The following is a 72,089-nucleotide window of genomic DNA, read 5'->3' as shown; positions in this document are numbered from 1 at the left end:
CAAAGCCTTGTAATAAAGCCTATTACTGATAAAGGCTTTCCCCATCTTTTATCACCTGGTGTTAGTGCAAAACTCTACCTTCATATTGAGGGGGAGTCTTGCAAATCAAGGTGTCTAGAGGGGTAGAAATCTCCATCAGCTTGATTAGTTGGTGTAGATCATGGATAAGCTTTGGATTGGCTTGGGTGCCTATAAGATAGGTGGTATCTTGTGGATCTAGTTTGGATCACAAGGAGCCTTGTATGTGAGGCTAATAGCTAATGCAGGCACTTTGTGCTTTGGATCTTATATTGTGGTCCTCCATTTGACTTCTATCCTCAGCCCACGTGTGCTCACTCTAGCTCTCTCTCTTGCCTTGTCCTCTCACTCCGTCTAGACTTTGTAAAGCCCTATTTTAGTTCCAATTTTGTTCACTTTCCATTCATAATACCTTATTATACCTTATTCAATAAGAATAGAGAAACAAGTAAACAACTTTATTTTACAAGGCATAGAAAAACAAGTTAAAATCAAAATACTTAGAATACCTTAATTAAAGAAATAGAGAAACTTAAAATCATGGTATTTCACATTTCTTTCTAAGTAGGAAATAGAGAAACTTATTTTTGTGGATTTTGCATTCTTTTATTTGTATCTATCATGGCAAAGACCTAATGCAACCCTATCTGTGAAGGAGAGTGTCAACATCTAAAATGGACGAAGGTGATACCTATGGAAAAAGGGAGACGGATGCATGAAGCTTAGATACATGTTTTTTTTGAAAGAGATTGATAGAGGAGAGGGGAACATGAAGAATGACAGGAAGTAACATGAATGAGAAGTGATTTAAGCTTATTTCAGGCTACAAGAGCTCACATTTATTAGAGGGGACATATGAAAACATGTGAGGATGAAGGGAAATTCCAAGAGATTTTATTAGATTCAAAGTTTTGGACTAAAAGGTCCAACAAGAAGGAGAATGTGTGCATGTTTCTAATTTAGGGATGGTTTGAGTGTGAGCACAAAGAGGAGACATGGCAAGGTCAAGTCAAGCTTATCAAAGGGAGCTTGGTAGGTTTTAATGCATAAATTTATTTTCTATTGAAATTAGGGAGCCTTTACTTATAGAGGTTTTCTCATGCCTAAATTTTTTAGAGGACTCCTCATGGGCATAATGTAGCCTTCTATTAGTCTATTATTTTTATACACAGCCATTCTTATGTTGAAAGTGTTTGTAAATAATGGTATTTTTTAATGCTTAGATTCCTTTTACTCAAAGCACATGGATGCACACATTTGCACCTACATGTATACCAATATGCCCCCCCCGCGCACACACAGAAGGAATACCATACTAAGATGCTCTTAAGTTCTTATTGTAAATAGAGTTTCTCATTTGTTTAATTTCATTAAAAAATGTACTTAGACTCTATCCTTTAAACTAACACCAAGCCTAATGCATGCCATTAACATAATTGCTCAGCTAGATCATCATTACTTCTTTTAATTAAGGCAGTAATGTGTTGAAATGACATTGAGCAACAAAGATCCCCAAGGCTATGCACCACATGTAGAATATTGCAAATATATATACCCAAGATATAAATGCTCTTCAAATCCTTGATGTTAGACTCTCATTTGACTTGACTATTGGCCCTCGAGTCAGGCCAACATGGGCAGAGCTAAGGCTAAGTGTGGTTACTGCATCCAGACTTGCTCAAAAGTGGTGGAAGAACATTTTGGATCAAGAACCTTAAGTTAGTCTTGGGTGAGTGAACCGAAGCATCAACATTTGGTGATCGTATTGGGGTCCTAGGAGATGAGTCCTTACTCTGGGAGATCTACAGGACCAAGGTAGTAAGCCTAGAATTAAGGGGTCAGTGAGGTTCATGTTGACTAGTGATGAAGTGAAACAATTGCTGGGAAGTGTGGGCTATTATAAGAAAATTCTCCAAGTAACTCTAGATGAGTGGTGCAATCTAGTTGTGTGCTTGAAGATTGGCATGTGGGATACACAAAGTATTCAGATAGCCACTTGAATACTTTCTACCTTAGTCAATGGGGCTGACACATACTCAAAAAGAAGACAAAGATACACAGTCAAGAGTGAAGAGTTCTTGAGCCAAAAGAATTGGCTACATTCTACCATGAGAACTGGAACAGTCTCGGAGTTCAATGCCCAAAGGAGACTGGCAGAAGCATTAATTATCCAAGAGGAGTAATGAACATGAGAAGAGAGACTAGGCCATGCTACCTCAAGGGTGGAAGTTGATTACTATGTAGAGTCAAAAGGACAAAACATGGTCTTGGGATGAGGCATCCCAAAAGATTGGTAGATGAAGGTGGGATCTACTCGGAGGGGGGGGAAGATGCGATGCAAAATTTTGATATTGGTATCACTTTTATGTAGGTTTGATAATATTGTGAGGATGAAGTGGTGGCCTAGTGGCTATCACTTTATTTCCATTTTCTAGGATATTGTAAGGGATTGAGAGGATGAGCAAAATGGATTATTGTAAATACCATGTGTATGAATGATAAATGCCTTCATATGGAGAGAGAATTATTTGTGTATGGGATATTGTGGGATTTTTAGAAAATAGGGAGAATGAGTCATATAGGGAGGTCGGTCGCATGTCCATGTGTGCTCAATAATGTAAGAGAGTTCACGTGCCAAGCATGTAAGGGGCATGTGGACAAGTGTGAAAGAGTGTGGAGTCAAGATGAATCCTTGGAATTTTGGATCAAGTTGTAGGACATGAGATGTACTCATTTATGTATGGTTACATTGCTTATAATTAGACCGTAGCACTAGAAGATCAGTCTAAAAATACCTTTATTACAAAATGGGGTGCTTATGCAACCCGAGTGATGCACTTTGGTTTAAGACATGCCCCATTAACCTTTCAAAAATTCATGGTAGAAACCTTCCGTGACTATATCATTGAGCTCATTACCATTTACTTAGATGATTTCTATGTTTACTCATTTCCGTTATGTGGAAAAGGTATTTTTGAGATGCAGAGTTGTGTGCAGATTCATTGGGTCGGCCGATGGAACCAATGGTACAGGTGGTGCTGGTGGAACTGGTGGTATAGGTGGTGCTAGCACTTGTGGCATTGCTGCGACAATCAGAACTTGTGGCACCACTGGCACTATTAGCACTCGTGGCTACTACTGGTACTTTTGGGACTTATGACACTACTGGCATTGTTGGCACTACTGGCACAGTCGGAACTTGTGACACTATAACAATTGGAACTGTCGACACTTGTGGCACTATCAGCACTTGTGATGATAACACTGGTTTCACTACTCCTTTTGAAGTTGATTGCATTCCCAAATTAACTGAATTATTGGATTAATTTGTGTTTTTGAATTCAATTGGGTATTCCACGGGGAAATCGGATTCTCTTGACTTACCAAGATTATTGGCTCCTAAGAATGTGGATGGATTGAACAAGATTACCGGATCTTTTTGCTTGTCGGGATTGAATAAAATTGCAAAGTTTGATGTTGTAAAATTGAACTCCTAAAATGGATTTAGTTCGTTACTTGGTCCTGTTAAATCCTCAGATACTGCATATGTTTGAATTTGTGCTACCCTCTCCTTTTGCCTCTGTTTGGCCATCCAGCACCTCGCGGAGCGTAATAGTTCCAGCCCCTCCTTGAGTTATTGCTAGATTTGGATACCATGGGCTACTATGGGTACTGCTAAACTGTGGGTACTGCTGAACTATTGATCTTCATTAGATTCTTCAACTACTTCTTCAGTGATGTGGGTTCCAATCCTTCTACTATATTAGCATATGATTCTCCTCATCCTTAAGTTCTATGGTTGGATTCTTTTGTCCAGTCCCTACAACTTGAAGTGGGTCATACTATAGTTGATGGTTGGTTTTCCATTGAGCCAAATTTACATATCCAATTACCAAAATCAGATCATGCTATAGTCATTCTTCTGGTAGAGCCGTACCAACATCATCTTGGGACACCATTGGGATATTTTCGTCCACCCATGAGGGTTTTTTTACATTTACTATCGGTTCAATAACACGTGGATCTACATTTGGCTCCTTCAAGCTAATCTATGAAAACTGACATGCAGACCATTGCCTATTGCTTTCCATGGCACCCGTACTATCAAATATGCTTTGCAGATGCTTCTTCTTCACACAACGTCAAATCTTCATCAATCCTATTAGCAACACAATAATTCCACCATAGAACTGTGCCTGTTATCATTCATCTTTTGCCCCAAACATTAATCTCTTTGGCAACTTTGGTCCTAGAGTTGGCAGAATACACAAACTATAGGATCACTAGTGTTTTGGGATTCATCTAGAACCCGCAAAAGTGTTCCATACTAGCAATTATATTGCTCTCATCTCTCAAGATAGAGAAACTTCTAATACAAAACTCAAAAACGTTCTGGAACATTGCACCTTATCTTGAAGGTAGTACTAGCATTACAGATTGCATAAAAGATCATCATTGAAACATAATCCAAAAACTCACAACACTACTAAATTGTAGAGAATGAATCAACAAATATGGAAAAAGTTAGACATTCAAAAATGCATATGCTTATAGCTAGAGCAAAATCTCTCATTACAACTCTATCCACACAACATTTCATTCTCATTCTCGTATGTATCCATGAGTGAAATTGAAGAGGTACACCCGATAGGTGGTGACCCTTCATATATTATAAAGCACTAACTATGCATAAATAATACTAAAACACTATCTGGATATAATCCGCCTATTACACTTAATCTTCCACATCATCTATTGGTTGTCCACTAGCCTATGACTATTCAGTGCTTTGGTTTGCATGTGACAATCATAGATAGCTCTCTTTGCTCCATTGCAACACTCTTTGGTGAGTGAAATCTGCATTTGCACGTGACATATCTGCTATTAGTCAGTGCATTAGGTGCTCGTCAGCTATCTCTCAAGCTAGTCTTCTTCCTTGTTTGCACACTTGTATGTATGATGCTGATAGCCCGTGCACTTGTGTATCGACTGAGTCTTCTGCTAGTCAATCCTATGATCTAGTCATCCACATCAAGCAGTCCCATGCCATTACCACAAGTTTATTTTCTTTGCATCCTCACCTCTTTGATAGCTTGTCTGGCACACCACAACAGTCACATGCCTGTGTTGTAAGTTCTCTATTAATTTATGCACCATCATGGCATCATTGCATCATTGATCAGCCACTATCTTTTTGTCTATGCATGCCACCTTTTTTTGTTTCGCAATGCCTATTGCTTTTTGCTTTTGGCATTTGATTGGTCTGTGCTTTTTTTTTTTTTTTCAAGAAAGAGACTTCTATTAAGTAAGAGAAAAGACCCGCAAGAGCAAGCTCACATGGCACCCATCAAATCTCATACAAGGTCTCAAGGATCAGTCTACCTCCCTCTTCTTGCAAGATTAGAGTCTACTCTGATACCATGAAGAAATGTGACACCCCTTCATGGAGCCACGTGTTGGTGGGCTGTGTGTGGAGTCTGAATCCCACTATCTAGCCACCCAAGAGAGAGCCCAACCCCCAAAATGGATCATAAGGATATGGGCCTCCTCTCCCCTTAAGCCATTATATGGCTTCCTCCATGAGTACCCAATTTTCATGTGGGATATCTCATTTGGACCTTCCAGATGGCAATCTCGTATATGTCTTGCCAAGCCATATGCTTCAACATAAATTTTAGTAGCACCTTCAATAGAGGAAGGATACCCAGTAGGCTATAGAGGATTATGTCCAAGAGACCCACATGGCTTGCATAATGAATAGTACATGAGACCTAGCTTCAATATTCAGTTGCTCATAGGAGGATGATAATGTTTCATGAGGAGTCTTTGAGGTATGAGGTAGCACAGTGTTCACTAGCTAAGAGACTTGGACTATACTTTGTTGGAAGTACCCCCTTAAGATTTATGTGTGTGTTGTTATGGATAAAATTGTCTAAGGAAAAATGCATTAATATGTGTGTGTGTTTGTATATGTGGCAATAGTATAATAAAATATGGTGTGCATAGGGCCCAGGGTTGAGGTGGCAAGGCATGACCATGTGCCACCCTTCCACATAAGAGGACCCATAAGGTGTGTTGTACATAATCCATGGTAGTAATATTATAAAATGTAAGGTGGCATTGCTCCTCCATGTGCCACCCCTCCACCTAGGCTGCATTTAGTGAGATATGGCTCAAAGTCCATGGGGGAAGTAATATAAAATAGGTGGAGATGGATATTATATTGGGTTATTCCCTCCATATAGGATAGGCCCATGTGGGGGAGGTATAGAAGGTCCAAGAGAGAAAGTTAAATAATGGGGAAAGTAGGATGAGGTGGCAAGATTCCTTGTGCCAACCCTCCACTTGTCCTCCTAGAGATTTGAACATATTATAAAATTGGGAAGAGACCAAGGGAGTATCATAGACTTGAGATATGGGGCTTGATTTATGTGGAAAATTGAGGCAAAGGGTTGTCGCACACAATTGAGAGTACGTAACTGCCTAGCCCACATGGGAGACTTTTCCACACACACCATGCATGTGGGAGGATGCATTAATTGGGAGAGACCCCCTCTTTTGGCTATAAAAGGAGGGGGCTATTCCTTGATGAGACACGCTCATTCTTGTAAAGCCACCTAGCTAGTACTTTGATATTTCCCTCTCATCCTTTGTTTCAAATAAAGTATGGTCCTCTTCCCTTGATGTCTCCATCTTTACATTCCTCCTCCTATCATGTACATGCTTCTCTTCCCCCTCTCCCTTTCCCCTTTTATCATAGTCTCCCTCTTCATTCCCTCCCCTTCTAATTCCTTTTTCCCTCTCATGATAATGTTTCGCCCTCATGATCTCCTTTCCTCTATGGCCCTCAAGCATCGCCATGCTTAGCCTCTAGCCTCTGGTCCTGATTTCCTCTTCGGCTAATAGAAATGGTGTGGCTGCTGAGATCGAAATCTTCACGGCTAGTGGCGAATCTTCTGCTCGTACCGGTCGCATCTATAAAACTTTACCATCTGTGCTCCTTCTAAGCTACTGTGCACGCATTCGATTCGTGCACCTACTGTGCTCACTCGCATGATAGTTTTCTGGGCTCCTATGTCTTCTAGTCGCGGACAGTTTTCTCGCTTCGCGCATCTATTGTGTTCACTCGCGTGACAGTTTTTTGGGCTGCTACGTCGTTTGGTCGCAGACAGTTTTCTCGCTTCGCGCGTCTATTGTGTTCACCCGCGCACCCGCGCGACAGTTTTCTGGGCTGCTACATCTTCTGTTCTTTTGAGTTTCTGCAAAACTGTAATAGCAGATCCCGCACCCCCCTCTCTCTTCTCTTCTTCTTCTCTTTCTCTTTCTCTTCTCCTCCTCTCCTCTCCTCTCTTTTTATTAAAGAGTAGGATTTGAACCCAAGACCTCCCCCTTCACAAAAGGGAGACTGGGCCAACAAGTTGGAAGTGATGAAAATGTAATGATTTTTGTTTATATATTGAAATCTCGGGAACTGTAACTCTCTAACCGTGGGGAGTTTGCTCTTGCTGTAAAAAGCAAAAGTACTTCATTTCATGTGCTCTAGTCACATCTCCTACTAGATCGCCGATTCAGAACTTCTCCAAGTTTACTTCACGGACGCATGCCACACGAGGAGGGTGGATATTTATGTCACTTCACAACGCGTTTAAGGATTTGGTGCTTGGTCCTCCACGCCTTACAGCTACCAATGCACAAGATCTCTTCCTTGATCTTCATGTCGACCTTCAACCGCTGATTGTCCAGTGCATTATTCAAGGAGATGACGAGTGGAATGATACACCGTGGATGATTCATGGTGAAGAACTACTGATACACTGGGAGAACTTTGGTTTTACTTCTACTCATTGTGCGATGATCGAACTACTTGCTACTTCAGAGGTAATTAAAACGGTGTCCTTCATCGAAGGGTGGGATGCTCCCCAAGCTTGGGGGGAGATTTGGCGCATCTGCTTGTTAATTCCTGTGGATAAGCTCGTCCTGAATGGTTTTTTCTCAATCTCACTACAAAGGTTTCTAGGCCTCGGCTATGGTTGCTAATATTTTGACCAAGGAATCCATTTATACCTAATCAACCTTTTGTGCCTCATTTCGAGCTTCAAGTTGTAATTCTTTTTGGTCTAAAGATAAACTATCAACAAAGGATTGCAAGTTTATTTGGTGCTGAACATTTGGCTCAAGTGTTGAATTCTCCCCACCCTCTCCTCCTACCTATCTTGGACTATCAAGAAACTTGGGATGTCCGAATTTTAGTCTTGGTGTGATGACATCTTGGATCCTTCAATTTGATGGAGCTTACAAACCTTCGACCAAGGCTACTAGCGTGGGTGTGAAGCTCACTTCACCGGGTGGTGAGGAGTATTGTTATAGCAAGTCTGCACCTGCAAGTACTTGTAATCAAGCTGAGTACTCGGCACTCATTTTTGGGCTACAAAAGGCACAAGAACATCATGCCAAGCAACTTGAAGTGCAAGGATATTCTCAACTAGTGTGTGAACAAGTTAGTGGAAGGTGGAAGGTGGAAGGTGGAAGGTGTGGAGCAAAGGCTTGGTTCCACGACATCAACAAGCATTGGAACTTTGCAACCAATTTGAAGAGATAAAAATTCAGCATATCCCTCGAGCTCGAAATCTAGTTGCTGATTTCTTGGCATGTGAAGCTTGTACTACTTCAATCACGCATGACGCGAGTGGAAGCACCACCCCAACAAAGCCGCAAGCCACGAAGGAGGGTGATCATTTGTAAGGAATGCAAAGGTTGTGGTCATCATGAAACTAAGTGTTGGGCATACTTGATACGAGTTCACTGACTTCGAAAGATCATCAGGAAGGTCCTCAAGGACATTGCTCAAAAGAAGGATGCCAGAGCACACACCCCTTGAAGAAATAGCATGGTGACTACAAGAACTGGAAGAAGCTAAAGGTGATGTGCAAGCTCTCCAACTGTTGACATTTGTCATGGCATTCTTGTTTGCTTTGATCAACAACCTCATGTAGCGCCGCGTCTCTAACCCTCCTTGTAAAGATGGATGTGATATCATGAGGGTTGGTCCTTTTAAGATTGTCTATGTGCTATTCTATGCTGAAGATTCTTCCCATGTAGTATTTCACAATACACCAGTCACACCCTACCCTGCCTATGTGTGCTTTGTGGATGTATCTTCACCCGATTTTCAGTTCAAGCTTCCTCTTTCTATTGTTTGTCCATAGATAAGCCTCATCTTGCCACTCTCTTTTCCATCTTCTAAGCATGGCTGACATTCCCGTGTTTTGTGGACGAGTGGAAGAAAATCCAAATGAGTATCTTGTGGCCTTCAAGCGCCGTTGTGTTTCTCTCAACTTTCTTACTGAAGACAAATGGCTGTTGGTTCTTCCCACATTTCTAGAGGGTTTGGCTCAAGTGTGGGATGAGAAGCAGGCTGAAGATGTTCGCCAAAGCTGGCCAAGGTTGACAGCAGCAATGATTGAGTATTTCGACAAAGAAGAGGAGCTAGAGAATGTGTATCTGCAGGTGGCAAACTTGAAGCAGTCAGAAGGTGCCGATATGTGGATTGAGCGGCCATGCTCTTGGACTGTTTAATTGCCACACAGGAGGACAATGCTGGATTTTGAGCTAGAATGACTCAGCATGTGCTTGGCTACCTTGTAGCAGGAGCAAGTGATGAATTCCACCTCAAGCTTAAATGGGAGAATCCGGAAACTATGGTGCTAGCACATGAGATTGCTCAAAAGTTTGATAAAGTTCAGTCGACCCCGCTTCAAAGAACATGATTGTCCCTCCGCAACCCCCTCAATTCCTGCAACAACAACCTGGGGGGTCTAACTTAGGGGCATACCCCCACCCCTCATCAGGGATGTATCCACCGCCTCCACCTCAAATGTATGGTCCTCCCTTAGATGCTTACCCTCAACAAGGTGTATACTCTCACCCTCCGCCTTGAAGATTTCCCCAGCCTCGCCCACGAGCCCCCTTCCTTTCTACTCCCTCAACCCCTCCACCTAAAGAGGCCCCCCCCTACAAGAGAACCTGGAGTCAATGACCTAGCCAAGGCCCTGAGATGGTGGGCATTAGAAATCAAGCCAACCTGGACTCAATGATCTTCGGCTTGAGATGGTGGGCATTAGAAATCAAGCCAACCGCCCTCCAAGAGACCGTGCTAATGTTGTATGCTACGAGTGCCACCAGAAGGGTCATTGTCGCACGGAATGCCCCAACATTCCAAGGGTGAATCTTCTAAGTGAGTCTGGCACTGAGGATTCTGATGTAGAGATCCTTGACCTTGAGAAAAGAAGTCGTACCACCTTGGACGCCTCTCCAAACCGTGGACCGGGCCACCCTAGGAAGAAGGTGTCCTTCTCAGAGCCCTCAGATGCTGAAATGGCAGACCCACCAACAGAGAAGACTAAAAGATCCCATAGGAGTAAGCGGTCACCCTCGGATTTTCCCATGGGCTCGGGGCAAGAAGACTATTCGATCGTTCAGGACCTTGCTCATCGTTCTTTGAGCATCACACTCCCTCAACTAATAGCATTAAGCCCTAAGGTGAGACGTGAGCTGCAGCAAGGGCTCTCAACAAGGAGGAACAAGAAAAAGGGAAAGATAAGAGAGATATCTTCTATCTCTAAAGAAATTGATCGGCACCCACACACAGTAGATGTCATCATAGATAATTGCCTTGTCAAAAATGTGTGTGTTGATGGGGGAGCTGCATGTAATATCATGGTGCCCCGAATCATGAAGAGATTGAATTTGAAATAAACAAGGCGTTCCTCCACTCGAATCAAGGTAGCAGATGGTCGACGACTCGTCACCCTGGGAGTCATTGAGGATTTGCCCATCACTCAAAGGGTTGACTACCATTGTCAATTTCTATGTAGTGGACATTGAAGATACAGGAAGGAGTTACCCAGCCATACTCGGGAGACCATGGTTGAGAAAGAGTGATGCAGTCAGCTATTGGAAGACATGACACATGTCTTTTGATGCTTCTAAGGAGAAGATCTCGGTGCAACCCGATGCCACGGAACCAGAAGAAGAAGAGGAGCAAGATAGTGATACTCTCTCATCCTCGGTGTCTGAATCAATGGAAGAATTAGACGGGGGGAGGAATTCTCAGAGGAGGAAGTTTACATGATGGGGGTATCTCCGACCCCACCATCTACAGAAAAGGTAACAGCTAGTCCTCAATAGCTTGAGTCTATGCTTTCCCCAGACCTCACTCCAAGTGAGAAAGACGAGTTCCTAGAAATGTTCAAAGATTTCCCTGACCTCTTTGCAACTAGCTACCACCACCTTCGCCATGTGACTGCCATAGAGTACAAGATAGAGCTGAAGCCTGATGCGAAGCCTATGGCTCAGAAGTATCAGAGATTAGGGCCCCTGCAGATGGATGCTTTGCACTCAAAGTTGCAAAAGCTTGTAGAGGCTGGGTTTATTGTTCCGGTTCACAATACTGAATGGGTTTCACCAGTGGTAGTCACCCCAAAGAAAAACAACAAGTGGTGGGTTTGCATCGACTATAAGAAACTCAATGCAGCCACCAAGAGGGATCATCATCCTCTGCCCTTTCAAGACCTCATTCTTGAGAAGGTAAGTGCTCATGAGATGTATACTTTCTGTGATGGTTACTCTGGGTTTTATCAAATAAGAATTGCCGAAGAAGATGTGCTTAAAACCACATTTGCCACACCCTGGGAGACATTTGCATTCAAAGTAATGCCATTTGGCCTCACCAATGCTCCTGCTACCTTTCAAAGATTTATGCAGATGGTGTTTGCTCCTTATTTGGGGGATTTCTTGGAGGTGTTTTTAGATGATTTCTGTATATTCTCATCACGTAAGGAGCATGTCATGAAGGTTAGGTTGGCCTTCCAAAGGGTCAATGATGCAAACGACAGTCTCAACCTTGAGAAATGCACCATTGGAGCCACTCAAGGGAGGTTATTGGGACATATTTTCTCATTCGAGGGCGTCAAGCTTGACCCCGAGAAGGTAGAACTATCCTCAAGCTCTCCCCACCAACAACCAAACGTCAGGTACGCTCATTTGTCAATCTAGCAGGATACTATCGCCGCTTCATTGATCAATATGCTGCTTTGACACGACCCATGACTATGCTATTAAAAGATGGGGTTGATTTCTCTTGGGATGAGGATTGTGATCATGGGTTTACACAAATCAAGAATGCTTTGGCTTCAAAACCCATTCTACGCAATCTAGATTGGTCAAATACTTTCTATATCAATCCTGGGTTTGGTAAGCACACTCTCGCAGGTATTCTTCTCCAGCAAGGGGAGGATCGGTTCATGTATCCCGTTCAATTTGCTTCTCGACAATTGCTCCACACTGAGTGACGCTATTCAGAGGCTGACAAGCATGCCTTGTCTTTGGTGTTTTGCATTGAGAAATTTAAGCACTATGTGGTTGGAAAGTCCTTCATTATACTCACTAGCACTGGTCTTACAAAGCAGGTTCTTCAATCACCAAATCCCATGGGCCAGTTGGCCAAATGGCTGGCAGTTCTAGAAGAATATGATTTTTCTTTCAAAATTGTAAAAGGGGGTTGTTCCAGCTTGAAGAATGCTTTGATTGATTTAGAGCAGTGCCTTGATGTAACCCTTATAGCAGCCATAGAAGTTGGGGATCCATGGTATGGTGGTATCTGCAGGTTTCTGACTGCTTTCTCCTTTCCTCCAGAAAGTACTAGCTATGAGAGAAAGAAGATCCGTAGAGATAGTAGGCGCTACACCCTCCTTGATGGGGTGTTGTACCATCAAGGCATGGATGGGGTACTAAGACGGGCCATTGATGCAGATGAAGTGCCTAAGGTATTGAAGCATTATCGTGATGGATTTTGTGGAGGCCACTATGCCAGTGACTATATAGCTAAGAAGATTTTACATGCTGGATACTATTGGCTGACCTTGTTCAAGGATGTCACTTTGTATTGCAAAACCTGTGAACCATGCCAATTCTTTGGTAGGAAGGATTTGCATCCTGGGCAACATCACCCAGTGATGTCGATCCATCCGTTTCGGAAGTGGGGAATAGATTTTATTGGGCCCTTGCCCATGACTGCCCGCAAAAAGAAGTATTTTTTGGTAGCCACTCAGTATGTCACCAAGTGGGCTGAAGCTATCGCCGTCCCCATTGCAAATGGTAAGGCAGTTTCAAATTTTATATTTGAACGTATCTGCACAAGGTTTGGGACACCCATGGAGATTATCTCTGACCATAAGAGTCCATTCTTAAATGAAGCAGTGGAGTTACTCATGGATCGCATGGGTATTGATCATCAGATTTCTAGTATCTATTATTTGGCATCCATGGGTCAAACAGAGCAGACCAATGGCCTCCTTTGTAAAACCATGGGAAAAATGGCCACAGGGAACAGGAGCCAGTGGGATCAAAAGGTCACTAAAGCCATGTGGGCTTACAACATCACTCATAAAACATCTACAGGTCACACTCTTTTTGAGTTGGTGTATGGTACTGAGGCCGTTTTACCACTAGAGATAGAGATTCCAGCTTTGAGATTGGCACAAGAACAGAGGATGACAAAAGATGAACATGTAGAGGCCAAATTGGTACAACTTGAGATGCCTTGCACTACACCAAACAGAGATCCAAAAGAATCAACAAAAGGCCCGCTTGGATGCTAAGATTCGCAAGGGATGGGAAAGACACTTTGCTGAGGGGGATGTTGTGTTATGCTTTGATAATAGATTAGACCACCAAATGGATAAGAAGTTTCTGCCACTATGGACTAGTCCATACAAAGTCATCAAGGAACGTAGCAATGGGTCTGTACAAGTTCAGGAGCTACATGAACCATATAGCAAGAAGGTGATCAACAAGTGTTACCTCAAGCTTATCTTTGTGCGTGATGGACCCAAGCATGGAAATGCTGTGCATTCTCTGCCTGGGGGGGGGGGGAACTATTATGGATAAAATTGTCTAAGGAAAAAGGCATTAATATGTGTGTGTGTTTGTATATGTGGCAATAGTATAATAAAATATGGTGTGCATAGGGCCCAGGGTTGAGGTGGCAGGGCATGACCATGTGCCACCCTTCCACATAAGAGGACCCATAAGGTGTGTTGTACATAATCCATGGTAGTAATATTATAAAATGTAAGGTGGCATGGCTCCTCCATGTGCCACCCCTCCACCTAGGCTGCATTTAGTGAGATATGGCTCAAAGTCCATGGGAGAAGTAATATAAAATAGGTGGAGATGGATATTATATTGGGTTATTCCCTCCATATAGGATAGGCCCATGTGGGGGAGGTATAGAAGGTCCAAGAGAGCAAGTTAAATAATGGGGAAAGTAGGATGAGGTGGCAAGATTCCTTATGCCAACCCTCCGTTTGTCCTCCTAGAGGTTTGAACATATTATAAAATTGGGAAGAGACCAAGGGAGTATCATAGACTTGAGATATGGGGCTTGATTTATGTGGAAAATTGAGGCAAAGGGTTGTTGCACACAATTGAGAGTGCATAACCGCCTAGCCCACATGGGAGACTTTTCCACACACACCATGCATGTGGGAGGATGCATTAATTGGGAGAGACCCCCTCTTTTGGCTATAAAAGGAGGGGGCTATTCCTTGATGAGACACGCTCATTCTTGTAAAGCCACCTAGCTAGTACTTTGATATTTCCCTCTCATCCTTTCGTTCAAATAAAGTATGGTCCTCTTCCCTTGATGTCTCCATCTTTACATTCCTCCTCCTATCATGTACATGCTTCTCTTCCCCCTCTCCCTTTCCCCTTGTGTCATAGTCTCCCTCTTCATTCCCTCCCCTTCTAATTCCTTTTTCCCTCCCATGATAAGATTTCACCCTCACGATATCCTTTCCTCTATGGCCCTCGAGCGTTGCCATGCTTAGCCTCTAGCCTCTAGTCCTAATTTCTTTTCCGGCTAATAGTGTGCATGCTTAGATAGCATGTGCACACCCTTAACAGAGTAAGAGGTATAGAGTGGTTAAGTGTGTAGATAAAGAAGAGAGATACTTTGAAGAAGAAGTAATGCATAAGATGGGTTGAAGTGAACAAAATGGGTTGAAGAGAACTCTCGTCTCTTGTGTCTTGCCTAGCACACACCACACTTGTAAAAAAATGTGCTATCAGAGCCTCTTGAAGCTTCTTTCCAAGATCTCTTTCTCTTCTAGAAATACATTTTGATGCTTTCTCTTATTTTTGTTGAGTGTATTGTCATAGGAATTAAGCCCAAAAAATGGAGAATAAGTGATGCTCTTGCTTTTTGCTCCTCAACTTATTGGTCCATTAGCTTTGTTTATCTCCTTTTGTAGAATTCCTTGGAGATGATTCATGCCATATGACCATTGTATTGAAAAGAAGCTCAAGAACATAGAAATAATTGATGGGGTTAGCTCAGGGAGAATTGGTTAGAGTTTTGATATACAGTGTAGGAGTGAAGTATCAAGCTCGCTCTGGCTACTTTTCTTAATCTCGCTCCAATACAAACCATTAATCTTCATGATTAAGGACTCAGTCTTTTTTTTTTTTCATCACTAACCTCACAACTCACTCATTGACCCAATCAAGTATTACTTCTTCCCCATGATTTTTGAGTGAATATAGAATAACCAAGCTTTTGAACAAGGAATCTTCATTAGCCCAACCAAACGCACTATTTTGATTCCCTGGACTACATATTCAACTTCATTTTTTCAAACCATTATGGGTTTGTTTAGTGCCATTTTATTAGATACCATGAATATTTTGCTATGAGTATAAGAGATGCTTTTGAGCCATCGAAATGTTTTCAAAACACAAAGATTTAGAATTTACCATTCTTCTTAGGTACAACAGTGCAATATAGGTGATAGCCATGTCACCTATAAATCCTACATTGAAAATTTTATTGAGCTCCTCGATTTTTCGCTGGGAAAATTTGGGATGTGCTCTTTCATATTTGTGTAATGCCATACAAAGCTGTCTTCAAACTCCATCAACAATGTTTTCAAGTCGTCCTCATTAAATTGATCTTATATGCACATTGATTCTTACCATTTGGGGTTCCTATTTTGATTTGGAATTCAGATCTTGATGATCATCCTCTTTACTCTAAATATCTTCCTTCTTTTAAACAATTCCTACTGTACGACATCCTAGATTTGTAATTATAGTCTAATCTTTCTTCCTCTTTATCTTCCTCTTGTAAATCTTCTCTGACTCTTTCTATGTATGTCTTGTGGGCCTTTGCCTATTTACTATCTCCATGGTCATCTTCATTGCATCAAGGATGGATTTCTATTGAGAAACCAATCCTGATCATCCTCTATTTCAGCCACCATATCTATCCTGTTGCATTCGAGCGTACTATGGATTTGGATAATGACTTTCTTGAGATCATATCCAATTTTAGCTTCCTTTCCCCTTTTAGGTACATAATCCCAAGAATGATCTTAACTCATATATGTCGCGGGGTTTAGGCCATTGGATCTACTCAAATCCCATCGGCGGATACTATGACCCAAATACTCAATTTGACCTTGAAAGAAGCTACTCTTTTCAGGATTTATGTATAATTGATTTTCTTTCAAAAAGTGAAAAGACTAACTTTAGGTGTTTCTTATGCTCCTCAATGTCTTTGCTAAACATGAGAATATCATCGAAGAATACTATCACACAATCTTAGTGTTTAAGAAAGATTTGATTCATCATTCTACTGAAAGTAGCTGGAGCATTAGTTAGACCAAAAGGCATAACTAGGAATTCATAATGTCCCGTTTGAGTTCTAAAGGTAGTCTTGTACATATTCTCTTCTACCATACGGACTTGATGATGGATGGATTTGAGATCAATCTTATTGAAGACCTTGGCCCCTTTTAATTTGTCTAAAAGATCATCAATGGGTATTGTGATTTCATTTAGTGTACGATAGTCTATGCACATTCAATACCCTCCAGTCTTCTTTTTAACTAATAAGACAGATGCTCCATAAGGAGAACTATTGGGTCTTGTTAATCCTCTCTGTATTAGTTCCTCCACTTGCTTTTGAATTTCATTTTATTCTAGCTGGTTGACTCTATAAGGAGCCTTGCAAGGTAGAATTTCTATCCTATGATCTTTAAGTCGAGAACATGCACTCTCGGTGGTAAATCCTATAAGAAGCAATTAGAAAATTGAGAAAGAAACTTTTGGTGTATAGGCTTAGTGTTTGGCTGAGTAGTCCTTACCGTATTCACCAAAATCAAATATGTTTTCTCACACTTCCTAATTGCTCACTTGCTTGTGTATGATTGAGTAAAGGACTGATTTTAGATTTCATAGAACTCTTCAGACATATTTCTTGTTTGTCCTTCTCAATCCACATCTGGTGTGTCATAATCTATCTTAGGATTATACTGATGTCTCCATGGCATTTCTAAGATAATATCAACTCCTTGTAGGGATGCCACTAGAAAGTCTCATTTATCTTTGTAAGGTTTGATTGAAATTTCTAGATTCTTGACTTCTCTAGTACACTTATACTTCATCTTGGTGAAAGCAGCTTTAACTTTATAATGAGATGGGAATGACACTAGGTTTATCTTTGCTAAAGCTCTTTTCGAGATGAAATCATGTGTACTACCATCGTCATGAAGAATAACAACTTCTTTACCATTAATGAGACCTTTTATTTTCAGAAGAGCATGAAAATTATACTTACTTCCACCTTCGGAGGCTGGGCATCGTATCTCCCTCTTGTTTGGATGCTTTGCTCTCGATCATATGCACCTTTGCCGTTGGAGTCTTCTTTCTTTTTGGGACATTCAGTTGCTATATGCCCCACTTTGTTGCACTTGAAGCACCTTATTTCTTTCTTCTGAAAACTTCCACCGTTCGGCTTCGAAGAAGAATCTATTTTCTATGGAATAAAACTAGATTTAGATTTGAAGAAAGGCTTTTTATCAAACCTCCTTTTCTTATAGAAGGGCACACGCTAATCCAAGCTCTTCCCTTCTTTTGTGATTCCATTCTTCCTCTCATAATTCATTGCGAGTGAAATAGCAGAGTTCAGTGAATGAGGATGGAACATATTGATCTCAGCTCTCAATTTAGAGTTTAGGCCTCCCACATACTTTCTTCGTTGATCTCACTAACTCACTTTCTCTAAGGATTGTAATTTGATCAACATTTGCCAAAACCTATCAATGTATGTGGAGATCGTTTCTTTGTTGAATTGCCTGAAAGTATCTCACTATTATCTAGATTTTGCTTTGAAGTGTGAGGGAAGGAAATTTCTCTCGATAATCCTTTGAAAAGACTTCCAAAATTTTGGTCGTCTTTTACTGTGCTTAGTGATGTTCTACCAGGGTATAGCAATCTCAGCTAAATGTTTTGCAGCACTTCTTCCCATTAAAATTTTGAAATGAGAAAGCTTTTCTACTTATCTTACTTGCTTTTTTCAAATTTTGTGCTCTCAGTGTAGCTTTGATTGTCCTAATAATAGGATCATCTTTGAAATCATCATCTAATGACTCATCATTAGATGAATGCCTTCTTTTTTTCTTACCATTGACTTTCTTTTCCAATCACTATGATCATGCTCATCTGCCAACTGTACCTGAAGTACGTCTATCTGCTCTTGGAGCATGGGTGGTTGTGGATGATCCCCCATGATAGTGCAATAAATACAAATAAAGGGACACCCAAGGTTTGGAGTAGTCAAAAAAAGTTTTGAATTTATGAATTCAAAAGGGCTCCAAGCATAGCGACATTTGAAAAGAGCAGAATTACTGATGGGTCACAATCGTCGTCATGCATGGGCAGCACTTTGGGTATTGCTGGGGCTGATGTAGATAATTGATGGCGCACAGTCCAAGATGCTCTGAGGCATGTCTAATGAGTCAAGGGTAGCTAATACATGTGGTGGTATTGATGACGTTGCACAAGCGACGGCTAATGCGATGGTTGCAAACAGTGCAATAGATAAGGGAGGGAGTGGACTGTGCGAGTCGCGATGGGAAGAAGACTCTAGTGGCATAGCAAAATGGGACCTGCTCAGTGCTGCAAGCTGTTTGTGCGGGCATGTGGATAGGGAGAAGGGCACATGGACCAAGATGGTGCACTAGGCAGGCTATGCATGCCATGTACAGAGGTAGAGGGATCAAGGACACATGCACAAGTGCGAGTCGAAGATTATGGCACCACACACATAGCCCGAGATGTGAAGAGCATGGCTACTTTGCGAGGCTAGTTAATAGGTGCAGTGGTGGGCAGAGGTCGATGTAGTAATCAAATAGGTGGCAGTTCTTCTTTCCACAAGCTCTGATTTTGGTAGCAAAAAGAGGCTCATGAAAGAGAAGCAGCCAATATTTTAGCATTGGGGCAGCTATAAAAACAAAATGCATAGATTGTGGAGAAGATGAAAAGGATACAATAGTTATTGATTGCAAAAATAAACCTTGTTGAGGATGTGTAGAGATGGCTTGCAAAGGTGAAACACACTCTGACAGAGTGATTAAATTTACTAATGGAAGGAAATGCACTGTTATCCACTAAAACACACACTAACAAGGCAACTAAATTTTATTAATAGAAGGAAATTCATAGTTATCCACTGAAAATACATTATTACAAGCAAGGCTAATTGCTTTAGCAAAGGTGGAGACTCAAATTAAATCAATGTGTGATTAGTACACATTAGACATTGAAGGAATGTTTATGAGTAGCAAGAGTGTAGAGGAAGTTCAGAGGAAACTTCAGTGTAGAGGAACTTCAAAGGGAACCCCATGATTGTATGAAAAAGATGTGGTTGAATATCAAAGAAATGCTAATGATAACATTGGGACAACCATTTGGAGATCACATTAAAGCTGAAGAATCAATCAGAGTCACAATTTTATAGGAGCAGCCTGAGGTCTTGCAAAAGGAGTATATGAAGAAAAGAAATCAAAACAAGTTATTTGGTAGCATCAATATCAGAATTGGGGGAATCTTAGTTTACAGAGGATGAACCCAGGGCATCTAAGGAATGGGAGGCTATCAGTGCCCCTACAATTAAATAGTAGACAAAGACAGTGGACTTAATTAAAAAGGGAGATGGAGTGAATGGATAGACACAATTCACTACGCAAACCCAACTCAATGGTAAATAGGTGGAGCATCAAAGCAAAGCTTCTACATGCACTTTAATGCAAGTGGGAAAAACTATTTTAATCAATGATGAACATGAGGAATTTGATCTCCAAAGATTTGCAGCACAAACCAATCTCCTGTGTGCTATTAAGGAAAAGCTGCGCAAGTTTGGATATATGTGCCATGTTCATGGGAGGGTAGTCAAAGTGCAATAGTCTTGCATCTATCCCTTGACTTCCTCAGTCAAGTGAGGAAAGGCCTCGAGCAGAATTGCCTTGGAGATAATTCTAGTAGGCTGTCTTGCCACAATGGCTAATCATGAGCAATGGAAATTACTAAGGTTGCAAAGAGGTGGGTAGACTTTTGGTAGTGTATCGGTATGGAGTGGAGATCATAAAGATGACAAGCTTGTAATTCCTTCCTTCTTAACATGGTTTTGGTTTAAGACTTTAAAATCCATGATTAGTGATGAACTAGCCATCACTTTTGCCTTTTCCACATCATGATTTCTTCATAAAATTGAGGGAAATTTAGAATGTCCTCCTTAATCTCTAGGTAGATCCACACCGTTTAGTGGGTTTTTAACTGGGGGTAACATATAGTTGGCCAATTCCATTATCATTTTATTTGGACCCCATGTTTTTGAGCCATAATAGGCTTGGCAATTGTTGCTACAAGATTTTTTGAATATTTCAATACAAAATTTAGTTTGAAATATGCTTTTACATTTGGTGATTCCTAACTGGCCAAGCTTGTCCCAAACTTTAAAATCCCATACACTTTGTATCTAATAATGAAATTTGGTCACCCCTCCATCTTTTTCATGATCACAACTACCAACACTAGGTCATGCCCATGCATCCTTAGTACCTGCATTAGTAGAAATAAATGCATCATCCTAACAAGTCTTACAAGAGATGCATACTATAGGAGTGCTACGATTTGGCCAAAATGCTCTTTTCACAATGTCTCTTGACAAGTGTTTTGTCTACTGTCAGTGACAAGAAACTATGAGTCAAAAATGTTTTGAGTTCATAGGTGCATTACCCTCTCAATCATAGGATATTTCAACATAATCCTTGGATCTGTGAGGACACAATGGAAGCTGAGAGGGTGAGAGGGAGCTTGAGAGACACAAGTTTTGGTGGGTGCAGAGAGCACCCTAATCTTCTATTTCATCCATATATATATATGTGTTTGAGTATTGGACATAATCAAGGTTAAGGTACAGTGGCCTTTAACCCCCACAACCTCCCACTTAAAGGACAATGTGCCTTTAAGGGAGAACAATCAATGAGCATACTATCCAATGTCCATCAATACATGACAATACTCAAACCGCTGACTAGGTAGATTCTTTGTCAGCATATCTGCAAGGGGAGCTTGAGAGACACAAGTTTTGGTGGGTGCAGAGCACCCTAATCTTCTATTTCATCCATATATGTATGTGTTTGAGTATTGTACATAATCAGGGTTAAGGTACAGTGGCCTTTGACCCCCACAACCTCCCACTGAAAGGACAATGTGCCTTTAAGGGAGAACAACCAATGAGCATACTATCCAATGCCCATCAATACATGACAATACTCAAACCACTGACTAGGTAGACTCTTTGTCAGCATATCTGCAGGGTTATCATCTGTATGAACCTTGACAAGCTCTATGCACTTGTCCTTAAGTACCTGCTTGATAAAATGGTACCTGACCTCAATGTGTTTGGTCTTTGCATGAAAGATCGGATTTCGTGCTATAGCTGAATAGCACTCATGGAATCACTATGCAATGTTGCTACACCTGTATGAATCCCCAAATCTCTCACTAGCTGATCAAGCCATATAGCCTGCTTGCAACCCTCTACGGCTGTAACATACTCGGCCTCTATGGTATACAAAGAAATGCACTTCTGTGCACGAGACATCCACGACACTGCACCACTTGCAAAGGTGAACATATAACTAGAAGTGGATCTCTTGCTATCTACATGCCTTGCATAGTTGGAATCTATGTACGCAAATACACGCATCTCTCCTCTACTAAAGTAGATACACACCTCCTTGGTACCCTTCATGTACCTCATGTGATGTACTTAACTGCCTCCCAATGCCTCTTTCCTGGATTAGCCATAGACCAGGTAACAACTCCCACTGCAAATGCAATGTCCGGTCTAGTAGCTATCATAGCATACATAAGACTCCCAACTGCTGATGCATAAGGAACCTTGGTCATCATGGCCCTGATTTGGGAATATCTGCCTGACTCAGTTTCACATATGGAGGTGCTTACTGCCTTCCCCCCCTCCATATTGAAATGCTATAACACTTTTGTAACAGACTCCTTCTGTGAAAGCCAAAGGATTTCCTACTCCGATCACGCGTGATGCGCATACCAAGAATATGACCTGCAGGTTCCAAATCCTTCATGTCAAAGGCCTCATGCAACTTAGCCTTCAATGCATCAAGCTCAGAAGTGTTCTTGCTATATCATCCACATAAAGTGCCAGGAGCATCAGCTATTATCTTGAGCCCTTTTAGTGTAGAGGCAGTGATCAATCTCACTTCTTCTATAACCTTGGGACCGCGAATGAAAGCATCAAACTTGTGATACCATTCTCTAGGCGCTTGGTTAAGGCCATAGAGACTCTTTCTCAGCTTGCAAACCAAATGCTCTTTGCCCTTTTCTTCAAAGCCTTTTGGTTGTATCATGTAAATTCCTCATGCAAATCCCATGCATGAAAGATGTCTTGACATCCATCTGCATAAGTTCAATATCCTCTATTGCCACAAGTCCAAGTACACATCTAAGTGTGGTCATCTTCATAACCAAAGTGAATATCTCATCAAATTCCACACCCTTCTCTTGCTTGAACCCTTTAGCATCCAAACGGGCCTTGTACTTAGGCACATCATCACCTGTGACCTTCATCTTATACACCCATTTACATGGCAATGCTTTCTTTCCATGTGGCAAAGAAACCAAGTCCCAAGTCTTATTCTTTATGAGTGAACTCATCTTTGATTGCATAGCATACTCCCACTTGCGCTGATCCTCACGCATCATAGCCTCTCTATAGCAAGAAGGCAATTAGTAAGCATCACATAGTCTACCCCTAGAACAACTCTCTCAGGCGGTCTAGACACTCTAGATGTTCTTCTCAAGGGCATTTCAGCTTGCTATCCCGCCTGCATATCAGCCACATTTGGCTCATCATTGCCACCAATAGATGATCCATCATCTACCCTTGATTGTGTACCTATGGGAGTATCTAGTGGCTCCATTTCCTACACATTTGGTGCATGGACAGCTTGTTGTCTATCAACATATGTGGGTGGATTCACATCCTGGAAAGTGATTCTCCTCATTTCCACATCCCTCATGGGTGTCTTATGCATCTTCTTCTCATTGAAGACCACATCATGGCTTCATATGATTTTCTTTGATTCTGGATCCCAGAGACGATAGCCCATCTTTCCACTTTCACCATAACCCAGAAAGATGCATTTCCTAGACTTAGGATCTCTAGCTTCTTCTGAAGCTCTTTTGGCACATGTGCATATGCCTCACACCCAAATATATGCAAATCAGAGTAAGAGGACTTCGTCCACTCCATGCCTCTTTAGAAATACCACCATCCAAACTCTTGCTAGGTGATCTATTGATCACATGCACTACAATCTTCATTTCCTCAGTCCAAAAACCACAAAAAAGACTTGCATTGGAAAGCATACATTGCAACCTTTCCTGAATGGTGCGGTTCATCTGTTCTGCAACTGGATTCTTCTTTGGAGTATGAGGGGATGTGAGCTCCCTCTTAATGCCACGTGTATCACAGAAATGCTGAAAGTCATGAGAGATATACTCTCTACCATTATCAGTCCGTAGGCATTTAAGCATTCTACTTGATTGATTTTCAGCCAAAGCCAACCATTTTTGAAATACCTAGAACACATCGCTCTTCCAAGCTATAGCATAAGCCCACACTTTTTTAGTTGCATCATCAATGAATGTCACATAGTATTTAGCCCCGCCTACTGATCGTGTAGGCATGGGACCACATACGTTTGAATGCACCAAATCAAGCCTTTCAAGCTATTTCTTTCCCCTTCTTTTGTGGGCTGATTTAGTCTGCTTCCCATAGAGACAGTGCTCATAAAATTTAAAATCAGAAAAACTCAAATGTGGTATATAACCCAAACGGCATAAGAGTTACATTCCATTCTGGCTCATGTGCCCCAACCTGCAATGCCACAAAGTACTTGGCTGCTCGGTTATTGCAACAACATGATCAGACACCCTTGATACATGTAAGGGATACAAAGTCCCACACTTGGCACCCCTAGCCAAAACCATAGAGCCCTTCTAAATTTTCCAACTCTAAAAGCCAAAAGTGGTTTGAAAACCAGCATCATCTAGCTGACTTGTTGAAATAAGACTCTTGGTCAACTTAGGCACATGTCTCACATTTTTCAAAACAAATGCAGACCCATTTGCAAAAGAAAACTTTATGTCACCTACTCCCACTATGTCGCATGCATAGTTATTTCCAAGATGCACACAACCTGTCTTTCCATTGTCATAAGTGGAGAACCATTCCCTATGGGGAGTAACATGGAATGAAGCACCAGAATCCAAAATCCAATCTTGGGAATTTGCATCATTTGAAGTGGTAAGCAAGTCTGCAGGTAGACTAGACATGAAGAGAATGTCATTGTCACCATAAGTGACTGCATTAATCTCCTCGATCTTCATCTTTCCTTTGTCCTTCCTTGGACTCTCTTCCTTCTTATTTGCACCCCAATTTGCATTCTTTTTCTTATCCTTTTGCTCTCTTTTCAGCTTATAGCAATCGTTTTTCATATGGCCCTTCTTGCCATAGTGGTAACACTCAATGTTCCGTGCCCTGGATTTGCTACGAGACTTCCCTCTTTCTTGGGACTTCCCCATGAACTGTGATCTGCCCCTTTGCACATTTAAGGCTGCATCCTGCTTGTTGCCATCCATAGACTTCTGCCTAATCTCCTTGGCCAACAAGCTACCCACAACATCATCAAACTTCAGTACTCCACCAGGTGCAGAGTTACTGACACAGCTGTACGAAAGGTATCCCATGAGGATGGCAATGAACATAAGAGAAATATTGCCTTAGTCTCCGCATCAAAATTCATCCTCTGAGCCTGAAGCTGGCTGAAAATAATATTGAATTCATTCAAGTGAGAAGCAATGGAGACCCCTTCCTTCATCTGTAGCTCAAACAACCTCTTCATGAGGTAAACTTTATTAGAGGCAGTTTCCTTCTCATAAGTGGCACATAATTTCTTCCACAAATCTTCCATAGTCTGCTCATTTACTACTGTGAAATAAACTGACTCTGCAAGATGAAGTCTAATAGTAGACTTTGCTAATGCATCCAACTCATTCCAATCATCCTCAGACATATCTGTAGGCTTAGCTTCAATCCTTACCAAGGTTTTAATCTACTTCTTTTGAATAAGTACATCCCTTATCTGTTCTTTCCACAAAGAAAAGTTTGTCCCATCAAACTTTTTAATGCTGAAAAACTCCTTTTCAAACATGGAAGAGGATTCCATGATGCAAATGAAACAAAATCCCAAATGCTAGTACCTGCATAAGAGAAATCACACCAAATACCAAGTGCACCCAATATGTCTGCTTTAATGAAGGATAGTGTCACCAAAACTCAAGGCTCAAAGCATCAAAATGCATCTGACTCATGTGCATATACTATGCATCCATATGAGCAAATCTGGCCCAAAAGAAAATGTCAGACCATAATGACAAAACGATGGCAAATATAATGCCAATAAGAGCCAAATGCCTCAAGCATAAACACCGTCCATGGGCATAAGCATTAACAATGTCTCATCCAAAAGATCATAGCACAACCTGTGCATCCATACTACAATATGTCAAAGCTGTCCCTCAACATAAAATAGCATCTGTGTGCTAAATGTCCATCAATAAAGCATCCCACAAGGTAATCTGGGCCTATCAACGCATCCAACAAGGATCGTAATGCATCCAAATGGCCTGTAAAGCATCCACTGCAACCCAATTCAAACCACAAATGAGCACACATAGCTCAGAGTACAACCAGAGTAGTACAACCAGAGTAATCTGCATAAGGTATATCCAAGAAATCACGGCCTTATGACAATGACCGCTAGTGAAAGTAGAACCTGGGATGTCTCGAAACATGGCCATCACTGTGCATAATCAAATTCAACAAGACAATCTGCAAATCTCTCTCTTCTACCACAACTCCAAAATCTCATCCAAGGATGGAGTAAGAGCCAGTCAACCCTTGCCCTTACCACACACTTACTTGCAAAAATGAACCTTAGGAAACTTAACCTTAGCCAAAATGCCACATGGCAATCAATGAGAAGGTCTTGGAAACTTTGAGAAATTTTCTTCAAAGAGATAACGAAAAAACACAGAGAATCACAACTCCCTCCATTCTTCACGGAATGGCAAGCAGCTTTGTAGACATATGTTTAAGGCAGTCCTGGATTCAAAGGGATAGACAGCTGTGCAAATGGAGGCCTGTATGTTGAGATCCCACTCACACAGGAAATGGAAAAATGAAAACGTCGGAGTAGACAGAGATTCACCATAGCTTTAAAAGTTCACGAAACCAGAAGCAGCTTCTCAAGTAGAAGTTTTGGACCACTCTAGATCCACTGGGAGTGTCAAAACTACAAATGGTGTCCTGGATATGGAGATCCAACACATGAAATCCTCACAAGAAATGAATTTCGTCACCTTTTTGTAGGAGCTATAGCTTTTCACTGAAAACTCGGATGACAGCGATGTTAAAAGTGAAAATATAGCTCTCCATCTGATCTACAACTTCCTTGAAGACTTTAAGTAAAATTCTATCTCTAGCTTTGTATATTTGTGCCACTACATATGTGTGTCTGAGAAGATTTGCTTGTATCCTGCGCCTTCAACTTTGCAACCCAGCAAAACAAATGCCCAAGAGGATTTTACCTCTTTCTCTCCAACAATTATAGCAACTCCAAAATCTGTAGCTCCTCCTACTGAACAAGGATCTTTGGGATGCACCACTCTCTCTTCGAGCTAGAGGCTACACCGGGCTACTCACGCTACCGCCAGGCTCTACTGCCATGCTCTGATACAGGACATAACGGAAGTTGAGAGGGTTAGAGGGAGCTTGAGAGACAGACATTTTGGTGGGTGTAGAATACCCTAATCTTCTATTTCATCCATATATATATATATATGTCTTTGAGTATTGTACATAACCAAGGTTAAGGTATAGTGGCCTTTAACCCCCATAGGATCAAATTATCATGGCCCAAAACCAACATGGCTTGAGTTTGGATTATCATAGTTACCCTAAACCTTGTGACAAAATATGAAGAGGGGAGAGGAGAAGAGTGGAGATGAGGAGAGAGGGCACAGCTAGAGAGCACACCACAAATGACTAATTGTATATTAGATTTAGTTGAAAATGTAGAATATATACAAACCTATTTAGGGTTAGGGTTAGGGCATTTAACCCTTTTCTTTATAGCAATCTATAAGTGCTATGCACATGTAATCACATGATGTTGAGTGTGATCTCTCAACACCTTCCCTCAAGATCAACATCATGAAGTAAGCCGTTCCTCAAGATGATCATTCTTGGGAATCAAAGGACTGAGCATTACATTCCATCACACCTCTTTAATGGAAATGTCCTTCCTCTGTGTCAAACCAAGAGCTTGTCGGTGTTTCTTGAAAAGCTCTTTACCGAGTGGTTTAGTAAAGATGTATATAACATTCTCTTTGCTATCACAATGCTGCAATGTGATGTCACCAAGTAACACTCTTTCTCTAATGAGGTGCTCTCTGACATTAATGTGTTGATCATCATGTATGTGGGCATATGCAATGCAACCAAATATGTGGAGATGTCCAATGTGTGGCTTGTGTCCAGTGAATGCTTCATAAGGTGTCATACCTTGAATCGGTTCGGTCAAAAGTCGATTAAGCAAATTGTTTACAGTGGCTATTGCTTCTATCCAATACTGATTTGGAAGATGCTTCTCACTAAGCATTGCTATTTGCTAAAGTATCATTCTTCCTTTCAGCTCTTGGATTCTGTCGAGGAGTATCTGCACAAGTGAATTGTCTTTGAATGCTGTGACTTCTGTAAAAGTTCATGAATGTTGAAGACATGTATTCACCTCCTTTGACTGATCTCATGACTTTGATATTTCTACTTGTCTAGTTTTCTACCATGGATTGATGAACCATTGATGTTGCGGGTCTGGGCATATCCCCATACATCTATATGTATCAAATCAAGAATACCTCTTACTCGAGAGGTACTTCTGTCGAAGTTGGTTTGCTTTTGTTTATCAAAGCAGCATGCTTCGCAAACTTTTCCAAGAAACTCTAGCTTTGGAATCCCAATTGCCATATTCTAATTCCTGAGATCTAACAAGCTCTTGAAATTGACATGTCCATATCTCTTGTGACGTTTTGCGAATAGTGGCATCTGTTGCAATTAAGCTGACATGGCATGCAAATCTGGTACTGTAGCTAGCATTTTGTACAAGCGTCCTTTCTTAACTCCTTATCCTACTAGCTAAAATCATTTGGATTTGTCTCTGATAGTGCATTCATCTCTATCAAAGATGACTCGATAGTTGTGTTCCATCATTTGACCTATTGATGACAGGAGGTCCTTGCTGAGCTTCGAAACATAGAGTACATCTTTCACCAATCCTTTTGTACCAGTGAAATTATTCATAGGGAATATGCATACTTGTCTTTATTATCCCATTTTGCCTATGCTTGGGTAATGGCAGGATCTGCTACAGGTGCAAAAACTGTTGGTGTAGCTGGAGATCCCGCTATAGATCCTACTACTGGTGCTGTAACAACAAGTGGAGTAGAGCTACTGCTGGCTAAATCATCCAATGGTATAGGTGTAGATCTATCGACATACTCCCATTTGTCCTAAAGTATAAGAATGGCCTCCATTCGGTATTTCCATGTGCCATAATTGGAGTTTTCTAGCTTAGCATATGCCTCCAGATTGAGGTTACTAGACATGGACATGGTGCAAGAAATGTACTTAAAGTGTCATGAAAATCACTGTCTGTATCAACTGCTGCAAAACACTGACTGTGGTAAGTGAAGTATGAATTGTCAGTGAAAGTAGAACTGCAATATATAGTCCAATTTGAATTACAAGGCTTGTGGCAAATGATGCCAAGAATAGCAAAGAGGCTTACAACACTGAAATGATGTGCACAATGTCGTGAAATAGCTAAATAGGCTTTACAATGATGGTGTCTGTGTGTGAAATCAAATCATGTGCTATCTACCCACCCCAGTGACCAATCGGCAATGCCTCTGAACACTCTGAAGTTTGCTCCACTGAACTAATGAATGTTAGGTTTCAAGTAATGTAATGATGTGAAACCATATGTGAGCATAGGGACTGACTCCAAGTAGGAACTAGTCGGGAATTTTGGGCATGGCTTAGATTAGCAACTTGGAGAAATTCAAAGCGTCTCCTCTATGGCGATCTAGTCTACTCTGATACTTGACAAGCATGTAGAGCTCAAAAAGACGATTACTTTTCCTTTTTGGAGCGAGTGCAAATTCTTCCTGGATTGAGAGTTATGGCTTGTCAAAGTTTTATTATTATTATGAAGAGAGAGTGGGCATGATGCTCGCATGATGATGTGGTAAAGGGATTCATAAGCTGCTTATTAAGTGTGCTTGTGAAGGGACTATATGCTTAGTTGGAACTTATGATGATGTGGCATTTTTACCTAACCAAACTTAGTTAACTGAAGGCTAAATAAACTTAATCATGGTAGATTTTAATCTACCTTCATTAAAAATCTAACCTAGGATTTAAACTTTGTAGGCTAAGGTTGTAGGCGACGACAAGCAGTAGAAATGCATGGTGAGGCAGCGTCGATAGCGATGGCAATTCTGCTCATCTAATCACATCGCGAGATGATTGCTCATCTAATCATCAGTAGTAGCAAGATCAGAAGTAGCAAAATCAATAGTAGCACATCCACACATGGACTCAGAAGGACCCCCTTCCTCCATCGTGCACATCACCGGTCAAGAAATTCCTTGGCGTTGACGAAAATCCCACTGGCAATGAAGCTTGTTGACTGGCAGCAGAGACACAGACTCTGGTTGGTTGTTTGCATGCAATTCATTGGCGTGCAGATTTGTTCACCATTAGAGCACAGAAGCCACCGTTGTAGCATTGGTGTGGAGAGATTCAACTGGCTATCAATGGCGTAGAAGGAAGCCAGGCTTGCAGAGTTAGACAGTCCATTGTTTTGTCGACTTGATGGAGGCGCCTCGAACAGTGGCTGCTGCTATTTAGTGAAGGATATCATGTGTTGTGCAGAAGGGCTAGGCTTAGATCTAGCGAGGTCACCTTGGAGGTGCATGTTGCGAGAGCCCGTTGGCTCACTAGTTGCTTGTAGAAGTTGTTTGGGCTAGAGCTTTGGTTGATGATGAGGTCGATGAAGCTGCCATTGAAGCTATGGAGTGTGATACTCATTGATAGATATGCAATAGATAGAGGAGCCTTATGAGCCTTGGAGTTGCCCAGCTCTATGAGCTTTTTTATCTCTCCCTTGCAGTAGAGTAAGGTCTAGGATATCTCTCTCTCACATAAGAACAATGGACAGAAAATATGAACCTCTCTAAATGATTCTAAGGAGTTGGAAAAGAATGGAATCTCTCTATTTCTCTCTCAAGGAATTAAGTCTCTGATCACTTGAAGAATAGAAGAAACCTCTCAAATCTCTCAAATGAAGGATGGTGCCTCAACTAAAGATACAACCATGCTCTGATACCATGTGAAAGTGAGGGATCAAGGAAGATCAAAGAGAGACATAGGGTAGCAAACACTCAATCTATTACAATATGTGTGTCATCAACAATACATAGAAGGCTTCTTATATAGAGAGAGCCCTTAGAATAGTCAACACCTATGGGATCCTTTGGTCCACATCTCTCCTTATGGATGTCCTCGATCCGCATCCTCACATCATGTAGTCCACATCCTAGGGTGGCTACTTTAATGCATTCCTATACCATACCTTAGCCTCTAATTATGTGCTCATGGCACCATATCTCAACATGATATCTTAGATAGCGACGAGTAGTTGACATTCACATTGAAGTTTTAAAATTATGATGTGCATGTTAATGCCTTGTGTTGATAGGATCAAATGACTCAATATTATCATCCATTTGAATGCAATCATCATTTATGAGATCAATCTTTAACAAACAAGGATCTACCACCCTCGTCACCTTTTTTGAATATAACTTACAAAAAGTTGATACTTGTTTTGTAGACCAAGCTGGGATTTGGTAAGTAGAGGTCTTTTATTTTATTGAAGCTTGCAAGTACAAAAATCATCTTGGTGTTTACAAACCTACGGGTTGATAAGATGGAAAAAGTTACATCTAGTACCACATTGTTGTGAAGTGTAAATCAAGTCAATCCTTTCCTAGTGGAATACTCAAGTCAATTCTACGAGTTGATTAAATAAGATGGAAAAAGTTACATCTAGTACTATATTGTTATGAAGTGTAAATCAATTCAATCCCTTTTGAGTGGAATACTCTAGACCAATTGACTTGCTAAATCCTTTTATGTATTCCTTGGGAAAGAAAAGACACATCTCTAAGGCAGTTGATATAGGGTATTCCTAAACCTGATGAAAAGAGGCTTAGGAGATGACATGACTTAGGTGAGAATCATAGGGCTTACCAAATTAAAGCACTTCATAAACCTACTATCAACTATTGGAATTGAAATTAAAGAATGACTACTATCATAGGTGGTGCTCGAAAGCTCAAAGCTCATTGGACAATTTTAGATAGCTTTGTTTCTTAGGAAGGAAACTTGGTTGATCATAAACCTACTATCAACTATTGGAATTGAACATTAAAGAATGACTATTATCATAGGTGGTGACCAAAACCTCAAAGCTCATTGCACAATTTTAGACAGCTTTGTTTCTTAGGAAGGAAACTTCGTTGATCATCCTTAGTGCTGGACTTTGATTATTGGTTTAATGATAGCTATTATTGGGCAACTAATAAGGGTAGAGTATACTAGAGCATATATTGAGGGCACATGTCTGAAGACATGCACTAGTTTGGGAGAGGTACATCCCACTATTGGATCCCATTATTATACTAAGCATCTATGGCTATAGGCCATAGCTTGGCAATGCTCTTACCATGACAAATTTTCTTTGCATTCCCTATGAAGATCAAGGGTTCTGATTTTGTAAAAGGGTTGTTAGGAGCCTAGAAATCCATAGTGGATCTGCTATCCTAGTATGGTGGGAGCGGGTTAAGAGGAGATGGTAGTCTGTTGGAATCCATTTGGTGGTCATGGGCAAGTTTGTGGGAGAACCAATCATTGGCTAGACGAGATCTAGTTTGGGCAAGATCCTTACATAGAAAGGGAGTTTGGTGGTGGTTGGATATATGGGGATATGAGGAAGGAAGACTGGAAACCTTTGCGGAAGATCACACAATAGTTTGTTTTGAATGCCTTGGAAAGAAATTTGGTAGATTGGATGCTACAAGAGCTACAACTGAATTGTCCTACTAACATAGTTCCCTCCAACATCTAGATGTGGAGAGTGGGGCGAGGTCCTCTGTTGAGCAAATGCAAGATAGGGAGAGTGTACAGAGCTGCTACCCATGAATACACAGTGTTACTCCAATGCAATGTGTATTGGGGGTTCCATAGAGGATCGAAGTAGTGGATGGACAGATGTAAAGATCGATGGAAAAGGTTGGATCCAAATAAGATGAAGTTACTCACTTGGAAGATATAGCGGGGCTGCTTACCTATATGTTAGAGACTGGTGAAATGGATGACTATAATTCATGTCTTTGTGTTTTGTAAGCGCACTATGGAAACGTTCATGCACTTATTTTGGGCATGCTCTTTTGCATCCAAACTTTGGAGGAGTTTATCATGGGTGATGTTGTAGATTTAGTGTTGAATTAGACCATTGGGATTTTTTGGAAAATGGCCTTATCGGGAGTGGTATTGGATGGTCAAGTTGTTTTTGCCCAAGCATGGTCATCGATTCGCTTAGCCGTACTGATGGCGGTTTGGTTGTCTAGGAACACTGTTGTCTTTAGATAGTGCATGGTCATGCAATGTGGGTCTATCCAGACTCAAGATAAATGCTTCCTTTAGTATATGAGATGATCAGGTGAGCTCCATTTACAAATGAAACACAACATCCTCCCACAGTATCACCACTACATGTGAGCACATCGAAAAGAGAATATGTGTTGTGGGGTAAAGATGATGAGGTACAATTGCAAAGGTTGCTTGCCAATAGCCCAAATGCCACTGCAAGAGAAATCATCTTCATTCACATCGTTATTTCCCAAATGCCACTGCAAGAGAAATCATCTTCATTCACATCGTTATTTCCAAATAAAAAATACACTATGCAAGTCATGAATTGTTGCAAGCACCACTTTATGAGAGAACAACATATAGCTAATGGCCATGTGGGCAAATCACGTTCAACTTCTATAGAGAAAAATATATAAAGGAACTCCTACACATAGATTTTGATTTATAAGTGTATGTTGAAGATGACATGGACATGGATACTCTGGTCCATGGGATATACACTGCATAACAAGTTGTATATTTTAAGGATAAAACCATTTCTATTGCACCTTCTAAAGGGTTTTCACCTAAGCAATCTCAAAGACAAGCATTGTGAGGAGCTAGCATTCCCAACTATTTCTACGATTATCCTCGACAATATAAAATCCCACACAATACTTCTTACCAAATGATAGCATACTGGGAACTAACAACTAAGGAAAGAATATTTGCAATGCCAATTGAAAACATATTCTTCAAGACAATGAAAATAATGGTCCAACAAGTAATTTCATCAACATTGGGTACGAATGCATAAGGGTCAATTGAAAGGATGGACAATAACAGCATAGGATGCTCTATGGACATGAACATCGAGAAATTGTTGCAATCAAACATCGAGTAGAAAGACTTCGTGTGCCTATGAACAACGTGAACGGATTATAAGAACAAGTTAAAGAAAAACTTATTTAGAATATTGTGTCAACTAGGTCCACCGACTTTCTTCATAACACTCTCTTCTGTTGAAAGGCTTTGGGAACCTCTCATTCAATCCTTGAAAGAGTTGCGACCTTGATATCATTGACAATGGACACATTGCCAAGAAATGCACAACTATGGAAACTAATATATTCAAACCCAGTCACCATTGCACAATACTATGTGCATAGATTAAAGGCATTTAAAACACTACTGCAAAAAGACCACTCAATAATAGGTGACATGGATGACTATTTTTTTGTAATAGAATTTTAACACATGGCTATGTGTTAGTGCTATGCAGATATGATAACACATGATGAATCCTCAATACCTTCCCTCAAGATCAACATCATGAAGTAGGCCTCTCCTCAAGATGATGATTTTAGGGAATCAAAAGAAGGACTGATGAGCATTACATTCCATCACACTCCTTTAATGGGACTATCCTTCCTTTGTGTTAACCAAGAGCTTGTCAGTGCTAATTGAAAATCTCTTTTCCAAGTGGTTTGGTAAAGATATCTGCAACATTCTCTTTGCTATCACAATGCTACAGTGTGATGTCACCAAGTAACACTCTTTCTCTAATAAAGTGCTCTCTACATCAATGTGCTTTATCCTAGAGTGATATACTGGGCCATGGTACAGTATGGATTAGAAATGCACCAACACTTCAAAACAACAACATAGAACAAATCACAAAATTTATTGATAAATACATATCCACTAATATTTCACATTTTGACATACAAGACAAAGATATACAAACTCATAAGCATAGGAAAACATGCTTGAGAAAGAATAAACGTTGCAGATCTAGGCTCCTAAGGCCTCCAATGAGACAAAATATGATACTAGAACCACTCCAAGGCTATGAACGCAACAATTTCCATTGTAACAATATGAAATTAATATTCAAAGAACTACAAGAAGAAGCTGTAAAGAACTTTGACTATGACTCATTTCTAGATTACATTGGAATGAGGGAGGAGGACTACATTCTAGCTTTGCGAGCAAAAACAACTAGCCACCTTTTCACCGATACATACCCAAACAACTTTAACCCCTGGTTGTCAAATCTTTGGGGAGCAAACATGGATATATGATTTATATTAAACCCCCATAAAGAGGCAGCATATTGCACTTCATACATGGCAAAATCAGATAAGGTGATAACAAAGGCCGTTAAGGAGGCACTAGACTAATGTATAAGAACAAAGGCACTCGCAAACAAGAGGGTAAGGAAAATGGGGAATGCTATTTTTAACACCCAACATATTACCATGCAACAAGCTGTTTATCTAGCACTCTCTCTACCACTGCTGATAAGTAGTACATGAGAGTTCGCATATATAAACACCAGTTCACCTTGCTCCTAAGAAGACGTTGATAGCTAGAGAGAATGGACCCTGAGAGCAAGGACATTTACTTCGAAGACCTCATCATGAAATATCTCAAATAGCCAATAGAGGTGTTGGACATTTGCCTCTCAGAGTATCAAGCCAATACAATCACATAGGCAACAAAATCAAAAAAGAAGAAAAAAAAGATAATAGGTTTTAATAATTACAATGAAGCAAAAGACCAAGAAAATCATTACAGGGAACTATGAATGCTATGTTTGCCATTCCACAAAACTGAAAAATCCCTAAATAATAACAACTTAACGTGGCATGCCATTTACAATTACAATAAAGAATATATAGAGTAAAAAAGGGACACATGCAGCAAGGCAATAGTACCATTACAAGAGAAGCAAACACCAAGCAATGAAAGCAATGAATCATCAAAAAATATAGACGATGTAAGTCCATAAGAACAATATGACCTCAGATTAGACATCCCATGCATGGATTACTACCAATGACAACATATGAAAGAATGTCTAATAAGCAGTACTGTGCACTGTTTAGAAAACTAAACAATGAACAAAGACAAATTGTATAGGGTATCATATGGAAAAAAAGAAACAAAAAATAGAAAGATCCATCTTCTCTTATCAGGTAATGCATGAACAAGGAAAACATTTGTCCTACTACTAATGGTTTAAGCATTGCTAAGGCATTACTCTCACAATGAAACAACTTCACATGAAAAAACCAGAGTTATTGCTAGCCTACATGGGTAGAACTTCTTTCGACATCAGAGGATACATTATACATTCAACCCTACATTTGCCTCTAGTCATTTCTACTTACATAGTGCTATCGGCGGCAGATAAATTATGTACGATAATTTAGAACTACTAATTCTAGATGAGAACTCGCTTGTAGGACAAAACACATTTATTGCAATAGATATGTGAATGTGGGAGATAAAAAACAATCACTCAAATCCATTTGCAGGTGTGGATGTAATCCTGTGCAAAGGCCTATGCCAAGTGAGTTCGATAAAAGATAGTTGGATTTTTGCTGACAAAACAAACACCATATCATTCATACAAGAAATACGGAGGGATCATTTCAAATACTACATACTAGAGATACCAATGCATCAAGACAACATAAAATTTTTTAGAATACTGAAAAACATAAGGGTGGGAAAACATATGCAAGAAGACCTTGACATTCTAAACAAAGTCTTTGTTAGAGATCCAGAAAGAAAGGGATCAATGCCACATCTATTCTACACAAACACGTTAAAGGATAAACATGACAACTATGTTTTCAATAAACTTAATAGACAAGCACATTCCTAAAAGCTAGAGACAAGAGACAAAAATCATGCAGCAAGAAATTGTGAATACCAGATGACCCCAATCATAGCTGATCTACATGGAGAACTACGTCTAAAGGTGGGGATGATTGTTGAGATTTGCTCAAGAAATCTAGATGTAATGAACAACCTTGTGAATAGAGCGGACGGTATATTCATGAATTCAAATATGAATACCAACAATCCAATAGTATGGTTAACAAGATACAACAATCAAAGACCATATGGAGAAGACACACCTCCCAGATGGACACCAATATCACAAATCGAACATGAATTCCAAATTGAAAGGAACCAGCTCAATACCATAACAAGGACACAATTTCCAATACAGCCAGTAGCCCGCAAGGACCATACATAGAGCACAAGGACTGTCAATGGACTCATTGGCATTCGACCCTTCCAACATCAAATTGCACGGACTAGTACTCATAGCACTATCTAGAGTACCTAATCTAAGAAATCTATTGTTGCTGAAATAAATTGAAAACAAACACATAAAACTAGATATGATAGTGCTACAAGAAATAAAATGACTTCATGAGAAATGTCCATGGAGCTTTGATCAAAGAGACTTCTCAAATATAGAAGATAATAAGATCAATATACAATCACTAGACATAGCATACTTTAATCCACACAATGAAAATATACTTGTGAGTAAAATACTTACTACCAACTATGATTATATCCCTCCAAGAGACACATGCAAATCAAGAAGACCAAGTACAAATACAGGGATTCAATTGCATTCACAAACACAAGGGACTTGTAATTACACTACGTATGAAAAATGGTGCACGTACTGACTAAATACTCATGTGGACTTATTTGTTGGCGATGAAACTTTGCACGGCTCTTAGGCTACCCTAGACCTATATCCATGCAAAATTTGGTTGCCAATCGATTTGGTATGTGCCGTGTGGAAGGTATAATGCGTGCATTTTTGCATGCACTCCCTACTAGTGACTACCTATGAAAAATTATATACGTATTATATGATTGTGGACCAATTGTACATAATCATGTATTAATGTTAGACACGTGTTACTACCATTGACCACCATTCCATGCTAAACATTAACATTTTTTTCTTAATGTACAATTTACAAAAAATAGTGACAGTATTAGTGTAATAATTGCAAGCATTGATATATACGAAATTCAATATGATATTCAAAATGATAAAGTTCATAGCACGAGAGAGAGATCGAGAGAGAGAGAGAGAGAGAGAGAGAGAGAGAGAAACCTTATACTTGAACACCTTTTCAATGCTTAATGTTTAGAATTACTTCACACGGCATTATTTTTAAAATACCTTATGTATTAGATGTGTGAATTGAGATATCTGAAATTTAAAATGATACTCCTAATTTTGAATGTTTATGTTAGATTTGAACAAACTATAAACGGATATTCAAAATGATAAAGTTCATAGCACGAGAGAGAGAGATCGAGAGAGAGAGAGAGAGAGAGAGAGAGAGAGAGAGAGAGAGAGAGAGAGAGAGAGAAACCTTATACTTGAACACCTTTTTAATGCTTAATGTTTAGAATTACTTCACACGGCATTATTTTTAAAATACCTTATGTATTAGATGTATGAATTGAGATATCTAAAATTCAAAATGATACTCCTAATTTTGAATGTTATGTTAGATTTGAACAAACTATAAACGGAGATAAACAAAGTAAGAACAACATCATGAAAGTACTAAAATGCTCATTCATCATAAAAGTAAGAAGAACATCATAAAAGTACAAAAATGAATGTGTACATCATCATCATCATCGTGCAGAGGTGCATCCCTAAACCAGATATGTGTGAAGCATGAATAATCATCCTGAATCAGAATCTGATAACTCCACATATGATTCTCTAGTCGTCCTTTGAAGTGGCTCCTGTAGGACCTACTGCCCAACCGTCTACTGTGTGCCCTCGGGCAAAGCCGGATCAGATGGGCTAACCTCATTCTGATGAAGAGGAGGGCATGCTGCATGAACCACCACTGCCATCTCTACCTCTCTCGTCTCCTCTATGTATGCATGCCTCAGCTCCCAAAGTCATGCATCTGCAAATACCCATGCCTCAAATCCAGCTCGAGTAATCGTCTCTACATGTAGAAGACGGTCTCGGCCTGCCCAAGCTACTGCTCCACCCACTGTTGCAATGATATATGAAGCTCTGTCTCTTGCTCAATACGACATGCCTCCTCTGCTCATGCCTCTTCTCCTGGCATGAAATCACCATATGAGAAGCGTCGTGGAACACACATTGCAACCACTGAAGTATCAACACCCTCCTGCTGCAGCAAAGCTCTCTGTGCCTCCTCCCTATAGTGCTCTGTCAAGACCGCGTGGGCAAATGGATCAATGGCCTGACGATGACCAGGATACAAACCATCCATGCCTAGTCCTCTATACGTAGCCACCTCAATGTCATCAAAGCATATAGGGTACACTAATCGTGCCACCATGTGGCAGGTCATGCAATGGAGATATGCGATGTGGCCGCACCCGAGTCCAAACCATCCTACGGTGTCAAAATCCTCATGGCAAAGGATGCAAGTGGCGGTAGGAAGCTTGGCTATGACTGGTGCGTCTATGGGTGTCTAGTCAGCACATCTACAGGAGGGACGGGGTACAGGGCCACACGGGTGGATCCTATGGCGAGATGGATCACGACTAATATCTCTCAATTGTAAAATATAGTGCTCCGCTCGATGGTAGGCTATGCATGTTCGAATCCTCTGCTCCTCCAAATCTGCCTCCAACTGTCGTACACGAGACTCCATATATTGTTGCAATAGGTGTGCCTGCTAAGCAAACATGTCGCGTACATGGTGAGAATGAACCAAAAAACTTCAGTTCAAAACACGCAATAAAAAAATAAACTAAAATAATCAGAATAACTAACCTCGACCCTAGACTCAGCCAACAATGCCTCCAACTTTGCAATCCGTGCGTCTCGAGTATCCAAGTCATGGTGAGGCAGTGTAGATGTGGGAGGCTCCATAGATGTGGGAGATGGAATCGAAAGTGATCTCGATAGAACAGAGACCATGTCATGCAAGGATGAGGCCACTAAACAAACATCCCTCCTAATCCGTCCTCCAACATCTCATAATGCCAGCGCAGGGATAGTGTGCAGCTCTAGTGCCTCGCATCAACGCCGAACACCTGCAATCTAACGCCCCATCCTACCATGTCCCGCTCTTGATCCTAGATAATACTAAGGTAGTCTACCCGATGACTAAGCACAAAACTCGGCACATAGTTGCATGGCAAATGACTTAGCTATTTGATGGTTGTGAGGCAATCGACCACCATTCACAGCAAGATATCTCGGATAAATATGCACTGCTATGACAGGATGCCTACAACATAAAATATAAAAGGGCTGCCCTGATCGTGGTCGCATCACCTCGGTGTGACCATCCCAAAACATATCCTCTAAGGCCTGCTTGTGACGTGACTCATGCTCAAACAACTCTCGAATGGCTCTCCAATCCAAGCTATGAACATCGATCTCTGCCTCAATCTGTATCTAAAAGGTATCCAAAATGTCGTCAATTGTGTCTAATCGACTTAGAGCATCAATGACTGAATTGAGACTCGCGACCAAGTGAGGGGGTGCCCTAGCATCCTGTAGTGCCCTCATCTCAGCTCTCAAAATCGCTATCTGCATATGAACAGTGGTGCCAGATTTTGCGCGCTGGCTGGCGCATGCACAAACAAACACATGGAAATTAATATTCTATTTGGGTAATGAAAATTAATATTCTATCCAATGGGACTTAATATTCTATTTTGATAATGAAAACTTTTAGCTAGCCAGTTTTGATTGAATTTTTGCAAAAGCTCATGACAAGGTTTCATGAAATCACATAAGTCTTTATATTTGTCTATGTAACTATATCCATACATAGATCTACAACCTTTCCTAGTTCCTTATTTCTATAGTTTCATGTGCCACCTAAAGGGATTGCTAGCCACATGATCTACCGTCTTCTTGCAACAACCTCTCACACCATATGATTTGAAAATGATGTGTAGGTAAATGTGTTATTCAAATCTTCGTATTTGTTTGATTGATTACACTTAGTCACGTACTCCTTAATGAGGTAGAATGTCGTTGGGATCATCCTATGCACCTAACAATAGATGGATGTTTTTATATTTAATTAAAAACTTCACTAATTTAAAAAATAACATAAAAACTTCTTTAATCTCTTTTTTTTTTAATAGATGATTTTAAAAAACAAAATATATATATTTTGACATTTAAATAAAAACTTCACTAACTTGAAAAATAATATAATAGCTACTTTAAACTCTTTTTTTTTTTTTTTAAAGATGATTTTTTAAAATAAAATTTAAATATTTTTTTATTTAAATAAAAATTTACTAATTTAAAAAATAACATTAAAACTACTTTAATCTCTTTTTTTTAATAGATGATTTTGAAAAATAAAATATATACGTTTTCACATTTTAAATAAAAACTTCACTAATTTGAAAAATAATATAAAAACTACTTTAAACTCTTGTTTTCTTTTTTTTTTAAGTTAATTTTTAAAAATAAAATTAAAACATTTTAAACTTCACTAATTTGAAAAATAACATAAAAACTACTTTAATCTTTTTTTTTTTAAAGATGATTTTAAAATACAAAATATATACGTTTTGACATTTAATTTAAAATTTCACTAACTGCAAAAATAACATAAAAACTACTTTAATCTCTCTTTTTTTAATAGATGATTTAAAAAAATAAAATATATACGTTTTGACATTTAAATAAAAACTTCACTAACTTGAAAAATATCATACAAGCTACTTTAAACTCTTATTTTTTTTTTTTTAAAGATGATTTTTTAAAATAAAATTTAAACATTTGTTTATTTCAATAAAAAATTCACTAATTTAGAAAATACAATAAAAACTACTTTAATCTCTTTTTTTTTAAATAGATGATTTTTAAAAATAAAATATATACGTTTTGACATTTAAATAAAAACTTCACTAACTTGAAAAATAATATAAAAGCTACTTTAAACTCTTATTTTCTTTTTTTTAATAAATGATCTTTAAAAGCAAAATTTAAATATTTTTATATTTAAATAAAAAATTCATTAATTTAAAAAATAACATAAAAACTACTTAAATTTTTTTAAATAAATGATTTAAAAAAATAAAATATATACGTTTGACATTTAAATAAAAACTTCAAGTAATTTAAAAAATAATTTAAAAAACTTTAAAATGCATTTTAAATTTTTAAATATTTTATAATTAAATTAGGTATTCCTATAAACTAAAATTTAAATAAATTTTCGCAAAAAAAAAAATGCTACACTTAAAAAACCTTACCTGGAATCTCTCGCTCCATCCATCTCCGTCGCCCCGTCGTTCTTCGTCGATCTCCATCAGTCCTTCTCCGTCACTCAATTCTGCAAGATTTCGATGAGGAGGAGCTCAATCGAGGTTTGAAGAATGAGGGGGTCCCTCTCTTTATATACGAAAATTTAGGGCTTCAAAATACCACGATCGAGGTATGCTAATGCCACGTATCTCGATCGTGGTATTTCACATGCCACATATCTCATCGGTTCAGCATACCATGTACGAGCCACATACCTCGATCATGCTATATGACATGCAAAATACCTCGATCGTGGTATTTGACATGCCACATATCTCAGCGGTCTAGCATCCCACGATCGAGGTATGTGGACATGCCACGATACCTCGATTAAGGTATGTCAGCTGCTAGTGCAGTACGCTGAATAACATGTCGGATGCCACATACCTCGTCATGGTATTTGATATGAAGCCATGTCATCAGTCCAACATACCACAATCGAGGTATGTGGGCTAGCCACGACACCTCGATCGAGGTATGTCAGCTGCCATGTTGGATGCCACATACCTCAATCGTGGTATTTGACACGTGCCATGTAATTGATCCACGATACCTCGATCGAGGTATGTGGACTTGCCACGATACCTCGATCGAGGTATAGTTGTCTTACCACAATACCTCAATCGAGGTATAGGCTTGGTTCGGTGGATTAAAATGGAAGACCTCAATTGAGGTATTTGCTTGGTTCGGATGTCCGCGTGTGCCAATTTGATTGGAGACGGTACCTCGATCGAGGTATTTCACACTGAAGCAAATCCTTTGTATTTTCACTCGAGGGGGTGTCACACTCCCCCGCAGGTAGTTCGGAAGTGGACACCCTTAGCTTGCTACCTCCCAAGAATGTTTTGCATGCAATGCATTATTGGCCCACTCTGTTCAAGGTGTAGCAAGATATTGTAAGACATGTGAGTTTTGCCAGTCCTTTAGTAGAAACAATTTGTGGCCCAAATAGCATCACCTCAAAATTTCCATACACCATTTCCCAAAATGGAGCTCTATTGCTATAAATTGAATAACATTGAGAACAAACAAGAACTGAATGGAGAAATTCTTTTTAAAAATAAAAAATTTTCTACTTTTTAAATCAATTAAAAATACTAGTGCACAACATGATTGTGTAGGTGTGAATGTGAGAACGGAGACTCATTAGCCCACTAGAACTCTACAATATAAACTTTCATGGATGTCTTCAAGAAAGAACAGCGTGAAAATTAAAAATATGCACTTCGATACCGCTTTGAAAACAATGACAAACAATATTGTCAGTGAATTGTTCTACCAGTGGTAGTGTGCTTTAAATTGAGCTTCATTGGGCACACAATGTTCAAATACTTATTTGTTTAGTTCTAGATGTGTTTTTTGGTGGTGCACCTGTTCAAAATGCACATATTCACATGGTTCCATCCCACAATCATAAATTCAAACTATAGTTATATGCATATCTAAGTGGACCAGCGATTGAAAAATTGAAGAACTGCAGTAACAAAGAACATGATTGTGTAGGTGAAACTCCAAGGAGAGATACTACATAACCCACACAACTTTGGACTATAGGCATTGATGGACGTCTCTAGGATACTGTAGCAAGAGAAGGAAGAAACTACTAGAATCAGTATTATTTATTTCACAAAATGTTCAATGCCACGTTAAAGGGGAAATTTAACATACAATAACAACAAAGATTTTAGAGAAATCAGAAATTCTTTTAGAACAATTTTGCTGATCATAATAGAAAATTAAAATTGTTCAGAAGTAGCATGACAACATGGCAGAATATGAGCTTCGGTTTGAAAACCATGAAATGTGTTCATATCAGGACCAAAATGAGGGTAGGCCATCCTCTTTATTTACAAAGTCACATAACAACACTACCAAAATGAGGGCATGACATCCTCTTGATTATAAAGCAACATGACAGAAAGAAGTGATCACTATGACATATGAAAGTCACTCTACATCATAAGCAATGATGTGGCTAGAGCTGTTGATAGTGAAATATTCTGTTGGCTTCAATTCCGTAGCATGGAGCAAACACAAAAGAGGTTGTCATCATGAAGCACAAGAACACGAGTCTATAGGGACAGAACAACATCCACATGTGGTCCACTAATCTGTATAGAGATATCAAATCCATCTTCCATTAGAATCCTTCCCTTCAGGCATGGTACTTTCACTACAACCTACAGTGCATCACAAGTATAGCAAAAAGGACTAGTTGGGTCTCTGCGGATGCAGGTTCCGAAGCAAATTGAGAATTGGTAGTTGGCCATTCAACCCAGTGAAATGCAGAATCCCAAATACCTGTCATAGTTCATAGTACATATGATTAAATTTAAACACAATGGAAGGCACACACAATAATGTGGGATTATTTAGACCTTTCTCCCATATCCCAGAGGTCTAAAACTTAGGTGATAAAAGATTGCTTCAGTTCTTGCCTCTGCGAGCTGTCACTAACATCACCCAAGATGGTGAAATCATAGACATAAAGGCAATCGTGTACACGCATGTAGGAAACGTTCTTCAAGGTGTGCATTACTATCCCATCCTAATGGAATTCATGGATCAGTTGGGCTTGCATGCTCTTGCGCTCGTTCACAAATGGTAACTACCAATGAACTTTGTGTTAGGGACTTCAGTGAAGCTAATTTCAGGCTAATTTCATGAAATGAGAGCATGTGCTATCAATGCACTTCCTATCGCTCCGTCCTTATTACACGGTCCATTTACAATAATCAATTAGCTGTTTATCAAACTTGGGAATCAACTTTGATGACCACAAATGCAATGGTAGTAGCAACATTAAATATGTTTCCAAAATTGAACCTCATCTATTCAGAAACTCATGGGATGTAGCATGCTATAGTAGTCTCATGCAAGAAGGTAATGGTGCCCTTGAAAGGCTCACCCCAAATCACTACGGTTGTAGCATTCACATGTAGCGAATAGTTTGATGTTCGACCCTCACCACTAGCTCTTTCAACTAAAGTTGCACCCTCGATACGATAAAATGACTCAACCTCTAGGTACTTTCTATACTTTTCCACAAAAGAGTGGGGGACAACAAGTGTTATTGTTCCATAATATGTTCTATCTGTAAAATTATCATGGATACATATAGGATAAGTAGGGTTCCTAGTCTTGTAGGTCATCTACTTAACTAGCATCTTTCCCTCAACTGCAAAGCAGTGGTGAATAAACTCACACAAAATATTAATCGGTAGTTTCGAAAGAAGTTGCCCCCCCCCATAAGATTATTTCCCAATAAAACTATGACACGAACATTAAAATGAGAATTATCCAAGGGAGGTGCATGGTTGTGCCTATCCTTTGAAGATGAAGCATAGGTGGCATCATCTTCATATTGTTTCTTTAGAGATGAATGCTTGCTAGCTAAACATAAACAAACAGAATGCAGTTAGCAACAACAAAGTTTCTTCCACATAATGTAAACTTGAATTTTAGAACAATTAGTTATTACATTTACACATCCACACTACCAATTCATAGAGGAACTCACATTGCACAACATCCTCACACCCAAATTTGTAAGACATTATTTCGGACAAAGTTGTGCCTATGAATAAAGACAAAGTTATGCTATGAATAAAGACAAAAACAAAGAAGAGGGATTTTTGGCCAATAACAAAAACTGGAGTCAATTGTTTTAATGTTGACAAGCAGGAGTAAGCACTTGCCACTCCTATTCATACATTCTAATGTCATTAATAACAATAGCCAGCATAAGGTGTGCAATATGCACTAAGTCATTGGTTTTTCAAAAAATAGCCTGAAAATTAGAGGAGGCATTAAGCTACAGTGTGAAAGAATGCAGGATACATGAATGTAAAGCAATCCAAAGGCAAAGCACTGAGACAAAAAAGCCCACACCTTCGTCATAGGCATATTTAGCCACTGCCTGAAAGGATTTCTTCAAAGATGTCTTCGCACAATTTCCTACTATAGATTGTTTAAGGCGACCACGTTGCTTCAAATATCGTGAACTACTGGCAAAAATACCAGAGACACTATGGGAAACGTGGATGGCCGTGGCAATGGAAATGAGAAATATGTCACACTCAGATGAAGAACATCCACTTTCAGAAGTGGATATATAGAGTATAGACAATTCACATGTGAATGTGCTTACTATATAGAAGATAGACTGTGGGCAGATCTATTCTGGGGCAAAATGTCGGCTTCCTCTCCATCATCTCTATCATCATTCTTCTTTCATCGTCTTTGCATGTTGCTTTCTTGAGTTAGAGGTCCGTTCATCATCTTTGCATGTTGCTTTCTTTTATCATCTTTTTCAGCTCTCACCTCTGTGTCATTGAGTATGGAGCCTTAGATCTCCCTCAGGCACCTTTTGGCTGGCACGTGTTGTCTTCAGAGCATTTTCAAGACTTCTCTGTATCTAGCCTCAAGAATGGACTCACCACCTCAGGAATCCGTGGGAGAAGAGGCGGAAGCTCGCATCTCTCTAATGCGACGATGGCTGCGACTATCACCAAGGAAGAAGACCTACGAATTTGACTAGAAGAGATAGGGGAGTTACATAAGTAGGTGACAAAAGCGATGTTGAAGCTCCGACCACAGGCTGTCACTATTGAAACGATGTCGAGAGTAGGAAAGAATCCAGGAGGAACATAGATGCTCTAGGAGAGAGCAACAACCCTCCTATAGGTAAACTTGTAGCTACGGTCTCATAGATAATAGCCTTCAATCAGACTCAATTGAGTGGCTAAGTACTCATGCACTAATTGGGCACTTGCCTAGAGCTAGACCTCCTTTAGCTGTTATTGAGTACTGGATAAGAACAAACGGGGTTAGGAAAGGTCTCATGGTTGCTTTGTCAAAATTGTAAATTCTTATTAATGTGAATTTTAAATGTAAGATTCCTTAGAAATGGATTTTTTGTTTTCCTTTTTGAGAAACCTAGCATATCTGCTAGTGCTCTGCAGTATGGCATGTGGACTATCTTGCATCAACCTTTGTATCTTGAATGGTGGTCCCATGCTTCTCTCCTGATCATCCAAGGTCCATTGTGACCCCTATCTGGGTGAAGCTACATGATCTGCCTCTCTCTCTATGCAATCAGTTATCTTTCTTGTGCAATGGATTTGGGGAGATTATAGATATTGAGAAGCAAAATTTTGTTAACCAAAGAGGTAATCCTCATATTTGCATTAGGATGGATATTGCAAAGGAGTTACCAAGCACTCTTGTAATTCTCAATAGGAATGGTAGTGTCTTCAGAGCAACAACTCATGTACAAGAATCTTCCAAATTCTTGTTTCCTCTATAGGTTGGCTAGCCATGCTGTTAAAAAGAGCCCTCAAAAGCGGGCGGTCTAAAGCTAAGTCTAAAGCTAAACCTAGTGCTCCCCCTACTCCTAAAGAGCCAAGAGCCAGAGAAAAGTGGATATCCAAGCCTCCTAGCTCTTCAGCTAAGGCTAGTCCTTAAGTGGGAACTTCCTCCAGTCCTAAACCATTTGTTGATAAAGGTAAGGACAAGATTCCCTCTCCTATCCTATCAAAAAATGTCTTTGAGGTACTTGTTGTGACAAAGAAACTAAATATTGGATTAAGGAAAACGAGAATGATGACATGGACATTCAAGCGAAAGCTGGTTGGTCTAAGGACTTTGAAGATGACATTAACAGAGATCATGAAATGGGGAACAAAAGGTTAAGTGAGAAAGAGTCAGAAGATGAACATGAGATCCTAAATGCAAGAGAAAAAGAATTGTCAAGCCAAGGGAAATCTTTCACTCTTGTTCAAAACAAGAGAATAATGTCTCCTAACAAGGTGTCCTCACCTTAGGTGAACGGCCCAAACCCTAAGGCTAAAAAGGGGCAAAGAAAAAATGGTAAATAAATAGATCTCTTTTATATCTCTAAATGTTAGAGGTCTTGCAGACCCTGGTAGAGGTTACGAACTGGCTCACTGGCTCAAATCTAATAACCTATCCCCTACTTTTCTTGCTTTGCAAGAGGTCAAAGTTACTAGGTTAACTCTAGAAAGTAGATTGAAAGCTGTGGATAAAAGAAGAGTTTGGTTTGTCACACAATAATGGTATCAATAGTGTGTTGTTTTGGATGATAATAATAGGTGGCTCATTCTCAATTATTCAATCAAAGAATAGGACTTCAATTTAATTTCAGGATACAAAAGCCACTTGGTAGTCTCTAATGAATATACATGGCAATACTTTTATTCTCAGAGACTTCACCATGGTTGAAAATAGTACACACAGATCACTTGGGGGAGAGAAAGTCATCGTCGAATGTGAGCACTCAGCCTGGGAACAATTCAAAAGAGTCTCTATGCCTTGTGGGGACATTGGCGTCAAAGGAACTTTTACTTGGTGCAACAATCAAACAGATGTGAGCAGAAGGGAGGCTAGGCTAGATAGAATATATGTCTCTTAACATCTTCTTAGTTGAGTTAGTTCTATTAAAAGTCATACTTTCTCTTCTTTCTGCCTTTCTGACCACAAACTCGTTCTTCTTACTTGTGATTTCGGACTGGGGTAGAAGTCCTCTTCTTGGTTCAAAGCTGACCCCAAGTTGTTTGAGTTGAAAAGTGTTCAAGACAGTGTCAAGAGTGTCTGGCAAAATGCCTTGACTGATTCTAGAACTACTTCTAACTCCTCACTAACAATAGAAGAGTAGACTCAACAGATGCTAAAAAGATAGGGCCAAAATCAGAGCTAGAAGAAGGTTGCATGATACAATTAGCAGTTTAGAAGTTCTTGTTGGATAGGGAGTTCCTTAGGCTGAGGGCTAATCTTTTGCTAACAAGAAAGGAGTTGAAGAGACAAGAGAAAATTATCCTCAATGATTCTAAGGTGTACCTTAGGGACTGGTGGCAGCAAGTAAGGTAGACAGGCCCTCCAAAGAATACTTTAAAATTATAAGAAGAAAAAGAGAAAATGAAGAAGTACCTCTACTTAGAAAGATAGATAACACGCTAGCTGCTTTCCCTAAAGAGAATGTGGAGCTTAGATAATTACATTTCAAAAGTTACTCTCTTCCTCTATAATCCTTGATGATGAGGTCAACAGAGCTAGGTACACATGCAGACTTACTAGAGGGAGAACTGTGCACAACTTTGATAATGTCTACCTTGAAAACCCCCTCACCTTGGAGGAGCTGAAGGAAGCAGTTAAAGTAATGGAAGATGGCAAAACCCCAGGTGAAGATGGACTTCCAATAAAATTCTATAAGAATTTTTGGGAAATTGTTGGACCACACCTTCTCCTTCTATGGAAGAGAGTGTAAAAAATGAGGCCCTTCCTCCTCATGTTAATGGTGGTGACATTAAGTTGATTCCTAAGTATGGAGTTAAAGAGGAGCTCAGAAGCTAGAGACCTCTAACTATGCTTAACTGCATTTACAAAATTTTTGCCAAAGATCTTGCACTTAGACCCGAGGGGGGCACTATGTTAAAACCCCATATAGCTAGCATGTGCGATCAAGGGGTATTGAAAAACCCCTACTTATCGATTTTTATAACCTATATACACCTCTTCTATAACTTTTGAAAAAATAAAGTATCCTTTATGTAGTGAAATTTTCACTTTTTGAATTAAGAAACCCCTTATGTATGTATATTTTTTGTAACTCCATAAAAATATAAAACCCCTTTCGTTGATCACACGTGCTATCTTAGATATTTCTTAATGGCCCCCTGGGCACTTTGAATTCAAAAAAGAATGGACACTTGGATCCTACAAGAGTAGAAAGGCTTCATCAAAGGGAGACACCTATTAGAGGCCATAATCATCATTTGGGAGGGTTGTGAGTATGCAAAGGAGACTAAACAGGATATTTGTTTCCTCAAGGTTGACTTTGACAAGGCTTATGATAGATTGGAATGGAATTTGTTATTCAAGCTCTAGCAGACCCATTCTGTTTATTTATTAAAGCTTCTATTTACTAATGTTTCAATAAAGATATATGTAAATGGAGGTATGAGCCAACCCTTGCTCCTAAAAGATCCATCAGATAGGGCTGCCCCATAGCTCCTCTTTTGTTTGCTATAGCTGCTGACTCTTTGGGGTGGCTTCTCCAGATTCATAATAAAGCTAGAGACCTGAGAGGTATAGAGCTCCCTTCTAGAAATCAACACTTTGCAGATGACACCAACCTGTAAACCTAGGAAAAATGAGCAAGATATCAAAAGGGTTATGGCCTATTTGGGCACTTTTTACAAGGCCTCAGGATCCAAGGTCAACCACACTAAGACTGAAAATGCCACTTTAAGAGGACGAGTAGGAAGCTCTGCGGTGTCACAGAATCAACCAAAGTACTATTTTCAAATTCTTGGGGATACCTTTGGGATTTGACATTTCAATGAAGCAGAGGTGGGACTGGTTCATGTATAGATTCCAAAAAAAGGTAGAGAGAAATGGAGAGGCTTCCAAGCTCACTTAGCTGGCAGAACGATTGTCCTTAATCATTGTATTTATCCCATTGCTATTTTCTACCTAACTTGTTAGGGCCCTTCAAAGGCAAGTCTTGACAGATTTATTAGAATATGCAAATCTTTCCTTTAGGGTGGGAGTAAAAAGATAACAAAGGTTAGATAGAGCTTTTGTATAAAACCAAAAGAAGAAGGTGGACCTCAGGTGGTCTAGGGGTCCTAGATATAGAGCTAGCTGGTAGAAAGCATTCTGCCACCTGGGTCATTAAAGCTATTCTCCACCCATAGGGGGTTGGGCTCAGCTTCTTCTTAGAAATTTCAATCACCTTAGACCTCGAAGAGCTCCCAAGTGAAAAGACTATCCTACCCTATCTGCTATCTACAACCTGAGCCTGCAAATTTAATTGGAGCCAACTCTGGTAGTCCTTATGGAAGTCTTTTGAGGAAATCAGTTGTCAAATTGTGTTCTTAAGCAAAGGAGCTTTTATATCCTTAGACTCTATCTAGGTTTCAACAAATTTCAAAAGCTCTGTTCTCTTTGAGGAGTTCTTAATGGCCTGTTTTTTATTCAGAGTTGTGGGCATCTTTGGAATAGAGAAGAGTACAAATGGAAGACTTAGGGTGAGATAAGAAGGGACTTTTTCCTCAACAACCACCATTAGGACCTTGTCATGACTAGAATTCAACTGTGGGAAGGAGACACACAGTGGAAGGGTGGAACCTTCCTAGTTTATAGTAGGGAGTTTAGCTGGGTTGGGAGCTCCTCTTTTTTCCCTTTCCCTACTCCTATTGGTGACATTGATGATCTCTTAAATGCTAGATGGAATCTGCATGATTCAAATTTCAAATGGAAAGCCAAATTCAGATGCATTTGGTTGGAATGTGTCCCTGATAAAATGTTTGCTTTATTATGGTTGATTTTACACAAGGCAAATGCTAGAGGTTTGAGGATTGGAAAAGGAGATGGGAAATACATGAGATGCCATGCCTTGCATGAAGACATCTTTCATCTCTTTGTTGCTTGTCTCCAAGCTAGAAGAGTTTGGAAGTTTATACAGTTAGAAACAGGTGAACCTGTCAACTGGAAAGCCATCCTTTTAGGTGATGCTGCAAAGACAAAGCAAGACACTTGGACTCAAGTAGAAGACAATGCTCTTTGGTACATCTGGGTTTGTAGGAACAATTCAAATTGATTTTTATATTGACATCTGTTTCCTTTCTTGGTGGCATAGGAAAAAACAAGAATTGAAGGGTTGATTGCCAATTATAGAGAAGACTTCACCAATATCAAAATTGATTTGGATGAACACATGCATAGCTGCCCTATGGCTAGGCATAATACAGATCCTCTTGATGCAATCCACTTTGATGTTGCTGGTACCAATCTGGAAGTTTCTGGGAGCCTCCCCAAGAAAGAGGACTCACACTCCACCCCTATTCCTGATGCCGATGATTCTTCCTCTGATGAATACTCAAGTTATGAAGACACCTCTGAAGATGACCTTGATTGGGACTCTGAGGATACCTCTGATGTTTCTTTTCACTAGCTTTATATTCAACATCTATGGCTATCTCCCTTCTTACCTCTTTTAGTGGTTTTTCTACTACTTGTTATGTACTCCTACAAGCTTATACACCTTTTTGGTTTAAGGTGGTCTATGTACAAAGATATGACTTTTAATTCTAATATGAAGGCGAACTTTTTCTCTGCTCAAAACAAAAAAGTCGACTTCCTCCTTCACGATTTCTTAACCATGGGACAAAGCAATCGGACAATTTTTGCTCAGAAGATGTGGCCAACACTCTGCGGGTCGATGGATCACTTAGTGCAGTGCAGATACAGAAGAATCAAGGACAAAGGACATAGTCATTTACTTGATTTGCAATCAATGATACCCATCTTGGTGACAAATTTTCCACACAAGATAGGGGATGCATCGTCGACCACAATATCCTCCATGTAATAGTCCGACTAGGAAGACCATCCTTCTTTTTCTCGAAAACAGGTTCGCCTAAGAGGTAAATAACACAGAGTTTTAAGTTTGATAGTCCAAAAAACATCAGTACATAGAACGCAACATCTACATAACCATGTACCATTCAATATATCTCCACCTCTGTTGCATGATGCAATCGCCAATGCATGTGAGGCTTTTTTATCAAGCAATGATACATGCATAGGATCGACGGTTGGCACGCAAGGAAAAGAGTTTGCTGAATACCCTGCACAAAGTTTCAGCTTCCAATCTCCATGGAGTCAATAGAGAACTCAATGGGAGAGGCCATAATGACAGGAGAGGACAAATGGAAAAGCAAGCATTTACAGATACGAGAGGCGATGCAATACAAGACTCTTCCATCGATTATATAGGCAGAGGAATGGTGCAGAAATACCTTACGGGATTGCCCCATAAACCACACCAAATCATGGCAAAACCAAAGAAGAAAGACCTCCAATCAATCCTTTCATTTTGTTCAAGCGGCAGCAACAATCTTCCCTCACACTCAAACGTAGCGCGGCGAAGAAAGATCTCCAATCACTTCTTTCATTTCATTCAAGCGGCAACAACAATCTTACCTCACACCGAAACGAAGCAGGTGAGAGGTTCATAGCAGTGGAATTCACGAGACAGTGCCGAATGAAGAACCTCTTCCTAGATGGAAGGACAAAGGGAAGACAACCCTTTGACGAAGGCAAAAATGAAGGACTAGAGAAGGCAATATTGAAGAACTAGATAGGATGGAGCAAGTGAAATGCTTGTAACACAGAGGAGCACCAACCTATTCCGACATTGAAAGGGAGACAATACACAGAAGGACACAATACAAAAGAGAGGCTTAGAGTCCCACCAATACATGGTCCTCTGACCTTACCAAAATGTTGTACTACTATCTTGCTGTCACCTCCAGATCCCTAATACTGCATGCTCCACTGAGCTTATGTAGACTCTGTCAGTGATCCCTTCCACCTTGCTATCTAGGTACCCAGCCTAGGTGGGCAGCACCTTGAGCTAAGACTACAGCCCTTGTATGTCTCCTTCAGCTCCTAAGTATAGGCCCAAGCTGGACCTATTGCTGCTGCTCCTTGCTATTGCATTGCCGCTCCTTCCTACTCCTGGATTGCTGCTCCAAGTGATGCCTTATGAGCCCTAGAAGGGCCCTTTTATAAGGCCAAAAACCAACCGACCCAGTAGGGGGAAATGGGCCGACCCAGCAGCCCCCCCTATTGGCCGACCTGCCTACTGGGCTGAGCAAGTAGGGCTCTATTTAAGGCCCCACGGCCAGCCCTTTTATTGCTGCTCCCGGCCACCTGGGTGCCTAGCATATCTGCCCTATCCTAGGGCCTATTGCAGACCTGCCACCTGCCCTATCCTAGGGCCTATTGCAGGCCTTCCTACTCTTGGATTGCTGCTCCAAGTGATGCCTTATGAGCCCCAGAAGGGGCCCTTTTATAAGGCCCAAAACCAACCGATCCAGTAGGGGGAAATGGGCCAACCCAGCAGCCCCCCCTATTGGCTGACCTGCCTACTGGGCCGACCCCGTAGGGCTCTATCTAAGGCCCCATGGCCAGCCCTTTTACTGCTGCTCCTGGCCACCTGGGTGCCTAGCACATCTGCCCTATCCCAGGGCCTATTGCAGGCCTGCCACCTGCCCATAACCCTCGCCTATCTGCTCCATCTTCCCAGCCATCTGTCCAGGGCCTTTCCTGCCCCAAACCGTGGTCCAATGCAAGCCCTAAGGGTTTGCCAGACACCTATAGATCTCCACCACAGCTGCACCTCCTTCCTGCCTTGGATCCGCCTTTTGTCAAGCCACGTGGACCTCTGTATAGTCTGCTCCAAGCATCCGTACCAAGCTGTACCCATGCTGACAACATCGTGGTCTTTCTCAGTCTCTTTATGCAGAGCCTGTTGTTGTCCATCTTGGTGCCAGGTACTCATTTCTTGTGTTGCACACATGGCTACCCATGTGCTGCCCATGTGGTAGTCCCCTTGCTCTGCTGTGAGGTGCCTGGAAGATGTCCTATAGACGCCAAGGATGAACCAGATTCGCTGCTCCTAATCCTAGCCTGACCTCAGCTGCAGAATACTACTGTTGGCTGCACTCTTCAACCCTGGAAGTGAATGACGAAAGAGGCCAAGGCGGCTACCTTTTATAGGCTCCCTTGGGCCTTAGAAATGACCGACCAAGGCAGGCAACCCCCTGGCCAAATCTGTCCCGACCAAGCTGGTCGGGCTGCATCTGCTCCAATCACCGACTCCCATGTTGCCGATGTGGCTATTGTGCACTAATGTGGTGCTGTCTGTATGATTGTCTGCTGTCGTTGACTACCTATGTGACAGCCGACTTGGCTACCTATGTGGCAGCTAATGTGGTTGCTTGCATGGCAATGTGTGCTGGCTGTAGCCAGCATGGCCACGGGCTCTGCAGATGCTTCCATCACTCTTTGTCTCTCTCCTTTCCTCACTGCTTCCATCACTCTCTCCTTCTCTCTCTCTCTACATCTCCCACTCTTTCAAGGCACACCCACAGATCACTGCATCCAAAGGGCCACCCTCGTGTTGCATGCATTCAAAATAGGCTGTGAGAGAGAGAGAGAGAGAGAGAGAGAGAGAGAGAGAGAGACTTTCAATGCATTCCAAGAGAGACAAATTTCGCAGAGGCAGCTCCTCAAGCACACATAATATTTTGCACGATAATATTTTGCAGACAGCTCTCTCTCGCAACTACCACAGGCTTTAGAGATGCAAGCATAGGTCATTGCATTTGGAGGGATGCCTTCATGCTGAATGCTTTCAAAACAATCCAGTGCTTGCTTACCTTGACCTTGTCAATGCATTCCAAGAGAGAACATTCTGAGCTGGAAGCTGTTGGGATATCTCAAGGTGTATGCCTCAGGCACACCTTATGTTTCTATGTGTGAGTGCTAGAGGCACAGTTAGGTGCCCACAAGCACAGTTAGGTGGTGGAAAAGCCACATAGGATGATTGAGTGAATCTAGGAGCAGATTGAGGAGATGATTGAGGAGCTTTGAGGTCATCAGTGATGTCAGTGACCTTGTATGAGGTGCCTACTTAAGGACCTCTTTCTTCTTCATTCTATAAGCAAGTATTCTGAGTTTGTGTCCACTCTACTCTTTCTTTTCAGTATTCCAACATGGTATCAGAGCCCTTTGATCCCCCTTGAGCCCATTTCTGCCACATCATCATCTTCTTCTTCATCTTCTTCTTCTCCATTTTCCTCTTTCTTCCCAAAATCTTTGAGAGCTTGGTTCTCCATCTACAAACAGCCATTGCCCAAACCCTCTGAGCTGGAAACTCCTCTAGTATGGGCGAACTTCCACCTGCAAGCAATTGAAGAAAAAACGTCTGTGGTGGCTGCCATTCTCCAAACAGCGAATTTCTTCTGTTGTTCAATACTCCCTGCATACTCCGCCATTGCCTGAGCCCTCTTAGGAGTAGATGGGCGACCTCAAGACGAAGATTTTGAGCCATTTTTCAAGTCATTTGGTTCAGTAACGAGGGAGAAATCGTCAAAACTCAGTTTCAGCCTGTAGCAACTCTCCCGGGCAAAAGTGCGCACCATTTCGTCCAACCTCTGTGCTGGACCTTCTCTGGTATATGAGCTTTCTTTTGCTTCAGAAAGCCCTCTTTTTCTTGCTTTGAAGAGTGAGCTACAAGCCCTCCAAGTTCAGCTTTTCAGTTTTGACAGTTTTGGACAAGTTTTTGAAGATGATGCTACATAAAATGCTACTCTAGCATTTCTGGTTTTTTGAAGCTTTCAATAACTTCAGTACAAGTGTGGATTCAGTTTTGTTTTGACTTGCTAGACCTGGTTTTGATTGGAAAATGTTTATTTCATCCACTTCTATGAAGCATGTAAGAAGAAGCATCATTGTTTGAAAACTAGTCACTACTATTTGCTACAACAAGTGGCTATACTTTGGAAGTATTTCAGTTCTTTTTGCCTTGTAAGAGAGAAGACACTACCCAATACTTGGGTTAGAGCCTCTCATGGCTTGCTTATGCCAAATATGTGAAAAGCCAAAACATAAAGCAATGTCTTGTTATGCTACAAAGGATGAAAATGCCAACCTGACTTCCTTATTGAAGATTGCCAAAACAATGGTTGCCAAAAAGGAAGCAAATACAGAGATCTACACTCTCATGGCATTTTTATTTGACTCCAAGTACAAGAAAAAGATGAAGGTCAGACACCTAAGATATGCTTCTCTACACAACTATGGAGATGACAAGATAATTGTTCTCATGAAGGATATGACTTTCAGATCCACTTGTTCTATCATAGTACCATCTTATAAGGCACTAGACACTGCCCATGTGGTAAGACCTTGCCTTGACATGGATATTTTGCCTCCACAAGATGAGGCATCCCATGAAGATTATGCATTTTAAACTCATCTCTATGTATGCTCCAGATCACTCTTTTTATGTCAAGGTACCCAGCCTGGATAGTCCTCCAAAATGAATGAAAATAAACTATTGTGTGTTGTGTGTTTTGTAAACACCTCTGGTCACCTTATGATGTAGGCCATGTGTATGGTTTGTTCCATGGTACCTCCTACAGACATTGTGTGCATGTACATGTAGGAGAGATAACCATTGGAAGGTCTGTTTGTATCCCTTTCTGTTTACCTTACACCCAAGGAAACCCTTGCTAGCATGAGAACCTAGCCATAGATTAATCCTTGACCACCATGAGATGGCATGAGAAACTATGAGACTAGATGTATCCTTGACATAGCCTGAGGCATCTCCTTGAGGGGGGGTTTGTTGGGATATCTCAAGGTGTATGCCTCAGGCACACCTTATGTTTCTATGTGTGAGTGCTAGAGGCACAGTTAGGTGCCCACAAGCACAGTTAGGTGGTGGAAAAGCCACATAGGATGATTGAGTGAATCTAGGAGCAGATTGAGGAGATGATTGAGGAGCTTTGAGGTCATCAGTGATGTCAGTGACCTTGTATGAGGTGCCTACTTAAGGACCTCTTTCTTCTTCATTCTATAAGCAAGTATTCTGAGTTTGTGTCCACTCTACTCTTTCTTTTCAGTATTCCAACAGAAGCTCCTCAAGCACACGCTTGGCATACATGTCCAAAAGATCATTGCCAAAAGACCATGGGCTTGGTCCTATTGTGTTGTTCCTGTGAGATCAATGCATTCCAAGACAGCGAAAATTCCGAGAAGGGACCTGTGCACTGAGGGGGAGAGAGAGAGAGAGAGAGCACGACATTTGCCATACATGTCCAGAAGAGCAATGCCCAGCACAGTATTATATCGTAGCCCTCATGTTGCATAAGTTCAAAAACAGTCCAGTGCTTGCTCACCCTATCTCTGTTATACGTATCATGTAATGTATACATGTCCATAAGAGCAGCACAATATGATATCATAGCTCTCATGCTGAATGCGTCCATTGCCTGCTCACCTTGGCCCTGTTATGTGTATCCTGCGAGATCAATGCATTCCAAGAGAGAACATCCGAGAAGGGCGAGATTTCCAAGACACGATGCCCTAATCTTAAAATGCAAGCAAAAGCTTGCTGACCCAAATAAAACGAACATACTATGGATCAATATGAAACAAATATCCCCATGGATCTATACAAAAAAAAAATAACCCTGCTGAAATGAATATACTATACATCTCACTCTTGACTCCATACAAAACAAATATACTGGCTTCAACTTTATACAAAATGAATTTACTCCAAAGCCTACGCAAAATGAATATATTGGCTCCTAGATCTATACAAAATGAATATACTCCCCAGTCTATACAAAGCATATATACCCTTGCTCCTGGGTCTATACAAAATCCATACACTCATGGGGTGAATATACTCCTACACCTCTGCTATAAACAACCACCTGTGACATCCATGGTCTAGTAGGCCCATATGTACAATGTGACCTTAAGAGGAAAGCAGACCACGTCAAGGAGTAGAAGCTGCAACACACCATTAACAAAACAACAATGCAATGTTATTCAACCCTCAAATGCATACAGCGAAAGACTACTCATGGCAAAGGGACATAGAAGACAAACGCTGTATTTGCCTATGACCACGCAGTACTGGTTCTTCATCTGCAAGACCATCTATACGATATAAGTGACTTGAATTTTTGCTTTGCCACAATTACTTTCTTGCACTTCTATCTATAATTCACCAATGCCCTGTTGCAAGGCATTTTTGCCAAAGATCCTACCGACCTGATAGTTGCCCCCATGTTGCATCTGTTCGCCATCTTCCTAGGCCTGTTTTAGCCCTGATCTCTTGCCCATGGTCTACTCTTGCCAATCGCCTATCAGCTCCAGCCTTCTACCTACTGTTTCACATCTGTACCAGTGCTACATCTTGCCCTAGATCTACCGTACCAGCCTCATACATGCTGCTGCAGACACCTGTCATGAAGGCAACTACAGATCCATGCACTTCTGGGCTGTACCAGCTCTTCCAATCCATCCAATCTCAACTTGACTGCTCCAGGATGTCGACACAGTCTTGCACAGGCCTCCATTCTCCAGTCAACATGTTCTAAGCTCCAGATCTTGCCCAGAACTACTGTGAATAGTTCCACCTTGTCACATGTTTGCTCCATACAGAATCTCTCCACCAAGAGCTCCACTCATGGCCGGGTAAGTCTATCATTGTGCTGCCCCTATGGAAGCCTATGTGCTACCCATGGGACAGCCCCATATTCCTTTTCTTGATTGCTTGTATGCTGCCCGCCTGACAGCCTAGATGTTGCCGATGTGGCAGCCCCCTCTTCTTTGTATTCCCTCTAAGTTTGCTACCCACATGACAGCCGCCGATAAGCTGCCCATGTGGTAGCCCTAACCCTAGGTCCACCTCCCCCATGCTCTCCTCATATGGAGGCTTACACATGGGGAGGGATTTCCCAACACCCCCACTTACCGACACATCTCATTCGTATCCCAACTCATCGATGAAGATGCTCACGCAGCGCCCATGGCTTGGTAAGAATGATCTTCTATGGTACATTCCTCAGATAATCAAATACTGTTGCAAATACGATCGCTGGTCCTCTATGATAAGCGGAGCTACAGAAGTTAGTGGGCAACCACAGCCATCTGTTTGCTCGGCTCTCTCTTTTTGGAGACTTCCTTCGTCTGTGGATCCTCCTCTTTCCATCTTCCTCTCACTACTTTCCCCGTCAAGGTGTGTATTGCCCCTTTCCATATTGGTCCCTTTCCTCGGGCCCGGTACCTTTCTTCTCAGCTCAGATTTTATTCATGTCAGCCCGAATTCCCTTTTCTTTCTTATGGGCATCTTCATGGTACATAGTTGCCTTAGACGTAGACGTGAGGATTTCGACCTTTTATGCCACAACCTGAGCATTCTACAATATCTCTTGCTATTTTATCAGCAGTTCTCTCAAATAAAATTTACCGCTTTTAAGGAAAAGTAGTCTTCATCTCTTCTGTCTCCCTATGTCAAATGGGAGACAATTTATAACCTGCATACTGATGAAATTTACACAACTTGGGTACTTGTTGGCCATATCCGAGATGTAAACAAGATTAAATCAAACTACATGTCTGATTGCATATACCTAGATGAATCCAGAAACATTCCCAAACTCATCCTCTAAAAACACAACATAGTGCAGTTTCAATCTCATGATAGTCACTCACAAGGTTGAAAACCATAAACTCCATCATGCATAGCAGGGACTAGCTACTATGACATCCCCACTGACGTCATCAACGCCCAACAGTGGGTGTAGACCATAGTATAAAAATATGCTCTCACACATACAAATCCACACACCCACACATACTTGAGCATCAATTGATACAAAGTCTTCGTACTGAGTTTCTGTCGGCACTCCGGAGGTGAAGGGCAGACTCAGCCAGGATGAAGGCTAGCACTAAAGGAGAAGGCTAATCAAAAGGTAGTCCAAAATCTCTTCATTCAAGCTACAACTGCTTGTGAAGTCTAAACAATTTCATTTTAGTCTCTCCCCAACGAGCATCTAAATCTAAATCTAGCTGATAGGGCAACGCACCATTTAAGATAGAAAGAATTATCACAATACCAGCAGGCCGCAACTTGGACAAAAACTTCACAAGGTGAAATTTGCATGTCCGCTAATACGGCAGAAGCATATACCTAGATGAATCCAAGAACATTCCCAAACTCATCCTCTAAAAACACAACATAGTGCAGTTTCAATCTCATGATAGTCACTCACAAGGTTGAAAACCATAAACTCCATCATGCATAGCAGGGACTAGCTACTATGACATCCCCACTGACGTCATCAGCGCCCAACAGTGGGTGTAGACCATAGTATAAAAATATGCTCTCACACATACAAATCCACACACCCACACATACTTGAGCATCAATTTATACAAAGTCTTCGTACTGAGTTTCTGTCGGCACTCCGGAGGTGAAGGGCAGACTCAGCCAGGATGAAGGCTAGCACTAAAGGAGAAGGCTAATCAAAAGGTAGTCCAAAATCTCTTCATTCAAGCTACAACTGCTTGTGAAGTCTAAACAATTTCATTTTAGTCTCTCCCCAACGAGCATCTAAATCTAAATCTAGCTGATAGGGCAACGCACCATTTAAGATAGAAAGAATTATCACAATACCAGCAGGCCGAAACTTGGACAAAAACTTCACAAGGTGAAATTTGCATGTCCGCTAATACGGCAGAAGCATATACCTAGATGAATCCAGGAACATTCCCAAACTCATCCTCTAAAAACACAACATAGTGCAGTTTCAATCTCATGATAGTCACTCACAAGGTTGAAAACCATAAACTCCATCATGCATAGCAGGGACTAGCTACTATGACATCCCCACTGACGTCATCAGCGCCCAACAGTGGGTGTAGACCATAGTATAAAAATATGCTCTCACACATACAAATCCACACACCCACACATACTTGAGCATCAATTTATACAAAGTCTTCGCACTGAGTTTTTGTCGGCACTCTGGAGGTGAAGGGCAGACTCAGCCATGATGAAGGCTAGCACTAAAGGAGAAGGCTAATCAAAAGGTAGTCCAAAATCTCTTCATTCAAGCTACAACTGCTTGTGAAGTCTAAACAATTTCATTTTAGTCTCTCGCCAACGAGCATCTAAATCTAAATCTAGCTGATAGGGCAACGCACCATTTAAGATAGAAAGAATTATCACAATACCACCAGGCCGCAACTTGGACGAAAACTTCACAAGGTGAAATTTGCATGTCCGCTAATACGGCAAAAGCATATACCTAGATGAATCCAGGAACATTCCAAAACTCATCCTCTAAAAATACAACATAATGCAGTTTCAATCTCATGATAGTCACTCACAAGGTTGAAAACCATAAACTCCATCATGCATAGCAGGGACTAGCTACTATGACATCCCCACTGATGTCATCAGCGCCCAACAGAGGGTGTAGACCATAGTATAAAAATATGCTCTCACACATACAAATCCACACACCCACACATACTTGAGCATCAATTTATACAAAGTCTTCGTACTGAGTTTCTGTCGGCACTTCGGAGGTGAAGGGCAGACTCAGCCATGATGAAGGCTAGCACTAAAGAAGAAGGCTAATCAAAAGGTAGTCCAAAATCTCTTCATTCAAGCTACAACTGCTTGTGAAGTCTAAACAATTTCATTTTAGTCTCTCCCCAACGAGCATCTAAATCTAAATCTAGCTGATAGGGCAACTCACCATTTAAGATAGAAAGAATTATCACAATACCAGCAGGCCGCAACTTGGACGAAAACTTCACAAGGTGAAATTTGCATGTCCGCTAATACGCAGAAGCATATACCTAGATATATCCAGGAACATTCCCAAACTCATCCTCTAAAAACACAACATAGTGTAGTTTCAATCTCATGATAGTCACCCACAAGGTTGAAAACCATAAACTCCATCATGCATAGCAGGGACTAGCTACTATGACATCCCCACTGACGTCATCAGCGCCCAACAGTGGGTGTAGACCATAGTATAAAAATATGCTCTCACACATACGAATCCACACACCCACACATACTTGAGCATCAATTTATACAAAGTCTTTGTACTGAGTTTCTGTCGGCACTCCGGAGGTGAAGGGCAGACTCAGCCATGATGAAGGCTAGCACTAAAGGAGAAGGCTAATCAAAAGGGAGTCCAAAATTCTTCATTCAAGCTACAACTGCTTGTGAAGTCTAAACAATTTCATTTTAGTCTCTCCCCAACGAGCATCTAAATCTAAATCTAGCTGATAGGGCAACGCACCATTTAAGATAGAAAGAATTATCACAATACCAGCAAGCCGCAACTTGGACAAAAACTTCACAAGGTGAAATTTGCATGTCCGCTAATACGGCAGAAGCATATACCTAGATGAATCCAGGAACATTCCCAGACTCATCCTCTAAAAACACAACATAGTGCAGTTTCAATCTCATGATAGTCACTCACAAGGTTGAAAACCATAAACTCCATCATGCATAGCAGGGACTAGCTACTATGACATCCCCACTGACGTCATCAGCGCCCAACAGTGGGTGTAGACCACACATACAAATCCACACACCCACACATACTTGAGCATCAATTTATACAAAGTCTTCGTACTGAGTTTCTGTCGGCACTCCGGAGGTGAAGGGCAAACTCAGCCATGATGAAGGCTAGCACTAAAGGAGAAGGCTAATCAAAAGGGAGTCCAAAATCTCTTCATTCAAGCTACAACTGCTTGTGAAGTCTAAACAATTTCATTTTAGTCTCTCCCCAACGAGCATCTAAATCTAAATCTAGCTGATAGGGCAACGCACCATTTAAGATAGAAAGAATTATCACAATACTAGCAAGCCGCAACTTGGACGAAAACTTCACAAGGTGAAATTTGCATGTCCGCTAATACGGCAGAAGCATATACCTAGATGAATCCAGGAACATTCCCAAACTCATCCTCTAAAAACACAACATAGTGCAGTTTCAATCTCATGATAGTCACTCACAAGGTTGAAAACCATAAACTCCATCATGCATAGCAGGGACTAGCTACTATGACATCCCCACTGACGTCATCAGCGCCCAACAGTGGGTGTAGACCATAGTATAAAAATATGCTCTCACACATACAAATCCACACACCCACACATACTTGAGCATCAATTTATACAAAGTCTTCGTACTAAGTTTCTATCTGCACTCCGGAGGTGACGGGCAGACTCAGCCATGATGAAGGCTAGCACTAAAGGAGAAGGCTAATCAAAAGGTAGTCCAAAATCTCTTCATTCAAGCTACAACTGCTTGTGAAGTCTAAACAATTTCATTTTAGTCTCTCCCCGACGAGCATCTAAATCTAAATCTAAACAATTTCATGTCTGATTGCATGCCTACTTCAACTCTGATGTTCTTGAATTGATCATCAACTCAAACTTTACCAAAATCAAGTCAAGAATTCAATCGTTTTCGCGTTTTAAAAATCAAAGTACGGCCCAAAAGGCAGACCCCAAAAAAAAACATCCACGGAAATCAGCACTCAGTAGCTATAGAAGGACCTTCCACTTGATTGGTGCATCCTTATCCGTAAGAATTACACTACATCGGAATTGAAAGAGCACCAAATTAGCCCTTTTTTGCCACAACCCGAGCATTCGACAATATATGTTGCGGCTTTATCAACAGTTCTCTCGAATGCAATCTCTCGCTTTTCACGAAGAGTAGAGTCTTCATCTTTTTTGTCCCAATGAAGTTCACAAAGAAAGCCTCTAATTTCCATTTGTGACAAGGACATCTATTTGAAATCATGAGTATAAATAATATATAATATAGTCATACAACGCTGCCCATGGAGGGCAAATCGTATGTCACGTAGAGTTCGCCCATAGACTGGGAGCAAAAAGGCCCTTCTTCTGCATTATACATGTGAGCAATATGAGCCGAATCATCTTCATGAAAAAGCTATCTTGCCCTCCATGCTTAGGATGGCGTTGCGCATGATAATGCTCAAGAGTCTTAAAGGGAACAGCAATACAAACTCTAGGACTGCCCTCATCCATGACTCCGCTGGGATGACTCCTCTCATCAATACACCTACTAAAAACCCGTCTATGCCTGTTGTCACCAGGAACTCTCCGTTCTTCACTGCTTCTAGAGTCGCGACGGCGAGTTTCTTCGCAAATTTAGCACTCTTTTTGTCCTCTTGGAGGCATTCAGCTGCGGCGGGACACAAGGCGAGGGGAAAAGACAGACCAAGAAGGAATGAGAAATGACATGCATGGGGGGGACGATCAAGAGAATTGATTGAGGAAAAAGACGTAACAGATCCGACGAGCTTTCGATTATGCAGCTATTGTCACACAAAAGCAGGATGCTTGTGGATTGCTGAAGATACCTTGACCTGCAAGGAGAACAGATGCTCCAGCACCTGGACACACGAGGTGAACACCCACATTATGCTGTAGTAGCTCAAACCTCAACAGTTCCGCCAGTCCCTTCAGTGCGTAATCTGTGATGGAGCCCACTCTTGCTCCTCTTGTGACAGTCTACCAAAAGACAATACGCAGGACTTTTCAAAATAGAAAACTAGGAACGTCAAGTACAGCAGCTACTGCGAAAATTGTTTCACTTACCAGCCCAGCAACAGAGCTTATGAACACGAGAGCGGAGCGGTTCTTCGAACTGCGTTGTTTCATTAAAGGGATGGCTGCATGAGCTACGTACACGGCACCCATGAAATTAGACGGAGTTACATCCCCTATCTCGTCGATTTTCATCTCGTCGAACAGTTCCAAGTTACTGGTTCCGTGATTGAAGACGATGATATCGACGGGCTTCCATCTGAATGCGGCTTCAATTGCATTAGCGGCTTCCTTCGGATTACATACGTCTGCTATCTGCAAAAGCATTTAAAGAAGTAAATAATGACTGGTATAGATTCTAGAACAGCATAGTGAATGGAGAAAAGAGGTTGCGTGAAGGACTGAGAGCACGCGAAATGAGGTAGTAGCTTGTGAGCAAGGAAAGACTGTGAAGGAAGAACGCATGGAAAGAGCTGGTGCATGATCCCAATCAATCCCATGTGAACTCGCGAAAAAACGGAGAAAAGTGGAGCAAACTGGCAAACAGAGACACGGTTGAGCGAAGGAGCAGAAAGGGAAGAAGCACGCATTGAGCAGGAGGGGGGGCGGGGGCGCAGGTTCTACTTCTCACCTGGGAGAAGATGCGCTGGTGGGGATTGGAGAAGGAGGCGTGGAGGTCGGCAGAGGCGAGGAGGGAGGAACGGGCGGAGGAGAGGCTCCGGAGGTCGGGAGAGAGGAGGGAGACGAAGGCGTTGTGGTGGAGGAGGGAGGATTTGGCGATGGCGAGGAGGGCGGGCTGGGAGCAATCGGTAATGAGGATGTGTTTACCGGAGAGGGAGGCAAGCGAAGGAAGGTGGGGGTGGGAGAAGAAGAGGCGAGAGAGAACGCGGGCGAGGAGGAGGAGGAGGAGGAGGAGGAGGAGGAGGAGGAAGATGGCGAGGGGGAGAGGGAGCGCCATAGCGAACCCCAACGATATCTTCTCAACAATACTAATACACGATATAGATAAGTCTCTTCTTCTCAACAAGAAACGTACTACATGCCATAACACAAGACACTATTACACGACCTAAACAGATACTATCGTCGTCTCGTCTTTCGTCGTCGTAGAGTACATGTACTCTCTTCACTCTCTTCCTCCTCTTCTTCTTCCTGCAACTACTGCAAGCCGTGCTTTGCTCTGTTTTTCCATGCTACTCATCAGTACGCACTCTCTCTCTCTCTCTCTCTCTCTCTCTCTCTGTCGTGACTTGTGTCAGTTGCGTGATAGTATCCATCTTCGATCCTTGAAAACATCCGGGCAACAGATACCATAGCTCTACAGACGTTTCACAATTTTGGAGGCATTGCAATAACGCATGAAAATAAGGAAGAAGGACTCGTATTGATGAAATGTACCTAGAGAAATCTTAGCAAAATATCTTATATAGCTTATAGATCAAACATACATATAGAACTTTTGCCAAAGCTCTCAGCAGTAATACAGCTCCAAACATCTGGAAGTTGTTATGATGGGATTTTGAGAACACCACAAGCAACATGTGCAATCTGATTCTCGCATTCCACATCAATAGAAGAGCCCGGGTGAGTGGTAGTAGATGATACAACTCCAAACATCGGGAAGTTGTTATAATGGGATTCTGAGAACACCACAAGCAACATGTGCAATCTGATTCTCGCATATTCCACATCAATAGAAGAGCCCGGGTGAGTGGTAGTAGATGATACAACTGAGAATCCATGGGAGAGGAGTGGTGGGATTAGGTTAGAGACAAAAGGGACAAGGTTGACAATGTGGACATTAATTGGAAACAGCAAGGGGAACATAGCTAATTGAAAACCATGGTGGCAAGATACAAGAATGAGGCTAAAGGAGGATTCACGATTGCATCAAGCGATTGCGTCGTTTTTAATAGCCAAAGCAATGGGCCTCGACATGCATAGTATGGCATGGGCGTCTTCCATGTGACAAACTAAGCTATCCATCCATGATTGTCACATAAGGAAGCCCCCTATCCCTAGGCTAAGGTTCCCAATTTTATGTTCTCGTGAGCCGGGCTAGCAGAAAGATTCTTGCCACCTCATGAGCATCTCATCCTTTTTTCCCCATAAAATACCCATGTGGACAAGTGGAGGGTTGGCACAATGATGTTTTCCACCTCTTCCAATCTTTGGCCTCTTCTGGGGTAACCTAAGCAATGGCTACAGTTTGCCAAAACTGAAATTGTGGATTTTAGAATTCAAATAATGAAATCGTGAAAACAAAATCTTGATTGGTTCATATTTTGTTGCATCTACGTGTCTTAACTGCAGTTGATGGCGGCTTGCATGTGAACTTTGCATGGCGCCATTTGTGGTTCGTTTTTCATGGCGTCCCTTCCAACGTGCAAAATCTGGGATTCCCCTCTCCCTCCATTCGCTTTTCCGTTCGCCTGCATTTTGAGCTCCTCCTCCAATTGCTCGGCCAGAGTCGACCCACCTTCCAGTCTGCCATGCATTGAAAGTCATTCTACGGATTCCCTCTCTCCAATTCCTCTGGACTACAGCCTCATCGGTGTATTCATCTGTGTTTCGAGCTCCCCTCTCCAATTGCTTTGTCAAAGTCGACCCACCTTCCAGTCTGCCATGCATTGAAAGTCCTTTTACGAGATTCCCCTCTCCAATTTCTCTAGATTGCCAGCGTCGATGAAGGCTCATCGGTGTTCCATGCACTGAAAGGTAATAAGAGACCTCCTCTCCAATTCCTCTGGACTGCGAACGTCGATGAAGGCTTGTCGGTGTTCCATGCATTGAAAGGTAATAAGAGACTTGCTAATTCGACGGTCGCCTCTCCAACACCTCTGGCAGCGTCGCCCAATTCGTCAATGCGCTAGATATTTAGTTCTCCAGGCATCGTATTTCGAGAAATGACTGTTTCATTTTCAATTACTTCATGACTTCTTACTTGAATAAGTTAATGTCGGCGAATAGTTCGCAGTGGGATACACCCAGTCACCAATGTCTCTTCAATGGCATATGATGGGTGATTGCAATTTCTCTGGATAAGAGCACAACAAGGTTGCACCAACTTGCACTCCGCTGTTGCTTATTGCAGCCGGAGTCTCGTTCAGCCATAGACTTTGTGTCACAACCACCACCTCACAATTTTCCTTCTATTGCGAAAGCCATAGTGCCATCAAAGGAAAACTTCGAAGGTGGGGGCAACTCTTTCGTGCAACTTAGCATTACTCAACTCTCAGATTGCACTCGGCCCCATAGATTTCTATTTGCGGGAAAGTTATTGTGCAAACATGATACTTACAAGGTAGAAAATCCAAAGTATCCCACATTCTTGAAAGGTGATCTTACTGATAGGTTTTGTTCGCACAGTGTCACTGTAAATTTTCTGCAAGTTGGTGAATTTTATAGAATAGAAGGAGCAAGTGTTGTAGTAAAAGGACCAACACAGGGTGGAACCTCCAGATTCTCTTTGCTTGTTGATGCTACCACGTGCATCATTAGAGGTGAACCATTTGAAGGAAACCTTCATCTATTGCCCGATCATTCTCTATGCACATATGTCTCTTGGGCAGTAGAGAATATAAACTTTAGCAAGTTGAGTATTTCAAATGTGATGGCCACAATTGCAATTCTAATAATCAAAGTGGCAAATGAAGAAGGGATGGCCGATCAGAGTATTGTTGCAGATGGACTAAGAGACGAAGACCAAGTTGCAGTGAGATAATTTCAAAAGTTTTTCCTTTTCTTTCTCATGAAGTATGCTTTTACTCATGTTCTTTTTTTTTTGTAGTTGACATTTGTGAATGAGAGAAAACCCACATTGACTCAGCTTGTTCAAGAATTCAATGATGAAGGAGTTGTTATGTACATCTTAAAGAATGTATCATTCTTAAAGTGGCCAATGAAGAAAGGATGGCCAATCAGAGTACTGTTGTAGATGGACCAAGAGACGAAGACCGAGTTGCAGTGAGTTAATTTCAAAAGTTTTTCCTTTTCTTTATCATGAAGTATGCTTTTACTCATGTTCTTTTTTTTGTGTAGTTGACATTTGTGAATGAGAGAAAACCCACATTGACTCAGCTTGTTCAAGAATTCAATGATGAAGGAGTTGTTATGTACATCTTAAAGAACGTATCATTCTTAAAGGCAAAGAATACAATTTGTGTATTTGACTTTACCATTTTGGCGGAGGTTCCCGATGGTCCAACCAAAGATGCTTTGCAATTAGCATTTTCTAGCCAAGTATCTCGACTAGGCTATGGCACAAAGGTGCATATTCTTGCCTCCTCACTTTTAGTAATTATTCAACCATTAAATAATTGCTACCAAATTGTCGCACAAGTGCAGGTATTTGGAATTTTGTACTTCACAAATGTGAATGTAGACCTTGTGGAGTATGTATGTGAGACTTGTGGAGGATTTGGCGTTAGTAGAGACCCACTTCGACCATATTGCTACTCTTGCAAAGGCCCTCAAAATGTTGAGCAAGTTGCTAGCTTGATTGGTGATATAGTGCAGTGCAATGGGGAGGTGGTTCCAATTCATGTTCGAGGTCCATATGTGGACATCATACTTTCCTTTAGTGTTCCTTTTCTCCAAATGTACGAGGAAGATCTTATGATGGCATGAAGCAAGCTCAAAACAACAAAGCCTAGCGGAAGCTTTACCATTAATAGTTCTAGATTTGTAATTGCATTTGAGCCAAATGCACAGTATTGCATTTCCTTAATGCACTACTTTTGTTGTAATGCAATTTGTCAAGAACATTTAGAATTTGTTGTTCTTTTGACATCATTGAATGAAAATTGTGTTTATTTGTCAAATGGGCTTACAAGCTCTTCTTCATAAAAAGCAATTCACAAAAGATGAAGCTTTTAACAATCAATATCCCTTCAATACAAATCTCATCGTTTGTCTTGTTCGAATTTTCCAAGCTTTACTCATGAGCAAATATTGACAACTCTATTCAAGAACATTGTTTCTGATTTAAACCATTTTGGTGTTTCATGGTATTCCTTCCAGGCAATGTCTAACAAGTCATGTTTAATAATAAATGACACACAAAACTTAGTTAAAAGTTTGTCCACATCACTTGCATTAATTGTTGATATTCTTATGTTTGATACATCATTTGCTTTGCTGCTTCTTCTGAAGGATTTTCACCCCTAAGTATTTTTAAAGACAAATATTGTGAAGAATTAGCATACCCCAAACTTTTTTATGGGCAAAAAAGAAAGTATGCAATTCCTGAGTGCACTTCATACCAAATTATTGCAAGTTGGAAATTATTAAATGTGGACCGCCGATTTGCAATGTCCATAAACCACCTCTTTTTTAAAACAATGAAAATATTAGTCCGTCAAATTCTTTCTTCATCTTGGGTTCGTATCCGTAAAGCGCAAACAAAAGGTAGAACATTGCAAGTAAAAGACGCTCTTTTGGATACTAATATTGAAAAACATCTACAATCAAACATTGGATTTCGTGACTTCACAAATCTAACATTGATTACAAGCAACAACTCAAAAGAAACCTATTTGCAATGTTAAGACAATTAGGACCACCATGTTTCTTTATAACACTATTTGCTAGCAAAAAAACTTTGGGAACCACTTCTACAATGTTTGAGAAAACTAAATCCTCCAAAAGAATCCACAAATTCTAACTCAAACATAGAAATTCATAATTTGATAAGACCTGATCCAATAACAACAGGACAATACTACGTACACAAATTTCAAGCCCTTAAGAATTTATTAAAAAAAGATACAACAATTCTAGGCAAAATAAATGACTTCTTCTTTGTAACGGAATTTCAAAATAGAGGGAGTCAACATGATCATGGCCTCTTGTGGGCCCGAAATTTCCCTAGGTTTGGAATTGATTCCAACCATGACATTGAAGAATTTGTTGATAAATACATTTCAACAAATATCTCCAAATTCCCCCATGAGAAACACATAAACATCAAAAAACTTGCTTTAAAAGAAAAGATAAATGTAGATTTGGATTTCCACGTTTTCCTATGCTGCAAACACAAATCTTGGAACCTTTGGAAGATCATATCAATAATAAAACCTTCAAAAAATCAATGAGAAAAATAAAAAATGTGCTACTAGAAAAACATACATTAACACTGGACTACACAAGCTTTCTAAAGGCATTGACTCTGTCGGAAGAGGATTACATTCATTCAATTCGTTCTTCTATTTCTCAAAAGGGAACAAAAAGACATTTACACAAATAACTTCAACCCAACAATGTCAAAGTTATGGGAAGCAAACACAGATATTCAATTCATTCTAAACCCACATGGAGCAACAGCATACCGCACAACATACATAACTAAAATAGACAAAGAAACAACAGAAGCTGTGAAACTAGCACTCACAACAAGTATTGCTTCCAACATTCTAGCAAACGAGCGCATTCATAAAGTGGGCAATGCCATCTTGAATACTCAACATATTAGCTCTCAAGAAGCAGTTTCTTTACCATTACCATCATCCACTAGACAATTTCAATATATTAACACAAATCCTCCTGAAAAATGCACTTACCTACTAAAACACCGAGAGCAATTGGAGAAAATGCACCCTAAAAATACCAACATCTTCTTTGATGACATTATGATGAAATACTTGAAACACACAAATAATCTTCTCGACATATGCCTA

General features: G+C 40.7%; 1 protein-coding gene across 2 annotated transcripts; it reads right to left on the bottom strand.

Annotated features, from left to right (window-relative positions):
• Positions 1–58,625: 58,625 nt before the first annotated feature.
• LOC147894592 (uncharacterized) lies at positions 58,626–66,387 on the bottom strand. Of its 2 annotated transcripts, none has more exons than XM_087385185.1 (4): positions 66,044–66,387; positions 65,464–65,727; positions 65,226–65,376; positions 58,626–58,796 (listed from the first exon to the last, which is right to left on the bottom strand). In XM_087385185.1, exons 1-4 carry the CDS (start codon positions 66,368–66,370, stop codon positions 58,783–58,785), a joined length of 756 nt encoding a protein of 251 aa, XP_087241311.1. In that variant the 5' UTR covers positions 66,371–66,387; the 3' UTR covers positions 58,626–58,782. The 2 variants fall into 2 exon arrangements, with proteins under 2 accessions (XP_087241311.1, XP_087241310.1); XM_087385184.1 differs by lacking the exon at positions 58,626–58,796 and adding an exon at positions 64,514–65,047.
• Between the last annotated feature and the right edge of the window lie 5,702 nt (positions 66,388–72,089).

The sequence above is a fragment of the Dipteris shenzhenensis genome, chromosome 14 (assembly GCF_047967505.1).
Source record: "Dipteris shenzhenensis isolate YYH24624 ecotype China chromosome 14, Dip_SZ_1.0, whole genome shotgun sequence".
NCBI classification, from domain to species: Eukaryota; Viridiplantae; Streptophyta; class Polypodiopsida; order Gleicheniales; family Dipteridaceae; genus Dipteris; species Dipteris shenzhenensis.
This window is presented reverse-complemented; position numbering and strand designations above follow the sequence as displayed.

Bases quoted from the DNA above. Each gene is read 5' to 3' on its own strand.
- LOC147894592 (XM_087385184.1), bottom strand. From the start codon at position 66,370: ATGGCGCTCCCTCTCCCCCTCGCCATCTTCCTCCTCCTCCTCCTCCTC. The intron at 65,728-66,043 runs GTGAGAAGTAGA...ATGCTTTTGCAG, and splicing joins ACCAGCGCATCTTCTCCCAG to ATAGCAGACGTATGTAATCC. The intron at 65,048-65,225 runs GTATCTTCAGCA...GTCCCGCCGCAG, and splicing joins TGTTCTCCTTGCAGGTCAAG to CTGAATGCCTCCAAGAGGAC.